Source organism: Perca flavescens, chromosome 5 (assembly GCF_004354835.1).
Source record: "Perca flavescens isolate YP-PL-M2 chromosome 5, PFLA_1.0, whole genome shotgun sequence".
In the NCBI taxonomy this organism is placed as follows: Eukaryota; Metazoa; Chordata; class Actinopteri; order Perciformes; family Percidae; genus Perca; species Perca flavescens.
In genome coordinates, this window is record NC_041335.1 from 15,445,577 (window position 1) to 15,509,682 (window position 64,106).

General features: G+C 39.4%; 1 protein-coding gene across 1 annotated transcript; it reads right to left on the reverse strand.

Annotated features, from left to right (window-relative positions):
* Window positions 1–14,731: 14,731 nt before the first annotated feature.
* On the reverse strand, window positions 14,732–17,062 carry cox7c (cytochrome c oxidase subunit 7C). Its single transcript, XM_028578845.1, has 3 exons — window positions 16,884–17,062; window positions 15,246–15,387; window positions 14,732–14,832 (listed from the first exon to the last, which is right to left on the reverse strand). The coding sequence occupies exons 1-2, from the start codon at window positions 16,956–16,958 to the stop codon at window positions 15,271–15,273; spliced, it is 192 nt and encodes a 63-aa protein (XP_028434646.1). The 5' UTR covers window positions 16,959–17,062; the 3' UTR covers window positions 14,732–14,832; window positions 15,246–15,270.
* Window positions 17,063–64,106: the final 47,044 nt, after the last annotated feature.

Below are 64,106 nucleotides of genomic sequence, written 5' to 3' on the forward strand. Positions count from 1 at the left end.
ATGGCGGAGATCCAGCACACACAGACACTGCCATGTGTTCTGGTGGTTTGACACAGAGATGGGAACAGTTGTCAGAGAGGGCCCCTGTTGTTGTCAAAGCAAACGGGGATGGTACACAGAATCACATGTTTTGATATGTCTTCTGTATCCACAGCCAGACCAATTGCAGCCAGCAACATCATCGGACCATTTTTAGACAGGCCAGTAGGTGGCACTGTAACATCAAAGCTGAAGCAAGTGTCCTTATACTGCTATATGAAAGAAGCAGGAAAATACATCACCATTATGAGAAATGTCAGCCACACGTATCATCACAAATTGGGGAACAGATTGCTGGGAATGAAAGCTGTATGTTAATAGGAGATGATAACATAAGAAAATGCAGAATCTCAGGATAAATTCATCCTGAGGAGTATAGATATAGATTTACTCCAGCCTGCGGCCCTTTGCTGCATGTCGTTCCCCCTCTCACTCCCCTTTCAAGTCTAAGCTGTCCTGTACAAATAATAATCTTCAATAATCCAAAATCTTCAATCCCAAAGAATTATCTTAAAAAAAACACAAAGGCCATCCATGTCCTTAAACAAACTATGTGGAATATCCAGGAACTAAATTATGAATTGAATATAATTACTATTATACGGGAACAACTGATTCGCAATAAAAGCAAATATGCAGCTCCACCAAGTTAAACTCAGGAGTGTTGTTCTTATAGCTTGGGAACAATGAGAAGTAAAGGACAGAAATTACGACCTCTCTGTTTGGCTCACACTGCCATGAGTTCCCCATTGCCTGCTTCGTGCAGCTGTAAATAAAGGTAATTGTGCAAAAGCTTAATTAAATGAAATAAATCCTGTTTACGATGTCTGGGTTTTACTGAGCCACTGAATCGTAGGGGGAAGGAGGGCTGCAGTGTTTGTGTGTGTGTGTTTGTGTGTACACTTTCTCTCTTTTCCTACCCCGACACAGTGACACTCCCTCCACCCCACTGCCCGCTACGTGCTTTCTTTTTTCCTCACACACACACACACGCACGCACGCACGCACGCACGCACGCACGCACGCACGCACGCACGCACGCACGCACAATGTATGCAAAACACAAACTTCCCCTCTCTGTGCAGACATGGGGTACAGCTTTATTGTGGCTCTTGTTAATGTCACTTTCTGTGAAACTCTGGACACTCTGAGCAATAATTCATCTCTTTCAATAGAGCTGAGTGTGGGGGGGGCAAAGGTGTGGTTGTCTGACTGGCACTCTGGTATTCCACACCACAGACAATGCAGACGGCTCGGCCCAGTGTCCATGACCCTGAGCCCTGATGAGAGGATATTTAATGAGCATAGGAAGCGAAGGGAGCAGACAGACAAGGACGTCCCCAATTTAAAGAACAGGCAAATATATTCATAGAAAGTCAAATAGAGTTCAAACCGTTGGCATAAAACTCAAATAATGCAAAGGCAGGGGGACATTGTCTATGCGGGACATTTTGTCCCTCAATCAGCTCACATTTGTCTTAACGTAGAATATGTAGTGGCTTTGTGTATACACCACCAACAGAACCTGCCTCCATATCTCTGTCTCAGCAGTTTCATCCAGCGAGCACAATCTGCTATGATTGATTGATATTAGATTGAAATGGCTGGCTGTTGTTTCAGCACCATTGACTTCAGCGAGAGTTGCAGCCGAAGATTACAACACTGATTGCATTTCAATTTTTAATGGAAAGTGCCCAGAATACCCAAAGTTCTTTGCTGGTGAGTTCACGCAGAGTGTTTTGCGCCATTAGCGACCCTCAGAAAGACAAATTGGTTGCATTACCAGCTGCCTAATGTTCATTTATTATTTGTAATAATAAAGTGGCATGTGTTTGTGCTCTCCTGAAATTGATTATGTTGTACAGCACACAGTTCGTGGAGGATGATGTTTTTTTTGCAAGCTCATAAGTCATTTGAGTCTTTGTGGCAGTTATTAATAGCTCTGTGTGATGAGCTGCCACTAAATCAACTGGGCCTGATCCTGTTGGATTCAGTGGAACATGCAGTAAGACATGATCCCACTGTATGTGCCCTAATGGCACGCGGCCCAGTCTACTGTGGACCATTAGACCCCGATTCAGTGCGTAACTGATAGGGATTCCCCACATATTGAATGGGTGTGCATGGCAGGGATGATGATGATTAGAGATGATGCATTAGGAGCAAACAGGTGAGGGGGGTGCAGTGTCTGGTAGAAATGGATGAACTGATTCATCCAGACTGCATCAATTCATCAAACATCCATGAGTGGGAAGGATGGTGAAAAAAGTGTGGGGAAAAAAGTAATGAAAATCAAAATAACATGGGTGGCATGCTGCCAGTGCTACAGATACAAATGAGAAAGGACAGATGGGAAAGTGTCACCTGAAAAGACTGTTGGTTACCAGGGATATGCAGCAGCATTGTTGTTATATTGTGCTCAACCCACAGCAAAAGAGCTCTGTTATAAGCACACATGACAGAGTTGGCTGTTAGAAATTACAGGTGGAAGTGAATGAAATCCAGAGAAAGATCTAAATCCTTTCTACAGTAAAGTAACAGATGAATTATTCACTATCAGAAATGGTACTGTTTCCACCAATAGGCTACATCTGCAGCTTTCTATCCGACAGACTTTAGTGAAGCAGCCCATAATTGCTCAGGGCATGAAGTAGTACTTAAAGCCCAGAACGATGTAGATCAGAGTGCAGTGCACACCACAGTGACAGGCACCACCAGTAACTAGACCATCATGCTAATCTCTTTACTGTAGCGGATGGAAAAGTTAAGGGCCCATAATGCTGCAACACTGCTTGCACATCATTGCAGGCTATATCCCACATGTACCGTTTGGCAAAAAAAAAAAAAAAAAAAAATGCGGAGAAGAGCTTTTGAATCAAAGGGAGGAGAATTACAGCACTGAATTAGAATTAGAACTTAGAATTTAATGAAAGCATATAAAGAGGAAATCTCAGTATGCAAGATCTCAAGAAACTGCTAGCTGGGAGAAAGTTGCAGCTAAAAGCAGTGGTAGGAAGATTTTTTTGTATCCAGCTGGAACAAATCTTTGAACGGATCTGAGTATTTGCCGTTCACTCTGGTTAGTTTGAAATTGTTAGATAAATGAATAATCAGCAGAGCTCAAAGACTGAGAGATCCAACACCAACAAACAAGTACTGTAAGTACAGAACTCCAGGAGAGCTCAGGCCTCCATCCTTCCAGCCTTATCTTTTCTCAGCAGTATGTTGGAAGACTCCTTCTCTGTACCAAAAGTGAAAACCCCAATATAAAGCATCCCCCCCACCCCACCCTTGGTGGATTATTACTGTATGTGGCTATTCTCTCAAAGGTCAAGACAAGCGATTTGTCTCCCCACCGCTCTATACTGTCTTTCATTCTAAATCCCAGTGCTGTCTGGGAGGAAATGATAGAGCTGTCTGTTTCATCCCCTCAATCCACTTCTCCCCCCACCATTCCCTCCATTTCTTCCTCAATCGGTCATTCCCTCACTCACTCAATCAATCAATCAATCAATTAATCAATCAATCGACAAGCATTGTGTGGCATCATTTAATGTTTCTCCTGTTGTCTTGGCTACACTCATGCATGCTTAATAAACCTTTTTTTGCTAATCTAATTTAGTGTCTCTCCTCCATTGAGAAACATTGGCATACTAACATTTATGCATTATGTTCTCACCATATCAAAAGCAGGTCTTTTTTCCACTCATTATTTAATGTATTCGGTTCCCAGGTCCCCACGTCTTGATTTTCTCCTCTTGCAGCTGGTTGTGCAGATTTGATTCTGCATTTCCAGACTTCCCAAACTCCCTGTTGCTTATTCTCTCTGCATCATTCACAGATGGCTGCTGAGCAGGCTCCAGGGACACTAGGCTTGCACGGACTGATTGGCTGGATACTCAGCTATAATATTTACAAAACCCAACAGACTCCCCATTGTTTAGTTTGTTCTAGGTCTTGTGTCTGTGTCCTCATCCTCACCTTCAGAAGATGTTTTATCCATGTTTTTGTTGTGAGCATGACTGTAAAGGATAAAGTGTGATACTGTAGTTTTTATAAGTAGTGTTTAACAAATATTTAACTCTCACTTTTACACACTGTAATTGCCTTAAATAACCCCTGGTTTGGACTGGGGAGGGCCAAGTAATTCTTTTTTTTTTCTTTTTTTTTACATTTAAGTGTCTGAATGAATGGAATAAATCAAACCTGTTCCATGTGAGTAACTCATTAAAAAAGCAGTCAGAGGTTAAATAGAGTGATGGAGGGTAAAGTTTAATTAGACCGTCTTTTCTTGCTCTGTAAAGCAGGCCATTCACCTTAACTTTAGCAGACCTATTTGGGATCTTACTAAGGAAAACGAATGAATGAACCATAGAAACGTTTAAGCATTAAAAGTGGGGTGAGAACACAAAACCAATTTAGTAACAAAACAAAGAAAAGAATCCCCCACATTTCCTTTGCCAGTATATACTTCTGCTATAACCAGGATTCCATTAAGCTAAAAATATAAACGTTTTAATTTTACAATGCAGTGAGGTATTCGACAGCAGGGCGAGTAAGTAGAGATATTAGCTAGGTGCCCATTTCACACTGCTGAACAACACATGCTGAAAATGCAATTAACTTCTTAGAACAGACATTCAGAACAAAGACACTTGAGAACAAACCCACATTTAAAGTCAAAGAACTAAGCTTCATTGTGTTACCAGACTTTGAAGGTAGGTGAAATTCAATTTCAAACTCTGAAAGACCATAGCTGCATCGAATTAAACTTACATACTTTGTCCAATTTTATTCCTGTGAAGATTACACCGAAGTAATGAAATATTATGATATAGCCATGGGGGAAGCTTTTCAAGGATAGATGAACATTTATTTAGAATAAGGGCACTCTATAATATGATGGCATTGCATCAAGATAATACTGCTGAGAATGCCTTCTGTTAGAGCTTATAATGATGAAACAACAGTGAAATTCGGGTAATGTCAGGCTAAAGTTCTGCGAGGGATTGTTTTTATTATTATTAAGCAAATACTATCGCTAACATTCACCTTATTACCTGTAAGGTTATCATTACTTACATTCTTGGAAATATACTGTATATATTTTTACTTCTTTGTTTTGAATATCTTTCTTTTCTCTACTTTTGAAATGCACTATTCAAGAAAGCTCTGGAGTCTCAGAGCTTTTTTTTTTTTTTTTCAAAGTTTGTAAAGAAGTCTGCCTGTCATCAGTTTGGATTCATAAACCAAAGTGTGAAAGATGCGACGCAGATAGCGGGATGCAGGGTGAGAGAGAGAGACAGAGAGACAGAGAGACAGAGAGAGAGAGAAAAAAGCCAGCAGACGGGAATATTTCTCAGCTCGCTGAGGCAAAACTGCCATCAGCGTCTGTATATGAATTTAGGAACAGTGGATGTGCTTGAGCGTCGTCCATGGCTGCTTGTCAGAGTTTTTTTTCAGTCCCTATGAGGTGTGTATATGTACTATATTTTGGCGACATCTATCAATCTTTTTTTTTGCAAGTTTAGAAATTTCCTTTGCGGACTCGAGAGTCACTGGCTTCCTGGGTAGAGTCAAGTGAGTGATGCGTTTTTATTGTGTATCCATGTGGGTACTCTGACATAGAAAGAGCCACATGTCATGTCAGAAAGCCATTCCCTTCATGTCCTACTGCTCTGGACTGAGCAGAGATAAAATGCTGCTGACATATTTTGTTGTGTAACAAACACTGAACTATGATTCTTGACAAAACTGGAAATGTGGAATGACATTTATGTGAAGACTATGCACAAATACTCATTCCACCGAGGGAGCGTAACCTGCAGTGAACTTATCTAGCTTTGGTTGTCGTGAAAGTTTTGTTGTAGCACACAGCTTTCTCCTGAAGTGGTCTGATCGTTCCCATTACAGATTCAGCAAATGTTTTTGTTCAGTCAGCTTCCTCATTTGCCATGCAAGCTGAGCTGTCAGGGGGGCCGCAATCTTTCCCTCAGTCCTTATCGTGCTTCCTCTCATCCATCCCTTCTCCTTCGCCTCGCTTTCCCCTAAGTGGCCACCCACCCCTGCCATGACTTTGCTCACCAAATTAACTGGGGCACCTACTGTGATTGGACCAGCCAGTGGAAAGTCAACTTTAACCTCTCTTATTAATTGGATGTATTGGCCTCTCCTATCAGAATGAAGAGGCTATGGAGCAGTGGGATAGTTTTGTTGGTGCACACACACACACACACACACACACACACACACACACACACACACACACACACACACACACACACACACACACATTAAAATCAGCAGGTAACTATTTAATCAGTGAAGAGGCTTTTTATTCTGTATCTTATGTCTTTGTAATTGCATAGAGGAATAGCATAACAGTAATTATCACTTGGTTAGCCTGCAAGGTAAAGGATCTAACAAGATGAAAATCTTAAGAAACTCTGGAGTGGTCTATATCCTTTTGAAAATGTAACACGTAATTAAGTTTGTATAACTTTGAGTACTTGCTGTAAAAAGTTTTGCTCTTCACCAAACAGAACTTTGAGAACAGCTCATCATTAACAGCAGATCTGAGGGACATCTGCTGGGTTGTTTCATGCTGAAAGTACCATAGGGATTACATGTCATGCAGTGGTGCATTCAAAATAGCATCTAATTTGTACAACAAATATTTTTGCCTCTTTAGGATCCCCCCCCAAAAAAGACTAAAATGGGTGTTTGATCCTTTTGTGGTTGTAATATTGAGTTAGTCTAGAGAGGCTTTGTGTCTGAGGTCCTGGGCGCCATGTGGTTCAGCGGGGCTTTGAAAAGCACCATTCACAAACCCAACTGAATGCAGGCCAACCCCGAATAGTGCCTTCTCATTTCATCAAAACATCTGTGGCATCCAAAGAACATCCTGGAAGAGACTGGTCTGCAGAGAAATGCACCATTCGGAGCGCCCCGTGCCTTTCTCTGCCCCAGTTCTCCCCTCGATGTCTCTGCGAGGCACAAGCCTTTCATTCATATTTCCCCTGCACAGTCAGTTCTGCCTTTGTGGCTTGTCTTGTATCTCTGTTGGTGCTCTGTTCCCACGTTCAAAGGAAACAATTATTGTTGCATCCTGTCCATTGAACAAACACTCTGACAAAAAGTATGTGCGATCAAACTGTGTTTGTATGGATTCTTACTGTGCCATTCTGAGCTTCATATAATGAGTTTGACCTGCCCTCAGTTACCTATCATTAATTTAAATGTGGGACACAACTATGAGAAGTAAAAACAGCTGAAAAGTTGTTTTAAACTATAAAGAGCGGTGTTTCCAGCAGAGACATTTTCTCATCATGCGGCAGTTATAACTTTGGCATTGCAAGTATTTCAAGTCTCCCAGGAATTCATTACATGTTAAACCCTGATAGTTTGTTTTTGTCCAGATGGGGGAGCTGTCATGCTACCTTGCAACAGCCCAATAGTGCACCACTGTACAGCCTCTCTATGTCTGTACCTCTGCATCTCTGTTGTAGGAGACTACTGCAGAACTACATCGTGCAAATATGGTAAACAGAGTTGCAAAAACTATAACAAATGCTGACTCTCAGACTTCAGGACAGTGTTTGTGCCCAATAGGGAACAATTGCAGAGATACGGTTCCTGTACGTGCAGCTTCTTCGCCCATTTCTGTACTATATATATCCATCGATATCTCTGTTGTCTGTCTTCAATCCAGCTGTCTGTGCAGTAAATAAAAATATGAACTATTTTCCATATATATATTTATGAAATGAAAACTTTGCAGGCATAATGGCCTGCATATTTGGCACAGATTGTAAGGAAAACTGCTGATTGCAAAACAGCTGCATTTAGTCTTCTTAGTCTTTAATCTATGCAACTAAATGTATGATAGATGTACTCTCTAAAATTGAGTTTGGCTGTAGCTTTCAGAGAAATATGACAGATGTTGTGTGTTTGGACTTGTGTGCTGTGTTTGTGCAAATACTGTATGCATATTTCAGTAGTGTTTCTGTGGATGTACTTGAACAATGTTTGTGCATCTGTTTCGGGGCTTATGTGTGTGCAAATGTAGCTTTGTGGCGGATGCCTTTTAGTGTGTGAAATGCCGTGGGTTGAATATCTCCAGTGAAAGTAACAAGGGAGGGAGACCACTGGAGAGCAACAGACACAGCTTCTGGCCCTGAAAAGGTTCAAATATTTTCTCTCTATCCGTGGGAGGAAAGAAACCCATGGCAGAGAAAACAACAACAAATGATCAAATGCGCCCTCCTTTTTTTCTGCCATCCCTCTCACTTTCCATCTCTAGTAGTCTCACATTGTCAGACCTTATTCCCACACAGCGTTTGCACTGTTCCGTCGCAGCAGAAAGCATCTCTGGAGAAGCTTCATTAGAGAAAAAGATATCTTCCACTGTTAGTTTTTTCTTCTTCTATGTAGATCACATTGAACCCAACCAACCCAGTCTTGTTTAGACTGAGGGGGTTTGTTACAGTGAATAAGCCTTCTGGCATGTATGTAGCATCTACTGTATGTGGTTGATCTGTACTGCTATACAGCCATAGAAAAACGTGATGGGTATAACAAGCTAAACACCACATAATTATGTTTTTGTAAAGTAGCAGTGGACAACAATAAAATATGCTGCTGGCTAATTTAAATTGTTTGCCTTAGAATAGCCAGTTGTTATAATGAATGAAATACAAAATTGAGGGACTTTTATTCAAATCTAATTTAAATCACTTGTGTTCTGGAAAAGAGACAGTAGCAAGCTCCAAACAAATGATCTCAAAACCTCTTGATTTAGCTGTGCATTTAATATGCCAAAAAGTATTTCATAACAGCCAGGTGGTGAAATGGAAGATATAAAAATGTGCTTTTCATTGAGAGGGAAGAGAGCTAAATTCAAAATGCATTGTATATTGTATGAAGTAAGAGAGTAAAATGCACACCCGTCCACACGCGACCCTTCAGAGGCATTAACATAAGGCTTGATGTGGAAGAGCGTGGACTGAAGTGGGCATGATTATTTCCAATAAAAACTTTTTCACCCAGAATCTTGCTGCTATTAACTCTGGCAGTGTCTAGTGTTACATTATTGAACTGAAGACTGCTCAGGGTTCTAAAGTGAGCTTGAGGGGATGTAGAGATTATGCCAGTTTTGGATCTCGCCCGGGGCCCCTGCCAGGTCTGTGCACCCGTTATTTTCATATCAAACTAAAAGTAAAAAAAAAAATTTAAAGTGACATATGACATACTTTTCCCCTTTGGCTGCACGACATCTTTGTGATCTGCCACTGTTATAAAAAGGGCAGGTTTCCTTGAGGTGGTTGAGTGCATGTATTTTTCTCTAAGTAAATGTATTGCAACATTAATGAATGATAAAGGCTGCAGAGTGCAATCTGTGCTGTAATGCTCAATTGTCTCTATTGGATAAGAATGTGTGCATGTGACTCTGTGGCTTTTTGATGTACTCAGTTTTGCTAGACGTGGTGAGACTGTTTTTCCTCTCTTACCCTTATCACAGACTCGTTTGTTAAATGCCATCAAACGTTAAAAACTCTCATGCACTTTTTTTCTCCGTGACATACAAAGAAGCGCACATACACACATATGAGTCGACTCGGTACCCTGCGAGCATTCGTCTCCTATGAACAGCCATCCCCTGGAGGTTCTGGACTAATTGTGTAGAGTTCCTGGCTGAGGCACTCTGAGGAAGTGGGAAGTGCATGTACACTTCATCTTCCTGCACTGACAGTTCTGCACTTCTCCACAAGTCAGCATCTTTGAGGTGGAGCATGGTAAACAGAGAAGGTAGGGAAGGTAGGGCTTAGCAGAAAACTTGGGAGTTCAGCGAGTCCTTGAAAACTTTATTGACTGACTGTGCAGTGTCAGGGTGTTGTTCAGCGACTGGAGACAGCAGCTTTCACCTCTTATTGTCGTCATTTTGATATGATGGGCGGGCCATATGTAGAGTGTCTCTGCGTTTGGATGTAATGCATTGATTGGTTGGTACAATGAAATGCTACCATGCAAGATATTTACAACTAAGTGCTGATTAGAGCTCATCCAACTCACCCAGAGGAGTTATTTAGTCTGTAGAGTATTTGTCAGGCACCCACTCTCATTCAGAGTATGTAAATGTTTATAGAACCGTCAATCACTAATGAGTCCGCTCACACGACTAACAGTTACAAATGAAATTGTTTGACTATAATATTGAGGCTGGATATGAAATGTGTAACTGAGAACGTTCAATAAATGCTCGAGTCTTTCTATTAGATAGCTGTTCATGCTTTACACCAAGCTAAGCCCACTATCTTCTACTCTGAAGTGCAAATTAGTCTATAATTAGATTCCACACGTGAGATGCAGAAAAGTCTATTATTGAACGGTCTACAGAGGCTGCAGTGAATGGCCACAAATACTGCAAACAAGGTGATTTACATATCTGCAAGAACAGAATGTCTATGAATAAATAAGTCTGTTGGATAAAAGGGAAAATGAAAAGCTGTGATGCTGCAACTGAGACATTAACTATATATACAGTAAAGGCCTTCACTGCAGTAATTGTAGGTAAGATATTCATTTTATTAGCGTGCATGGTGTTAAACGATCACTGAGTGTTGATAAGCTGGTATGGAATTGATATTTAATGACTTCAATTGGTTTTAATTAGTGCCTGTGCGCAAGGGAATGGAAAGCATTTGGAACGACAATTACAGTAATGAATTTACCAGGTATTGGCTATAATGAAGGTGTAAACTCTGGCAAACACCGCACACAAAAACCACAGACACACAAAATAGCACTCCCTCTCCCTATTTCAATTCAATCAGGAGAGACTTCATTTAAGAGTGAAAGTTTAATGAACATGGTGCAAAATAGGTTGATAAGTTAGAGTCTTTGGCGATTGGACTCCATTGCAATGTTAAATTAAAAGGGGTATAGAGGCCATGGATATGTTGGTATGTCTCCCCGATGGAGTCTAGACACTGGTGGAGGTGATGAAGGGATTAAGGAAGCCTGAAGATCTGGATGGATGTGATGTGAAGGGTGGCGTCTGATGGAGGAACCCTAGGTGCTGGGAATGATGAGAACTGGAGGTGAATAAGGTGGAGGAGGGTTGCATCGATTTAGCCTGAAATGACAACTGACAGCAGCAGAGTAGAACAGATTTAAAGTTTGAATGCAACAACGCCATAGCTCATGGAGATTGTGGCAAATCTGGTTGCTTTAACTGAAAGAGTAAACGCCCGCATTCAGCTGATGACAATGCAGCTGATTAGGTTGGGAGAGAGAGAAATGCGAAGCATAGAAGTCTTCCTGAAAGAATTTACGCAGAGCTTCATTTGCCCCCACACACTTACATACTAAATGCAGCGTGACAAACTCCTGCAAGAGACTTGGCATGCTGGGTGCGTAATCCTCCTGTAATGTATTCTTTTTCGGTCTCCCCCCCTCTGCTTCCTTCCTGCAGCCGCTCAAAATGCCACGCAGTGGAGATATGGCAAGCCCATCTGAAATGTGTGATGTAGACTATTGTGGGCACCATAGGACCCCTCATGCAACATGCCCTGTGAAAGCACACCCTTATGTACTTTTCATAAGTCGCCAGTACTGCACTGCAGCGTGGTCTTTATCCAGATAACACCATTGTGTCTAATTTGTTCTCACTGCTGAAGTCTGGCATCAACTAGGATTCTTAAAAGCCCCGGTTAGCAGCATAATGGCAGAGAATAGATCAAACATTTATGACAAAAAAAAAGTACCCACTGCTTAGTGCATGTTTTTCACTTTACTCTGGGACTCTCAGATAATGGGACCTGATCTCTCAAAGTGTCAATATCAGTCTAAAACGTGTACTCTCAGGCTAAAGGGTCCAAATGTTGGGGACATTCCTACATTAGCACTGAGTGCTGAAGTGTACTGTAGTACCCAACTGAACCATTTGCAAAATGTACTGTAGCTGCTGGCCGTTCTTTTTAGTTGGTGTCATACTGACAAGAGTTTAGAGCACAAAAGTGGAGCTGTCAAATGTCTACGCGGAACCAAACTTTCAGGACAAAATCTGTTTTTCAAGAATAAAAACATCTGGCCACAACTTGCTGCTGGAGTCTTTTAATTAACATACCGGATGTGAGAAATGATTATGACTTTTTACAGCCATCTTTTTAAGCCTATGTGGGCGAGCGTTTGATACTCAAAAGATAGACTTGTTGGGATGGAATATCACTTCAATGAGGCTAATTTGTCTCAAATGGTTGAATGCTCCCTCTTTCTCTGCCAACAGAGTGATCTTTGAGACACACTCAAAAGTGTAACCATGAAATGTGGCTTGTCTCAGGAGCTGAAGGACATCAACTAAAGCGGGATTACATTTTGAAACTGTGATGGTTCATTAAATACTGATAAAAGACCATTCTGAGAAAGGTTTGTTGTTTAAGGCTGAGCAATTTCCTCGGTAAACAGAAAAGCTAGAGATATCACCAAGGAGAATGACATTTGCATGCATTACGCAGTGTTGATGTTTTAAAATTCACTGCCTCCTTAAAAGAAATGTATGGTAATGACACTCCAACTGACCTCCCATCAAGAGATGCATTACCACCTCAAGGTGCATGTAAACAGAAAAAGTGCTGATCAGACTATTACTTTAGTGCGTCTGTCTATGCGGGTGTTAATTGCGTGCTTTGGTAAGAAACAGTTGGGAGATTTAAAAACATGCTGTGTGAGTGTTAGTATGCTGTGATATAATAACAGGGTATGGCAGAGTATCATGTTTGTGTATTGAGCAGTGTTTCTGACCTGAAAAGCCTCTCTCCCTACCTTTGAGCTACTAACAAAGGTCAACCTATTCTAAGTGAGGACAATACAACACTCCTGTGAAATATTGGCTCCCACTTGTTGACCCCATTAAATATCTGATAACTTTATCACCACTTAGCATGAGCTGCACGACCTGAATGCTCTTCCATCCAGGAAGCCCGGAGGCACTCGCAGTATAACGTCATTACAAATGCAAGAGAACACAACAAAACACCTGACAGCTTTACACGTTGCTGTGAGTTGTGTGTGTGTGTGTGAAATCAGGGGGTTACAAAGGGTATGTCAGGTTGTTTCTCATGCTTACAGCTTGTCCCCGTATGTGTCTGCCTATATCTTCAGGCAAACCCAGGCACCTCTTTGATATACAGCAAATGAAAAACTAACCTTAGCCAATTTCTAAAAATGACTTCAGGCATAAGGTAGACGTGAATAAAAGGTGCATAGAAAACCTCTTAACTTTTACATTCCCCTCTCCCACCAACAGAGCAGTAACACCTCCCTTTTTAAGACATTGTACTTGGATAATTATAGCCAGAAGCATAGGGTTAATTGAACTGAAAAGGGTTATTCAGTAGTTCAGCTGAAGAGCTAAGCTATAGAGTGGGGGAACAATATCTAACAGAAGAGCTGTAAGAGCAGGAGGACCGGATTCTTCAATGCAAGCCCTCTCAAACCAATTTAAATTTCTACTTAATTCGTTCACTTTAGGTTGCTGAAGACAAAGAGTTTAAATTTACAAAGTTATGGGTTCTCTGTTAACTTTTACAATATGTTGTCTTTACGCCAACAAGCTACATGTTTTATGAATCTTAAGGGATCTGAAAAGATGTTCATTAATATCTGACCTGGAAATATTACTCCCTGCTAGGGTTGGGCATCGAGAACCGATTCGGTTCTGCGGCCAGGCGCTTGTGTTGCAACCATGGATCACAGTAAGTGGTGCTCTAGTGTGGCTTTATTTTACAGTGAAAAAAGCCCCGTCAAACTGCAACCCACCTTTGAATCAAAATCAAACTTTCCTCTTATTTGTGAAATAAGCATGTGACCCGTTTCAACTCTACCACTCAAAGAATCGGAATCGTTAAGAACTGGAATTGAAAGGAAGAATCGCAATTGGAATCAGAATCGTTAATATCCAAACGATGCCCAACCCTACTCCCTGCAATGTGTATTTAACAAATCAAAAGGTAGTAACTAGTAATCAGGTTTAAAGGTCAATATTCTATACTTAAATATCTTATATAATAAACATGTTCTTAAGCATGTTACAATAAAATAAAGCATGTTGGTGAGGTATATTGTCATCTTATTGTATCTGCATATTCTATGATTTGTATTCAAGCTTTGGGTAACAAAGAAACCCAGATGAACTTTAGCCTACATTCGTTGGACACCTCATGAAAACATCTGTGATGCATTATCAATGGACCCTTAGACAGAGCCAGTTGGCATGAAGCCATTGGTCAGTTATTGATCCCACCCAATCTATGGAATATAGATATGTGGTCCACACACAAAGAACTTTAGAGGGACTTTTGAGAATCTGGGTAGCTGTCCTCTCCGAGCTCTGCAGGGCTTGTACATGATGCGGATTTCTTGGATGTAAATAAACCTTTATAATCAAGAAACAGTGTCGGCGGATTCCTTTCCACACAGCAACGCACCATCGATACTAATTAAACAATATTGGGTAGCTAAAATGAGACTAGAGCAAGCTTGATTACATAAATAAAATAATGAAATCATTAACAAAAATGTCAACAGCTAGCCATGTATATACTACTTTTACCCTCTGTAATGTACATATAATAGCTTTTACACAGAAAACAGATTCTGGAATTGCAAAAAAAAAAAAAAAAAAAAAGACTTCTTTGTTTTAGTGGAGGAAACTTTATTTACAAAGAAAATTAAGAGATTCCCATTCGCCTACATGGATAACACTCGATGGATAAATGTGTCCCAGCTGACGACCTGCAGGGAGAAAAAAAAAAAAAAAAAAAAGGACAAAAGGGGATAAGATGACTTGCATACACCTGATGACAGAAAAGCAATTTCTAAGTAAACACCAGTAAAGATAAATGTGACAACTCTGACCTACTCCCACATGATGAACATCAATGTCTGCAATAAACTGTCACATTAACTTACAAAAGTGCAAGCTTATCTAAACAGAGCGTTGATATCAACCCACATGACATTTGTTGCCATCACTCTCAGACATACAGATAATTTATATAAGATATGCGGCTGAGCAAAAGGCTAAAGAGGCACAATGAAGGACTGTCATTGTCTGAGGTCACTATTCAAACCAAGGCTGAAGTAAATGCCACATCACCATGACATTTTAATGAAAACATATATGCTAGATAAACAGTCATAATTACCTTGAAGGCTGAGTAATGGTCCATTTTACTTCTTCAGGATCTGGTGTCTGACGACAATGAAGGGGAATGCGAAGCCACTGCCGAAGAACACCACCATCATGCCGAGCAGACGCCACTTGTTCTCCACGGAAAACGGCAGGTTCTGTAAAAAGACAAGAGTATTACGACTTAGGGAAAACTCCAAGAATAGTAATACAACTCTTTTGCATTACATTATTCCTTACTAAACCTTAGTTTTTGACTACATATTGTTCTTAGAAAGCACTTGATTTCCACATGTAATACGCATTTAAATCCATACCTGGCAATGAACAGGTTATTTTACAGTTTCATCATACATTATTAGTATGATATGCAGGATATATGTGCAAAGCGCTACATAATACATCCAGGTATAGAAGGAAGCAAGAAATTAATGACAGGACTTAGGGTAAAAATATTATTTAAAAAAGGACAGGGATTGTCTGTCAAATTAAAAATAAGGGGGAACAAAGTGTCTTCATGAGTATACATTAGAGTTAAATTGATTTATTACCAAATATGTCAAGTGAGACAGCTGTTTTACAATGGCCATTGTAGGTGATTAGGAGTCTCTGGGTGTGCATTTTTAGTGCATGCATTTTAAAAGCTCAAATTTAAATTAGGAAAACTGAAGCCAATTAGGTATATTTACAAAACAACTTAAACATGATCAATGGGCCAAGAACGCCAACTCTGAACTCTAATGTGGGTCCCTGTGTGCCTTGCATTTTAAAAAGAAAAAAAGCCACTGTAACAATGAATTGTATAATATGAATCAAGCAGTTCACAAGACAAATACACTTTGCTATCAACTGAAGTAGCTCCTTGTATAATGCAACCAGGGCCCAAAGTAACAGTATTCAACACCAAACTACTTCGTTATATGTATTTATCAATGTGGGGTACTAAAATACACATTAAACTGCCAGATTTATGTGAACTAACTTAGTGATGTCCGCTATTTCTTTCATCAGAGGCAGCTACAGCATCAATAAACATTATTCTATATTTAATTCTAGAATATGCTAAATTGCCACAGGCGGTGTACTCTTGGCAATACTAAAACTTGAAGAGCACCTTCCTCCAGGTTGGCTTGTTGTTAGCATCCAGCTGTGACCTTTCAGCAATTAGCCGGAAGTAACGTTACTGAACAACTTCGTTCAGGTATTAATATTCGCATTACTGTAAGCGTTTGTGGGTTTACTTTCGTCTTGCCAAGATACATGCATCTTGTTAAATGCAGGCAAGCACTGTAGAAAGCTTTAACTGGCTTATTCTGGGTGATAAAGGGCTTGCTAACTTGGTAGCATTGATGGAATTAGCCAATAGTTACCGTCTTAGCCACGAAGCTAATGCTAGCCAACAGGTCGCCTTCCCAGGCCTTCCTCAACAAATCAACACTTGCTGTCATAAGGCTGTCGTCGTCTTTAAAACGTTTGGTTACATTGTAAAGTAGAAAATACACATGCATGTGGCTAGTTTTGCTAGCATTGCTATAACGCTGGTGTGACCTCCAAGGCCAGCTAACGTTAGGATGTGGATACAGACAAGGCCGGATACAGGTAATATCACATTTAAGACAATAACGTTAATGCTGATTTTAGGAGATAATCTCACCTGTCCTGGTCCTTCACCATAGTGTGAAGCACGAACAGCAGACGTTGTGAATCGCCTTACAGCTTGTCCCAGCATGATTACAGTCTGGTTTCTTCTCTGCCTCACTACAACGTTGTTATGTGCGACCTTCTCGTTCCTGTGAGCGGTAGAGCAGCGGCGCAAAGGGTTATGGGAAATGACGCCAAAGCGTGTGGGAAATGTAGTTAAAATACCGGAGAAGAATTTAGGTGGACGTCTACCGAATCTCTGTTAACATATTTAGATAAACTCCATGGTCCTTTACTTGGCTAGCTCTGCCTATAATATTACTTATCTTTATAATGAAAACAAATTGTGATGGCTATATGCACAAGCCAATAGTCTCTTACGTAAATTTAGGGCATGTACGGCTGGTGTAAAGATATCTCTGTTCAAAGCATATTGCACACCGTTGTATACTGCGCACTTGTGGTCAAACTATAAAAAGGCAAGTCTTTTAAAATTGAAAGTAGCATATAATGACGCAATGAGAATATTACTCACAAAACCAAGATGGTGTAGTGCAAGTGAGATGTTTGTGGTTGCAAGAGTGAATACCTTTCATGCTGTGTTAAGAAACCTAATGTTTAAATTCATGTGTCGGCTTGATGGGTCACAAAATGAAATAATAATGGGCTTAACTGACATACGTCTAAGCACTACACGCTACCAATCCCGTATGTGGAAACATTGGTATAATTGTCTTCTGGTAGAACAATAATCTTTTTTTTTTTTTTTTTTTTTTTTTTTAATTAAAATTTGTTTGTTTTTATATTTATTAAATGTGTAGGTAGGTGTGTATGCATGTGCGTTTATTGATATGTATTTATGTATTGTTGTGGGTGATTTGGACCTTGAGTCTGTAATAAAAAGTTTTTGATTTGATTTGATTATAACATCGCCTTCTCTGTCACTATCTGTTATGCCAGTTTAAATGGTTGTTAATCGCCACCTCCTTTTTGGTGGATTGTTTTAGCACTTTTCAAGGTTTTTGGTGCTCAAGTGATTTATAGGTATTCCTTTTTTTTCCATAACATGTTTTGTATGGATTTTATGTTTAATTTTCTAAATATTATGTCTTTAAATGTCAGAGGTATTAGGGATATTACTAAGAGGAAAGCAATCTTTCTTTTGTGCAAGAGAACTGAGGCTGATTTTATTTTACTTCAGGAAACACATTCCTGTGAATCAGATACCAAATTCTGGAAGACACAATGGGGTAATTTAGCTAATTTTTGCCATGGTACTAATTATTGAGCAGGGGTTTTAATTTTATTACATACATTTAAAGGGGACATTCTTGAAACGGTTTCTTCTGAAGATGGTAGATGGATTACACTGATAATTAAACTAGAAAATGCTATCTTTACTGTTTGTAATATATATGGGTTTAATTCCCACGCTTCTAACAAGGTCTTATTTAATGAAATAGCATCCAAATTGAAAGATCTGAATATTAAGTACCAGGGTTCTTATATAATTCTTTGTGGAGACTTTAATGAATGTCCTGATGACGAGATGGATAGAGACCCCACTAGGCTTAGTCTTCACAGAGCAATAACCTTGTGTTGTTTCTCTGCTCCATCCTTTCCTTGACTAATGCATGGCGTTTCTTCAATCCCAATACCAAAGACTTCACTTGGTGTAACAGAAGACTTACTTTAAAATCTAGAATTGATATTTTTTTTTGATTTTGTCATCTATCCTTCAATTTGTGAAAGAAGTTAATCATCTTTACGCCCCATTAACTGACCATAAACAAATTATTTTGAAATTAAGTGCTACTCAGGAGACCTCAGGTTTTCGAGGGTATTGGAAATTTAACAACTCTCTTTTGAAGGATGATTCCTTTAATGACTCTATCAAAAAACTAGCAGAAGAATTCCTCAATGACGGCCTAAACGACAACTACAGGATAAAATGGGAACTCTATACAAAGTCAGATGTGTTGCTATTAAAAGAAGTAAGGAACTAAAAAAGAAAAAAGTAAGGTGGAAGCTGAATTGACACACAAACTTGACCTTTAACTGACAAAAGTAAACATTAATTTGGATGAAAAACTCAAAATAAGGAAAATCCAGCTACAGCTGGACCAAATTTATTTAGACTTGGCAAAAGGAGCGTTCATTAGGTCAAGAGCCAAATGGCTTGAAGAAAGGGAAAAGAACACCAGTTACTAGTTTGCTTTTGAGAAAAGAAATGTTAAAAGAAAATCTTTATCTGCCCTTAATATTGACTGAGTTCCTTCTAAAGATCCAAAGCTAATTTCTAATTTTGTCACAAAATTTTATAGGAATTTATATGAATCACAATTCAATGCAAGTGACCTGAATAATGTTCAAGCTACCATCCCTTCAATTGATGAGGAGTTTAAATCACTGTGTAAATCTGACCTATCAGTCAATGAAATTAAAGATTATCTGTTGAATTTTATATACACTTTTGGGAACACCTTCATAACTCTTTATTATGTGTGTACAAAGAATGCATCAGTCAAGGGGAGATGACAGCTACAATAAAGCAAGGCATTATATCTCTTGTCCGCAAAATTAATAATTGGCGTCCTATCACTCTTTTAACAATAGATTATAAGATATTGGCTTTAGCTTAGTCAAACAGATTGAAGAAAGGGCTAGACTCTATTATAGTTGAAACTCAAACATGATTCATGAAAAATTGACATATTACATGACATATTAGTTGTAATATCAGACTCATATTAGATTTGTTTGATTATGCAGATGCAGTTAAGTCTGAGGCTTATTTTGTTTCTAGACTTTTATAAGGCTTTTGACACAATTGAGCACTAATGTCTTTTACAGTCCCTTAAAGCGTTTGGCTTTGGTAACAATTTTGTAGACATTCTGTTCTATAAAGATATTAATAGCTTGGTTATAATTAATTTCAAAACCTATAAAAGATTAAAAATTAATAGAGGGGTCAGGCAGGGGTGCCCTATCTCGCCCTTCTTATTTATTTAGTCAGTGAATTATTGTCGCTTAAAATTATATCTGACAGAAATTTTTTGGTAAGGAGTAAAAAATTTTCCAATTGGCGGATGACACTACGATCTTTTTAAAAGACAAGAATCAGTTATGTAACTCTATTCACTTGATAGACCAATTTTCCAAGGCTTCAGGTTTAAGATTGAATATGTCCAAATATGAAATCTTATCTCTACATGGTTGTGATGATTGTTTAATTGGAAATATCCCAGTTAAGGATTCTGTTAAGTATCTGGGGATATTTATAACTAGAAATCTTATTGCAACATCTACATTTTTCAAGTAGACTAAAGAAAACAATCTGGCTTCAAAGGGATTTGTCTATTTTGGTCAGAGTTCTCCTCTCTAAAGCAGAGGGCCTATCTCGTTTTGTGTATCAATTTTTTATCCTAATTTGTAAATGATTCAACAACCACTGACTTAAATCAATTTTTTCTGTATTTTATTTGGAAAAATAAGTCACACAAGCAAAAGAAAAATGTACATTCCAGTAGTAAAGCAGAAGGAGGTCTTGAAGTCCAAGATTTCAGTCACACTGTGAACACCTTTAAAGTTAATTGGTTAAAAAGATGTCTTAAAAACCCTGAGGCAGTTTGGTATTTTATCCCAAATTACATTTTTAACAAAATTGGAAGTCTTTCCTTTATTTTAAAATGTAATTTTCTGCCAAATAAATTGCCAATTCCAAAAATTCCATCAGTAAGCCCTTCTAGCTTGGAAGCTAGCCTTTGTCCACAATTTTTCACTGCACAAGACTTTCCTGTGGAACAATTGTAACATACTCATTAGGAACAAATCCTTATTTTTTCCTAATTGGTTCCAAAGAGATTTAAATCACATTCTTAATCTTTTCGATGAATCTGGTGATATGCTATCCTATCAACAGTATATGAATGTACACATTTTTCCAATTCCTTTCAGATAATTTAATTATTTAACTTATTTAACTGGTTTAATTCTACTTATAAAAAAATACTTAACCTATGATGCACACGTTATAGCACAGCCTTTACTATCATTGGATGGAATTGAAGTAACACACATAAAGTGTAAGAATACAGAGAGAGAATCAGAGAAAGAATACAGTTGTGCCAAGGGGCAAGTTTATATGGAGATCAAAAATTGAGAACATAAATTGGAGAAAGGCTTGCCTCCTACCATATAAGTACTGTGTTTCTAACAAAGCTAAGGACGTACACCTCAACATTTTACATAACATATACCCTACTAATCATCTTGTTGCTAGATTTACCGACATTCAATGCGACATTGACTCTTCCTGTACATTTTGTAAACAGAATATTGAAACAATATCTCACCTTTTTTTTGATTATGAAATTTCCAAAAGATTTTGGACAGATTTGGAGTCTTACTTTTTTGAACCCACCAACTTTATCCTTTAACCTTAAACATAACATCTGTTTCTACGATAATTCAGGTAATGGTGTTCTTGAGTATCTAATTAATTTAATTATTGTGTAGGCAAAACTCTATATTCACAAGCAGAAATTTTCTAACTCATCTCCTAATTTTGTATCTTTTCTCATAGAATTTAAATTTCTACTGAAGTCACTTAGAACACTGGATAACAAAAAAAGTATTAAAATTGTGGAAACTGTAGAGCTTTTTTTCCCTGAAATCTCTGACTAACTGTAAATGTATGTCTTCTTGTACTTTTTGTTTTGTTTGTAATGTCTCTGTTATTTCTCGTTTGTATTGCCTAGTGAAAATATCCGTATTCCCTTTAAAAATAGCCTACAATGATAAATTGAGCTCTAGCATTAAATCTATTTTTTTGACTCACCTGGGGGCAGTGGTGTAGTAGGCTACGTGATATGCAGGTATACAGAGTATAGCCACTAGGAAAGGTCAAGGATTTCTGTAGACCCACTTACAAAAGAGCAAGGAAAACGTTACGTAACAATGATTGTTTTGTGAGAAAACTTTCACACTTATGTTCATAAATTCACCCTGTCTGTGTTGCGAGTTGCCTAGGAACAACAACACAGTTGCTTGGCGGTCATTCTCTGTGCATATTTGAAATTAACTAATGTGAATAACTGAAGCAGCCTAGATATGAAACGAAAGCAAATTTAAACTACACTCTTTCAGTGTTTTGGTAAGCCCCTAAAGCTACTGCCACTTTGGGTGACACTGCAGCAGATGTTAAAGGAGAATTTCGGTCGATTTCAACACGTAGCTCTGTTGTTTGTAAATTTGGAGTGCTGTCAGTAGCGAGAAAAATGAAAACAATCGGTGTTGCCTAAACCGTGTTATCCTCCTGATACATTTTGCACCCAGGAGGCTAAAACAGGGCAAGTTTTAAACGTGCTTTTAGCCTCTTAATATGTTCCAAATGTCATTACAAGTGCTTACCCATGTGAAGTGATTCCTTCCGAGTGAACATAGTGAATCTGACTGCAGTAGATATGAAAGAAATGCATGAAAGTTGTGCAAATTCAGCTCTGTTTAGTTCCGGTATTGAGACGACAAGACAAGTGCTTCGGGGCTGTCTACAAATTAAAACACCGTAAAGAGTGAAAATATTTTCAAAATTAGGCATATGCTTGTTTTTTAAAAGTGCTGTAGTACAACTAGCAGGAGACAAGTTATAATTGAGTTTGGAGACACTACCTTATTTAATCATTAAATTAATGAATATTTTTGTTGTATCTCTTTTCGGTGTTGTAGTTTGTGGACGGTCCCTAAATCTTGCCATTTTTAGATTAGATTAGATTCGACTTTATTGTCATTGTGCAGAGTACAAGTACAAAGACAGCGAAATGCAGTTGGCGTCCAACCAGAAGTGCAAAAATGAAAAGCAGAAAAGTGCAATGCGATATACAAGTATAGACAGGTAGTGCATAGGCAGGACAAGAAATAAATTGCAGTGTTATAAGAGCAGAATAAATATGGCTATGTGAACAATGTATGAACAACATGTACAGATATGTTCAATGTAGTAGCAGTAACATTATACTAAGAATAATATAGATATAGATATATGCAGTATATCAACAGAATATATAATAAGAAAAACAGAATAAATATGGATATACTGAATGAACCATATAGATAGAGCTGTACAGTATGTACAGCTATGTGCAGTGTGGTAACATTATAAGAGTAGTAAGAATAAGCGTATGTGCAGGATGAATTGTATGAAGAGCAGTAGAATATGATGGTGTAATTACAGTATGTACATCTGTAAATAAATAAATAGCACAGTATGGGTCGGGTAGGACAGTGCAAATTGTCCGGGGGGGGTTAGTAGGTTAAATTGTCACTGAGATACAGAGCAAGAGTTCAGTAGGGTGACAGCCGCAGGAAAGAAGCTTCCCTGGATGGTCTCGATGGAGGGGAGTGAGAAACCGGTGATGTGTTGGGCAGTTTTCATCACCCTTTGCAGTGCTTTCCGGTCATGGGCAGAGCAGTTGCCATGCCAAACTGTCTGAGGATCTGAGGACCTGTTGTTGTCAGTGCAACAGGAGAATAGGTGCTGGACTTCCTCCCTGTAGGCCGTCTCATCATTGTTGCTGATGAAACCAATCACCGTAGTGTCGTCTGCAAACTTTACAATGGTGTTAGAGCCATGTAGCCTACAGGTGTGCAGTCGTCGGTGAAGAGGGAGTACAGGAGAGGGCTCAGTACACATCCCTGTGGTACTCCGGTTGTTGAGGACGTGTGATTATCTAACCTAACAGACTGAGGTCTGTTGATTAGGAAGTCCAGAATCCAGTTACAGAGGGAGGTATTGATGCCCAGTTCACTGAGTTTGGTGATCAGTTTGGAGAGGATGATGGTGTTGAATGCTGAACTAAAGTCAATGAACAGCATTCTCACATAGGTGTTGCTATTGTCAAGGTGGAACAGGGCAGAGTGAGATGGCATCCTCTGTGCTCCTGTTCTGACGGTAGGCAAATTGGAAGGGATCCAGTAAAGGTAGTAAGCAGGTCTTGAGATGGGCCAGGACCAACCTCTCGAAGCACTTCATTATGATGGGGGTGAGTGCAACTGGACGGAAGTCGTTAAGGCTTGTTGCAGTGGAGTGCTTTGGCACCGGCACGATGCCTGGCTAGTGACAGATTAAATATGTCAGTCCAAACCTCAGTCAGCTGCACAGTCAGCTGCATACCATCAGGACCAGCAGCCTTGTGTGCATTAATCCTGCTCAGTGCACACACATCGGTGGTGGAGGTGTAAGGGGCTGGTGACAGGGATGGCCACCTCTTTGTTGTGGAGTTGGTTAGCTCATCAGGCAAGGAGGTGTCGGTGACAGGGATGGGATTCCGCCAGATGGATTGCTTCGCATTTGCTCGGCATATCCATCTGGGAACTTTCCGTTGGAGAACTTTTTGGGAAGGGCGGAATACTGGTTATTTGATTGATGAACCATCTGTCTATCACCTATGTTGGTGATAGACGGGCCAAATCAACCAATCAGATCCACGAAGCGTATGAAAATACAACCACAAGCCCGCCCCTGCTGCTGCAGGCAAAGCATAGCTCGTAAACTCAGCATGCAAGCAACATGTCGGTAAAGGATATTTGCCGTTTGTGTAATGAGAATTTAGGAATAAAAGTCACCATGTCAGGTTCCCGGACCATATTCCAAAAGTAGGATCCAAGAGAAAAAAAGCATAAGCGAGCGGCTAACAGAATTAGGGCTACCGCTGGCTGATAATACTGGTTAGCTGATTGGATATGCCATCGGTCTATCACCACCTAACCCACCTCAAAACCAACGCTGATTGGCCCGGTCGTTTGGCTAACGGCTCCAAATTTTCTCTGCCTCAAGATGCCAGACTGATCTGCGAGTGGAAAACTGGAGCTTGCGAGATCAGGATGGTCTCACGAGGCTAGGAGTTGGTAGCTTTGTAGTCTGTGATGGCCTGGATGCATTGCCACATGCGTCGTGGGTCAGAGTTGTTCCTGAAGTGATCCTCAATCCTTAGCTTGTGGTTGTGCTTGGCTTTTTTGATGCCCCTATTCAGGTTAGCCCTGGATGAGTTATAGGCTTGAGCATCATCTGATCTGAATGCAATGTTGTGTGCCTTCAGCAAGAGTCTGACTTCACTGTTCCCTAATCAGAAGCGATTAGGGAATGTGGTAATCCGTTTGAGGGTGGCGACACTGTTGATGTGAGAGTTGATACAGTCCAGAATGGAGGAGGCATATGAGTCAGTGTCCGTGTGGGAGTCATGGGTGGCCTGAGTTGCGAACACTCTCCAGTCAGTGTTACCAAAGCGCTGCTGAAGTGCAGAGACAGCGGTCTGGCCACACTTTGACCATCCTTACTGTTGGTTTTACACGTTTGATGAGTGCTAAATACTTGGGCAGTAGAAACAAAGAGAGGTGGTCTGAGTGGCCTAGATGGGGAGGGGAGCAGCTTTGTATGCATCAGCTACATTAGTGAAAACTTGGTCTAAAATCTTTTCTCCTCTTGTGGGGCATGATACATTTTTATGGAATTTAGGCAGTACAGTCTTTAAATTTGAGTGGTTGAAGTCACCCGCGACAATGTAGGCTGCCTCAGGATGCAGAGCTTGTTGTTTACTAATAGCAGAATGCAGTGCTCTCATGGCAATCTTAAAGCCAGGTCACACCGACCAGACGGCCGACAGTCGACCGAAAAGCCAGTCAAAATGATCAGTCTCCCCGTGTTGGTCCAAAAAGTACCACAGAACACACCAAAGAGACGAGACGTAATACGCCTCCATAACAGCAGGCAGCGCTAATCTCTATCGTTGCCCAAAAAATGAAAACCAGCAGCTGATTGGACGAACGCGTCACATGGGTTTGTTTTCTCCGGAAATTCAAAGCCAGACTGTCATGGTGCCCTTATATTTTTATGTTTAATTCGTACTTTACTTCTCTCACAAATGCTGAAAGAGTTTATCTCATTTCCCACATGTAGATTTTGATTCTAACTTTGTGAGACATCCAGTCTGGAACATTTTGTGAGCTCTGTTTGCCTGAACCGATAAAGGTACAAGGTCACCCCAAAACTATCTCATGTTTTCCCATGCCAGTTAAGATGTAACTGGGGGGTGAAAGTCATACAGGGAGGAGGAGGTGAGATGTCTCCAAGATGTCTCTTGCATTTCTCTGATTGTCTTCATGTGTATCAGATTGCCTGTCAAAATTGTAGCGTCATACTAAGCCAAGTGCGTATGTGCTGTCACTCTGAAGATGCATAAAAGCCTAGTGTTTTGTTCACTCATTTGAGAAACTGACTCCACACTGGGCTGCGGCCTTTTGTGAAATCATGTTGATCCTATATTTGCAAATATATCTTTTTTAATAAAATACAAAAACCCAATTTGGTTTTAGTCTCAGTCTGTCTTATTTGTTTCAATTAACTAAACTCTGAAAACTCTTCCCCCTGCTGCAAAGGAAACTTCCACTACAAACATGGCGACGAGAATGGGGATCATGTGTGGGGGTCAGATAAAAGAGACTCCGTGGTTGACTGAGGACTCTCGATCCGAGATCAAACGATCTTCGCCTCTACCTCGCCCAAAAAGCATTCAGAGAGAGAGGATCAGAAACCACGGATGCCTCTACTAACCCAACACTGACCTATTAAGATGGAAGCAATTCCACGCAGCAGGGTAAGATCACACTCTAATTTAAATTAAATTAAGAGTAATTTGAATTGGCTGTAGTAAACTTCCAGAAACAAAAACTGACACTAAAATAGGATAACCACTTTGGGGTTGTTTGTATTAATTTTGGGTAGGCCTAGTCTTTTATGTTTGTGTAAATACATAGGCCTAATTGTGATCATTCTAGCAGTATTTTTGCACCATAAAACTGATCCACGAACGGGTGTGACTTTGCTTTGTAGATTTTCGGGGGACAAATCTAATTAGGTTTTGAAGTAAATCTAATAAATAGTTTTTCAGAAACTGTTTTTTTTGTGTTTGGGTTTTTCCAAAATAAGATAGAAACCCGGCCTTACAGTGACGATTGTAAGTAGGATAGAAGTACTTCTTCCCAGTAAAATGGGTAACGGATCAGGCAGATCCGGCTCACACGTCCCTACGGGAACCGTGGTGGATGACATGGTGCGAAAATACGGCTCATAAAGCCTGGGGTGTCTGCTGCATTGGTCCAAAACTGTCACGTCTGCCTCCGCTCTTATTGTGTTTTCTGTTTGTTTTCATGAACTTCCTGTTTTATTTTGCATCCATTGTGTGTCTTCATTCACTTCACTTGTCTTCCTGCCTTTGTTTGTTTCCCGCCGTTTTTGATTACCTGTCTCCGCCCTAATGTTGTTCACCTGTGTCTGGTTGTCTTCCCCTCCCCCGTGTATATATACTCACCTGTGTTCCCTTGTTCTCTGCCAGATTGTTGTAGCTCCATGTTGACTCACTTTCCAGCGTTCCCTTGTTTTGTTTCCCCGTGTACCCTGACCTATTGCCTGTATCATCGACCACGTTTGCCTGCCTGTTGGATCTGTACCGTTGCTTGCATTGTTCTGGGAGCAATAAACCGATCACCTTTATCCTTGTTTCCTGAGTCGTGCATTTGGGTCCGCCATTGTAGCCTGACAAAAACTTACGTTTTTTCCTGAAAATGGGTCTTTTAGCATGTACAAACTCAAACTGTTAAGACAAGAATTAGAGGAACAAGAAAAAAAACAGAAAGAAAGACAGACAAAATTAAGACGAGGGATTTAGAACAAGTGGAGAAAAATAAGGAGTGTTTTAACTTATGGATAAAAGAATCTAAAGGTATGATTCAGGGAAAGAATGCAACAACACACATACACCAATCCTCATCAGTTTTCTGAAGCTTTCTCTAAAAATCAGGAAGACAAGTTGGAAAAATGGAGGGACAAAGAGGACACAGACTCAACTATCGGACAGGACCGACAACATCAGTCACACCTGCATCGGGTGGAAAGACCAACGAGTACGTGAGAAAACCATGTTTGAAGGGTTTGTCTGCATGTTACAACAGGCTGGTGGGCAACATATGGAGCGCGGACCCGAAAAAGGCCGCTCCCACGAAGGACGTGGTCGAGCCAGAAGGTGCCGAGGCGGGTACCGTGGGCAAAATAATGAGCCCTACAACCGAGACCAGTGTTTGTACTGCAAGGACTTTGGACATCGGGTATGTAATTGTCCGAAGAAAAAGCAAAAAAAACATCAGACAAAGAACAACACTAGTTCCTCTGTTTGACTGAGTCCAAAAGCTGATAAGGAAGGTACTGCTAAAAAACACACACATACTCGCTTCATGCAATGAAGAAATGCTTGGCACTGATGCACTGTTTTTTGTTTTTGCTATTTAGGGACAATTGATAGGTTAGAAAGTTCTGAAAAAAGAATCTAATCAGTTAAACCATTATAGTATGTTATCTTCTGAAACCTAGAAGAAAATGCCTACTACTGAGGGTAAAGTTAAAAGGGTTCCACTCACATAACTTGATTATTAGAGCTAAAGATTTGACACTGAAGTGCAGTGGTCATTCTATTTGGTCAATTGGAAATACAGGTTAAACAGTAAAAGAACAATTTTCTGTTCCTTTCTCATATACATGGGAAACTTTTTTTTGGTGTCTGATTTATGTCCACTTATTTTGCTCAGGTAGTGATTTAATGTGCACTTTTAACATTGGCTTAACCTCAACACCTGATGGATTGAGAATTTCTCGTAATGATGCGTCTAACAAAACCACATTTGTTAATCGCAGTGTGGCTAAAATGACCTCACTGAAGCGGCTTCTGTAATCAGCCCTGCCTCTGACTGTATGAAACCTGACAACCTGCATTACACAGCTCATGTTACTACAGGGCCTGATGAAGAATGCTCAAAACGGTTCTTTAGAGACATAATGACAGTTTGACAACCTCACATCTGATTTGGACTGATACTGACTGTGTTGTAGCTGTATGCTCGACTGACAACCAATATAGTTTTTAAAGTGCCCAGCTTGTGTTTTTTTCTACATCTCTCAAGGCTGCATCCGCTTTTTCCTTCCTCGAGAGAGTTTTTTGGTACAGTTCTGTTTTCATGTAAAATGAACAGAATAGCAGCTTTTTCAGTTTAGTGTGATGATTAGGATTTTTTTGACTTGAGCCTGTCACGTAAAAATGCCTGTACACGTTCCTGAGGTCACGGTAAGACTTTTTGCTGCCGAAGCTAATGAAGCGTTTGTGAATATGAAACTGGCTTCCCCGACGCTGGGACTGCCAGATCCCTAAAAACAGTTCATGCAGACCGTTGATAAGCACAAGAGCTGCGTGGCTCTGTGTTGCTGCAACACCACGGCGACAAAACTCCGTCCGGTTGCAAATTTCTCTGCTAAACTTGATTCTGCCGCTCGAAACATTAAATACGCCCTGTTCCATATTCTGTGTCACACATTTTGTGGGAACAGAATAAAACTCTCTGTGGCCAGGTACCTTAGATATTACTACTCTGTTAGATTGCAAAATGTCACTCTAACAGATGCACTGTTCTTAACCCTGATTTTCTTCTCCACACACCAGTTGACAGAGAGAAACAATGGTGTTGCAGAGCTACAGGTGGTACCATGACCTGACCTCTCTGACACACCTCTCACTAACCCCGATTTCATTTTTTTTTGGGGGGGGGGGGCATCTCTGTTGTAGGTGTTTCTGATGCTATCCGATTTGGAAAAGGCTTGGAATAGCGACCAGTCGGTGTGGGGATATCCAGATGTGTCGTTGGTTTAGCCATCTCTGGAAGTACGCTAATAACGATGTCAGAATTGCAGGAGCCGATCTCCAAAAGTTCCTGTCGGGTGTACGATATGTACGCTAAACTGTTTTTACCGAAAATACTTGAGATAAACAAGCATATTACTACTAATTTGCAGAATCTGGAGCGACACAGGGCGTCACGAAGCTTCGTCCACGCCGCCATCTTGGTCATCATCAACATCTCAAAACCGGAACTAAACGGAGCTGAATTAGCTCAACTTTTATGCACTCACTACTCCCTACAAAAAACTAGGCTACACCACTGTGTGTGTGTGTGTGTGTGTGTGTGTGTGTGTGTGTGTGTGTGTGTGTGTGTGTATCCTTGTGGGCATAGAGTAAAAATAATAATAATGTTTGATAAGCTATCTGCATTTGCAGCCTTTGTCACGAATATATTACTGCTATGGTAAAAGACTACCTAGAGCAGACTCATGACTGATGGTGTGACCCTCCCTAAGCACTGCTGCTGCTATGATTCATGCTCATATGTGCAAAATTTACTTTATACCATGCTACTTTTAGAGGATGTTTGGATTATTATTGTATGATGCACATTACTGTTTGTTCAGAATTTGTGTAGATGAATACCCAGTTAGTAGGTTTCAATGTCATAAGAAAACTATTTCAAAGAAGCCTCAAGCTAAAACTAGACATATGTTACAAATTCCCTATTAAGTGATCTGTGTGTGTATGGATTTATTTGACAGTCTACGCCTGCTCTTCAGCTGACTTGTTTCTCATTTGTCATTTTAAAAGAGCCCACATCATCTCACTGTCATGTATTCATTTCAAAATAATGTACGTATAATTTCGTACTTGCATCCACAGAGATTCTTTCTGTGAAATGTGAGGAATGAAGTACACGTCTCTTGTATTCTCCTGGGTCAAAGAAGAGTTTGATCAAACTTCCTGTTAAATGTTTTGAACTCTGTCACTCATCAAATCCGAAGCGTAAACACTGGTTTGGCATTTAGTGTTGTTGAATGCCTTTTGTCTAATGTTTTCATAAATTAATTCACAGATGTCAACGTGACACATTTGCACAGCGTCATCACAATACGAGTGCCATATGGATTTTTCAAAATGGATTTTAAAGGCAGTATGAACACACCTGAGGCTACATCTTACTTAGAAATGAGAGTGATGATTTTGATTAGGAAAGGTTATTGACTGACAACATGAGCATGCTATCTCTCTGCCTGAAGCGGTTCTGCAATTGACCTAAAGGAGAAGCCGTTGGAAACAGCAGCAGGGCTCACTTAAAGCATCATTTCAGCGAATTGCTGTTTTTACACTTTACACTTCACATGATCATGAAGGATAAATCACAACATGTTCTCTGTGTTCCAAATTGTTTTCTTCAAGGTTTTCTTGATATGTTGCAGTTTCACAGTAACACATTATTTACTTATAGCGCCACAGACCGTAAGACATTTGAAAAAATAATGTGAAAAAAAATCTAAATACTAGAAATTCTGATGTTTGAAAGCAACTGGGACTAACAGGGATGTAATGAGAAGAAAAGAAACAGAAAGTTCCCTTCAAAAAATGAGCTACAGACTATTTCGGCTATATGAATTTGTATGAATCATTTTAATATTTTCCACATCTGATGGCCTGAAAACATTTTCGGAATACAATTTATAGTCACTGTTCCATTATTAATGTGACTATTATTGCCACTGTTCATCACACCCCCAACCGGCCCGTCAGACACCGCCTACCAAGAGCCTGGGTCTGTCTGAGGTTTCTTCCCAAGAGGGAGTTTTTCCTCGCCACTGTCGCACTGCTTGCTCTTGAGGGAATTACTGTAATTGTTGGAATTGTTGGGGCTTTGTAAATTATAGAGTGTGGTCTAGACCTACTCTATCTGTAAAGTGTCTCGAGATAACTCTTGTTATGATTTGATACTATAAATAAAATTGAATTGAATTGAATTGAATGGCAGAAAGATGAGTGAAATGGTCTCTGTTATTATGAATGAGCTGCAAAATACATGATTCGTCTTGAAGCATTTTACAATAGTTGTTCACTTAATTAAATCCTTTGAGTTCACTCACTTCTTGAAGTCCGCCTTGGGAATACTTTTAGTATATTGTGTGTTAGGCCTATTATGGTACAGTAATATTAGTGCCACCATAGGCGGCGGGTGAGGTGGAGGTTTAGGTAGGCTTATATGGGAGCTAGGGAAGTAGATTCAGATAGCCTAGGCCGCATACACATTTCCCTTGGTAAAACCGCTCTGAGGACGCGCTTGTTGCGCTAACTAGGATAGGATCGGTAACGTTGCATGACGACCTTATGTTTTGATCTGACAGCTGTTTAGAGATCGCTGGATTAATGGCCATCTTAAAAAAAAACACATGGATTTCTACTTCTGAAACCGAGACGGCACTGCACCGCTTCTCTTTTATAGCCTGATTGAATAACGTTACACAGTCAATGGCAATTGTTTTGAACGGTTCCTGTCTTCGTCGAAGTATGTTTTAATGATGTTCTGTTAAAGCTACATTGTGTAAGAATGTCTCCCATCTAGTGGTGAAATTGTATATGACAACCAACTGAATATAACTTTCTAGCCCTTCCCATTCCGAGCGCATTTCAACTCCTACGGTGGCCGAACCCAAAATTATCTCTTATCTCCATTGTTTACATGCAGCTGTTCTAGCCACTCCAATTGGTCTTGTTGCTTTGCCTGTCGCGTTGTCGTTTTTCTTCGTTAATTCTATTTTTTTTTTTGCTTCCCTGGTGGGTAATCTCCCCCTGTCAATCGTCACGGTGCCACTGAGTTTAAAAGCGCAAAAAGCGGAGGTATGTCCCTCTTTGGCTAATGTATTTTAAAGATGAAGGCGCTACATGGCGACTCGTATGTATTCTGAATGATTCTAAATGGCAGATTCTACACTTAAGAGAATACTTTGATTAGTTGGTGGAATTAATTACACATGAATTAGCACATATTTGTGAAAGAACAAAGGGGTTTTTGCTAAGAATCAACTAAAAAAATTACACAATGTAGGTTTAATGTTTTGGGTGTGCCTTTATTTTACCTGGGTTTTAGTGTTGTGGGTTTGATTCAGTGTTCAGGTTTATCTTCATGTATTGGTGTAACCATGACCGAGACATTCATTCAATGTCTTTGAGTAATATAGGAATTAACCTGCAGATTTTCACAATACGGTGCTAAATATAGCTGACTGTCCATATTTGCATAATGGGGTATTTGGGTATATTACCCGCAACCCCTGAGTGCCACGCTTAGTAATTGCAGTAGATCATGTCCCAGTACAAAGTGACTGTTTTTCCAGGGTTGTCAGCTAATAAAATGCTGTTCTCCTGACATGTCGGGGGGAGCACTGGCATTGTCTCCTGTGATGCAAATAGCCGCGGCAAGCTGGTTACCCCTCGTCATGGCTGCCACATCCATCAATGCAGGGTCATCACCTGGCCTGCTGCCATGTGTCTGCGCTTTCATTGCCAGCACAATCTTTTAAAAACGGATGAAGGATTGGGAATCACACCACAAACAATGTCATCAGACCCTACTATAAATATTGATCTTATTACTTGTCATACAAGGTTGGCAGCACTGTCTTGAAATCCATCCTGCTTCATGTTCTCTCAGGCACTGTGGTTGTCCACTGTTTGTTATTTTTGTTGACTGTCCTAATTTCTAGCTATTGACTTTCCCTGGCTCATGAGCAAATAGGTTTTTACCCAGAGTGCTCTGTCAATAGCCATGTGAAATCCACCGCGTGAAAAAGAGTGCAAACATGCTGCGTACACAAATACACAAAGCTGTCATCTTATATAATAACCCCCCATTCTCATTTAAGTCCGCCAATTAGCATTCAGTGCAACCCAGGCTCAGTCATATCTGTAAACAAACCTTTAATCAACCATGTACATGACTGTGCATAATAATATAGCAGGCTGTGTGCATAATTGCAATACATGGTAACACTATCACTAGCTTGATATACAGTTATTACAAACATAATGTGGCTACATACAATAAATATCTGACTGTAAGATGACTGCAGGTTTTTGTAATTAAATGGTATTTGCAGTTATCAACCAATCTGCTACAGTATATGATGAATAGCAGGCGAGACTGCCAAGGTAAACAGCATCCCTCTCTCTGTCTAGATTTGCAATAATGTTCCACAAAGGAGTGGAGAGGTAATGGATAATGTTAATCAATGAGGACAGTTCATTTTGGCAGCAGCACTTTTGAATTTAAGGCGTCTTGCAGCATTGCCGCTGACAATAGCTGATTTTCACAATTACAGTGTTTTGTTGAATGTTAGAGAGGATAGTGCAAATGGTACGTGGGCTGAGACATGATTTGTTTCTGTTTCCATGGGCAGCGACAAAACAGAGTGCCACATCAGGTGTTTGTATTTCTCAGTTTGGACTGGATGGCTTCATTGTTCTTTGAGGAGACTGATCGGTATTTCCTACACACATACAGTAAATGCACACGCGCCCACACACACACACACACACACACACACACACACACACACACACACACACACAGACAGAGACGCATGCAGCCTCCAGCTAAGTCTCTATGGGAGTTCATAACATACACATAGTGGCATGATTTGACATTAATCTTTAAAGTGGATTAAGGAGAAATTGCATGGGCTTGCAGCTGACCTAGCCCTCTTGGGATGACTGACCTATGCCCTTGTACAGTAAGGGTAAGGCCTTTTAAATAACGAGTATCCTTACCTGTGTTCATGCAACATCTGCATTCCTCCAAAGCACACTGTTGTTTTAATGCACTCCAGTGTCACGAATGGGCTTTCACTCTCTTCAACATTGCTGTTCCTCTAAGATAAAATGGCAATGATGATTGGATTCTACATTAAACCTGCCGGGCTGGAAAGAGAATTAGATAGAGAATTATTCTGGAGACCAGAGGTGAACATGAAAACTTTGAGTCATTCCTGTGTTTTTCCTGCCCCCAGCATGGTGAGGGTTATGTGAAGTGTAAAACACCCTCCTGCCTTTGTGTAAACTTCCATTTTTAACATATCTGCAATGTATTCACTGTTTCAATAGAAAATTATTCACATTGTACCTTTCACTGTTGTTATAACAGAATGCACATGGGTGAATTTACATATAAATATATCAATAATGGCAGGTTATTTAGTGTGTGTGTGGGATAAAAACAATGTTACTTTCATAATTTCTTTTTCAAAATATGACACAGAAATAACACTGCATTCCACATTCCAAAAAGTAATTAAACTAAAGGTGATTACATTGTTGACATATACAGTATAATTTTTCTACATCAGTAGTTAAATTTGGTTAGTCATTTTTTTAAATGCATCACCGGAATATATTTTTTTTTTACTATTTGTTTTTAATCATTGCCCAAATACGTAAGTTGTCAACCTGTTGAATTATACTTGGCAGTCAAACTTTTCCAGGTCAAGCAGAGAAACCAAAGGTTTCCATTACATTCTGTTATGCTGGTTTCTGCTGAGATGACTGTGGACTTTTGAAATACATTTGTGCATGCATTGTAATGCAAAAGATTATTCTATTACACAGAAACTTTAAGCACAGTAAAAGTAAAGATACAAAAATACTTTCTGTACAAAGTCAGTCTTTGCCAGTGTTTGGATGTAGTGTTATTCACAATTTTTTCATTTGGTCCACTTCCACTTTTTTCTCACATTATTTGCCTGCACAGGTTTTTCATTGACTGTATTACTTGTATAAGCCCCTTTCTAGTTTACCTTTGAGGCATTGCAACAACTTCAAAAGGTGTGTTGGAAAAATCATTTAACTTTCATTCAGTTTAACAGAACTTTTGCGCCTCAGGCATTGATTATTTTTTTTTTCGCTGGTGAGGAGTGAAAGTGAAAACCCAACTTTTGAGTTTTATGGCATAACAAATGATAAAAGCTACAGTCTGACTCCAAAGTCTGACTCCAAAGTGACAACTGGACCAGAACACTTTGACTATATATATATATATATATATATATATATATATATATATATATATATATATATATATGTGTGTGTGTGTGTGTGTGTGTGTGTGTGTGTGTGTGTGTGTGTGTGTGTGTGTGTGTGTGTGTAAATGAATGTCTAGGCCTACATGTGTTTCATAAAGCACACATATCTGAATGTGTACTCTTGCTATTGTTCATTGACATTGTGGCAGACATTCTGGTATAAATGTTTACAGTATAGTTCTAATCATGACTGATACTGCATGGAAATAGTCATAGAACAACCCAACTGAATGTGTGCCTCCCTCCCTTTCCTCTCATTTGTTTCTGTCTATATTATATCTGTGGTTGCGTGTTTGTATAACCTTCACGATTCATTTCATTAAACTCTACCAGTATTCATGATTGTGGAATATCTACCGTCCTTGGCAATCCCAGCAGTCTACTGAAGATGAGCTCCTGCTTTGCCACCCTGTCAACCATGAGACAGAGTGCTACAAAGCCACCTGTCAGCAGGCCGTTAAGCGAAGCTCCAGGCTGACCAAAGACTGACCGGGAGCATCTGTGCCACTGTTTGTGTCTAATACGCTAATGAGAGCTGTCAAGCTGTCGAATCCTCTCCCGGTGCCCTCCGGCACTTACAATGGCACCTTCAATTTGGCTGTCTTGAGTGACATTAACAAACATAGCCACAAAGAAAAACAGCGTGTGCCAGTGACGCCACGCACTGACATGTTCACAAACAAAAAAAAAACACTCACACTCACATATACAGCCCTAAACACACATACAGAGGGAGGAAAAGAGAGGGAGACAGAGATAGATTTGTTATGTTTAATAATGGAGTTTCCGCCTTCACTTCCATTTGTTAACTTCTGTTCCTCTGGCTGTCTGTAGAGGCCAGTGTTGCTCAGTCACCATGAAGTTTCGCTCTACTTCAACAAGCCCAAAAAGACCTAACAACACATTTAACCCAGAGCAAAACCCTAAAGAAAAAATTATTCATCCTCTGCTGTATTACTAAATTCACATGAGCATTCTTGATTGATGCCATGTGCCGAGCAGTGCAGCCCTTCACCACCTCATGAAAGGAGCAGTGCACGCTAGTCAATGGCAGACAGTGTGTGTGTGTGTGTGTGTGTGTGTGTGTGTGTGTGTGTGTGTGTGTGTGTGTGTGTGTGTGTGTGTGTGTGTGTGTGTGTGTGTGTGTGTGTGTGTGTGTGTGTGTGTGTGTGTGTGTGTGTGTGTGTGTGTGTGTGTGTGTGTGTGTGTGAGTGAGTGAGAGTGAGAGAGGTCTTAAGGCACTCCACCCTAAACCTGCCAGGCATCCATCAAACACACTATACCTCGTCTTAGCTCAATTTCCCCTACAGTATTCTTGGCTTTGACCTTGTTCCACAACAACATCTTCTGGCAAAAAAAAATAAATAAATAAATAAATAAATAAATACAAACACATGCAAAAAAAGAGAGAAAAATAATCGGTTTTATTTGAAAAAACAGAGATCCACTTTGGTAAAGCTGGCTGAAATGCTGCCGGCGCTCTCAGTAAACAGGCAATAAATTGATCATGAAAGAACATCAGCACTATTTGTGCACAGAGAGGTGCAGGAACTACACTGTTGTGATTTTCCATTGTAGAAAAAAAGATAATGCTATTATATGTAAATGTGCTAGCCTTCTAATTGTTTTAACACATAAAAACAGTTCAGAGTCAATTTGCATAGAAAGTCTTTGCATACAAAAGAAGCATGTTCATAACACTGCGTCAGTCTGTTGTGTGAGACACCAACAATAAACCCAGGATCTTAATGGGATTCACACAGTTCCCTTGATGGACAACTCACACAATAATGAGGGACATCAAGGAAACACTTCAGAAACAAGTGGGGGAAAAAATGTAATCTCAGTTTTTTAAGAAAGGACAATTTTCTACCATACAGTATATGAAAAAGTAAAGTATTACACGTGTTAGTATTTCATATACTGTGCAGATGATTTTCTCCCTACCATTACACTTGGACAGCCGATGTAATGCCAAAACAAAGTAATGTGATTTTGATGCATGTAAAGAGGATACAACAGAAGTGAAAATGAAGAAGTGAAGATGCTGTCAAAACTGAGGTCAAATTTAGCTACATGCATCAGGCAACACGTTTAAATGTAGATTTCTCATGTGATGAACTTGAATATCAGGCTATTCCAGACATATTGTATGCCACTGTATACTGCTCACCTACAGTGTAGGTATAAAATTGCAGTATAGAGACTTCCAGGATGTCACAGTATGTGCTAAGATTTTATAGTGTAAGTCATATGTTTATCAGCATTCCCGTATGTCAGGCAGTGATAAGAAGTCTTATGCATAATGTTTGTGCAGATGTGATGTGCACATAAAGTAGAGAACGGCATAATTGATGCATTTAAATTCTACCAAATGCTGCACATTTTATATGTAGTGAGGAGTTAATTGTCATGCAGGAGTTAATTTGTGCATTCAGAATAGCCATTATTTGCATGCATGTAAGCATATTTCTAGGTTAAAACATTTTTGCATGATTACATTATTTTTAAACCAGTTTAGATGAATCTTTATGATTATTACTGTAACTGTAATGCAGATACTTGAATTATACACCACAGACATAATCTGCAGGGGTTTTGAAAAGCATATAGCTCATATTTTGCAGATTGATCATATGAATTAAACTGTTTGATGTGAGGTGCTTAAATAAGTGGTTCACTGTTTTTGGCCTTGTGGAAAAAGTTGCTTCCCAAGAATGCAAGGTCACACACTCTACTTTGAACTTCAGTAGAAGATTTCTCTTCTGCACAGTGTATAACCTGGTAAAGTTGGACTATTAATGTTTCATGCATATACAGTATGTCCAACTTCCTGAATACACACACTGATGGTAAACTTTGGACCCTAGCTTGATGCAAATATTATTCACCTTTCATGTACATTCTTGTAGTCCACACTTTAACACTCCCTACATACACATTATTCCTTTGGGATGGCCACATTCCCTTAGTATGTAAAATTATGCGATAATGGTTACACAATGCAAAGGCAAAAAACAAATGCAAAAATCTGCATTATAAATGGAATGGAAGTGAGACTATGCTCCAAGGACAACCAAATATCATCGTATACAGAAATATTAAAACAAGAAAACACGTCTACTGATTGGAGTTTTCATGTCTAATTATGACATACCACGAGGAAAACAAAAAGTGAGAATAAAAGTGAATATATGGAATTCCTAGATAAATATTGATTCAAAAAGAATCATCAACAAGCTGAGCAGTAACTAGAAGTCTAAGATGCCTGAAACCCTGCCAACCAAACCCCCTACCAGCATCACCCGGGGAGAGCAGGTGGGTGTTGTTGGAGTCGAATTCTCCGGATAGTTCCAGCCTGCCAGTAGCTGACAGATCCTTTTTTATTCTGCCAGAGATCAGACTCTTTATCTGGGCATGAGAAAGAGGAGCGAACGCTTGGTGAAAACACAGGTGGAACTGTCACACACCTGCTTTGGCACTGATTTTGATCCATTTGCCTTGTTTAGCTCGGTTTGGAACGGTCGGAGCACTTGACATATGGCGGAGACAGGTGCTTCAGAGACAACGTGGGTGAAAAGCATCTGCGCAGGGCTCCTCTTTGCCCCTCTAACGATGCTTGGTTGACATTCAAAATTCATTCAAGAAATATATTAGCATTGTCTGCGCTTATGACTCATGAGCTGCTAACGGCGTAATGGATCTCACAAACCTATTTAAGCTCCTAGTTCAGTTTCGATTTCCCTCATGGACAATGAAAGTCAAAGTGGATCCTACATTTTCTCTGTATTACACATGTAAGCAGAGCTGGCAATTAAGCTCCTTTTGCAGCAATTTGTTAACAGCAATACTGACAAAGATGAGAAAATAATAAAGAAATTCTTAGCAACATGCAAATTTAATTCTTGATCCATGTTTATCTGTTCAGTGTAAAGGACAACAGCATACTTCAAAGCGGTCAGGATTGTTGTAATTAAAGCAGGCATATGATTCATTATTATGCTCATAAATCTCCCCTTGATTTCCCCTTGCTCAACATAAACTGGTACAGTCGTTGCTCTGTTCCCTCACTGGCAAATAACTGCTGGCTTGCAGTGAAATATCGAACCAAGGAGTAGCTATGGTAGAGTTTATTGTAATGCTGTAATGAGGAGAATAATATGGATATTCATACAAGTGGATTTGCTGTTTCACCCTGTTGCCATTGTCTGAACTTGAGACTAGAGGTCAGTCTGTAGCTTTCGGGACAAAAACTATTCATATACACCTAATCTCAGCTGGAAATGATAAGTGGGCTTTGACAAATCATGTTCAAAAAGAATAGCAGCAATAGCACTTTTATAACCTATTCTCAGCCACAGGCATGTAAGTAAAGTAACGTTTAAAGTAAAGTATAGTTGGTCAAAATTCTGTGTAATGCTGTCCAAGCACTTATATCAAAGGTGAGCTAATAGTGTATTACATCTCTATATACAGTATTGTAGTTACAAAAAAAACATTTGGTCAGCATTCATTTTGGGATTTATGTCCATCTGCTACATACATTCCTCATTTTAAATGTTCATTCAGTTGCCCAGGTTTTTCTCCATCCTAGGTGTGATGGATTGTTGACCTTCATCAGTGACTTTCTGTCTGCAGCATCCATTCAGCGCAGCGCAACTTTCCGAGAGGGGACAGGAGAGCACTGAGTCATTCAGCCAGTGTAAGCACTGCGTTGCTTGACTGGAAAAGACACAAATATTTGATGAGTCCTCCAGCTAGCACTGCATTAAAGATGCAGCACCGTGTCCGACACAAACTCTGTAGCAGCTTAAGGACCAGTTTACTCTGAGGTAACTGTGATCAGTGATCTCAAAAAGCTAAGAATTTGTGCAAACAATTCCTACTAGACCCAAGAGCCAGAAAAGTGTGGCCCTTAACGATAGACAGCAGAAAGTTCAGGAAGTGGAACATTTCTGCAAATGGCACAAACATACATGGTTAATGTACAGTAAATAAATAAATATATAGACATGTTAGGCCAAGCAATTTTTTATTTGTTGTTAAAGGACAGTTTTGAGTCAACTGGCCGAAGGCTATCTATGACTGCCTATGCCAAGAAACAGGAAATATCACAGTCCTAATATCTGGCCTAACATAGTATGAACAATAAAGGTTGATTAGTGAAGCATAACATTGCGGCAGTCATGCAGTGACAATTTATTGACTTCCTGATAGATATTTTACTCAGGGTGTGTAAAGTCACGCCATGGCTCCAATCACGCTCTGCTGTTCTCTGAGGACCAGCCACTTGCCTCTATAGGTGACAAGTGTAATCACATTCATTGTCTGTCAGAATCCTTGCTTTGGGTCTGCAGCTGTAATGTGTCTGATATTAGTAGAGTAAAAAAGGAAAGTAGAGAAATTACAATGGACCTTATTCAATTGTGTGCTGCAACTAATGGCATGTATACAGCATTTTATTGGTAGCTAGGGTTAAATCAGGCAATTGCATGGTGGTCTTACCACAGCCTACTGAACCAAAGCTGATATAATGAAGTGTGAAATAATTCAGATTAAGCATTTTAAAGGCATTTGAAGATGCTTTGTGGGGGGGGAGCAGCTCTGCAAAAAGGAGTCAATCAAGACTGCAGCATTAGGATGAGGCAAAGTCCTTATCAGCAAACGGGGAGGAGAAAAAGGAGAAAAGGAAGAAATTCACACACTTATTCCGAACCTGTGCCGTATTTCATTTCACAAAATTATGCCCAACCATTTGCCTGCAGTTACTTTCATTGAAAATCCATCCCTGTGTTAATGGAATTATAAGATGTAGTGCACCTAATCAAATGGAATTGATTTAAGTTGCTTTTGGCCCAGGGACCTAGCAGCTCAAGGGCTCTGCTTGTGTCTTCTCTTTCTCTGATGATCCCTGGCTTTAGGGAACAGACTTGATAGACTTGAGGAATATGTGCGTACCTGTATGTGTGTTAAAAAGGTTTGTTAGCTATTTCTTTGCAGTGATGTGCTGCATGCTGTTGGCTTTGACTTTATGATTTTAGTACAAACTGTGTGTGTGGATGCTGGGAGGTATGTTGGCGCAGTGGTGGAAAGAGTGAGCAGAGATGTGCAGTACTAGGACACAGCTGAAATGGAAAGCAGGGCTGACGGATGGCTAAACGAGGCAGCCGATACTCGATGCAGATCAACCGTTATGTGTGTATTTATTCATAGTTTTCCTCTCAATACTGACACAAACAAAGAAGAAGAAATGAGACAGCCCTGCTAGCTACTGTGAGGCTGTGCTTACATACTATGTCAGCATACTAACTAATGCTCACAGTGACAATGCTAACATGCTGTTACACTGTTACTTAGTTTAGTGTTTTAGCATGCTAACTAACATTTGCTAATTAGCGCTTAACACAAAGTACAGCTGAGGCTGATGGGAAAGTCATTAGTTTTGCAGGTAGTCATAAAACCAAAGTTTTGGACAAATTGACATCTTGATCTGATGGTGGCGCTATATAAAAAATAAAGGGATCACCAAAGTGACTGTAAATCATCCTGAGTTGTACATGAATGGCTGTGCCAAATTTCAATCCATCCAATACCTATTGGAACAAACTTAATGGTGAAGCGGAAAAGTCAGGAGGTCACGGAATTCATTAGGATTCATGGTCTTGAAACCATTAACATTAAAAAAGTTTGTGTCAATGCCATTCATCATTGTTGTGATATTTGACAGAATAAGTGAACATTTTAATATGCTAGTTGTGCTAGAGGCAAAGTCAAAGGATCACTAAAAGTTATTAGGATTCATTGTCTGGGCACCATATCGATTTCCACAATAGTTGACGAGGCATTTCACTGAAAAACAAAAAATGTCAACCTGCTACTGTTGCTGATGCTGTACTCAGAAGATAATCAAAGTTAGTAGGCTCCATCCTCTGGAGACCATGAAAGTCTGTCAGAAATGTCATGCCCATCCATAGTTGATGAGATATTTCAGTCTGGACCAACGTGGTGGACGGAGGGACAAACTGACCAACATTGCCATCCCTAGAGCAGTGCTGCAAATGTGGCTAAAAAACTGAGCAATAGCAAGCTGACATAGCAAGTGAAAGCCAGTCAACTGATGACTAATGTCCTTTTAGGGCTGCTCGTAAAAAGTCAGGGCCACGAAGCACTGCACACATTACCTTCTTAGCTTTGAAGAACTGTGGAGGGAATCAGTGCTGCGAGAGCAAGGTTTAATGATCAAACAGCCTTTTCTGAAACGGCAGCTTGCCAACTCTTTCACATGGGCTGCTCCTCTGAAAGAGAAGAAGATGCCCTTGTAAAAAAAAGAAAAAGTAAACACGATTTTCAATTAGAACCTCATTCAGCATGGACACACGAGAGTTGCAGAACTACCTCAAGATTGAATCAGCAAAGCGTGCAGGGAAGTAAATCGGAATATGTGAATAAGTTGGTGGTGAAAGTGGAGTTTAAAGGTCCAATGTGTAGGAATTTCTCCCATCTAGCGTTGAGATCATACATCGCAATCAACTCTCCCGCACCACACAGTTCAAAGTATGTATTACAGCTACAGTAGCCTTCACGCTAAGCCGGTCTCTTGCTCTTTTCAATATCCTTTTTCTTTTTTCTAGGTGAAGAAGAAGACTCCTGTTCCTGAAATTTGGATTTGGAATATGTGTGGTCCTCCATGTTTCCTTCTTCAAACTTGCCGGGGCCGGGAAGCTACGATACCCATTAGCAGCATTAGCAGCACCTGCGAGTTTATCATGTGACAGCCAAAACACGAAAGGCGGAGCAGTATGTCCTGTATGCCCCTTACCGGCTAACGCATTTCAAGATGGCGTATAAATATGGAGCGTCTATCCCAGTTCATGCAAATGCAAATGTAAAATTTCAAGCCAAAAGGAATACTTGGAATTGATGGTGGAGGTAAATATTCATGAAAAAGGACAAGTTTGTGAATGGGCAACACAGATTTTGAGAATGAACAACTAAACACGTTACACACTGGACCTTTAAATAAGCCAGACACAGACTGTGGATGGAGGAAGAGTTTTGCACATTAACAAAAGCTCATTCTAGTTTCTTCAGTGTTGATGAGGTGGCATCAGATAAAGCACAGACCTCACATAAAAGACACACCATCTTTCCTCTGCTCTCTGAAAGCGTGCCGCCAATTGTGTATGACAAATTGAGAGCATTTTGGTATGGCCTTTGCCAAGCTTGTGCAAAATTAGTTCTCCTGCCTCTTTCTCCTGTCTCCCTATCGTGGACACCCAAGTCTCCCATTTCCTGCATGCCTTGCAAACACAAAAGGAAAGTAGTGACATTTATTGGGCCTGGGTTTATTTGTATTCCATCTTTTCCTTCACTACATTTCGACTTTTATAGGCTCAGTCAGGCGAAACATTAAAGAAGCTCATTCTTTATTAATCCTCACAATGACAAGTCAAAGCTTCCGACACACTGACTTGCACTTTCTACTTTCAGAAATCAGGTTATTGGCATCATTTTTTAAACATCCCTTGGTTGTTGGTGTATGTAAAGTTATGCACCATTCAGGCTTTTCATTTTGTTAAACAGGACAAATAAGTAGAATTACTGTGCATGAAGAGTTGACATATTTTTCACAAGAAATCTTTGATAACCTTGCTCCTTATAATGTTGCATAAGTGTCTGCACTCAGCTGCTGAGTGATTTGACCTTGTTATGTCGGCACTCTAAATCATCTTGTTTGCCTCATGTTTATACAAATTCATCAACATGGAATTCATTAACAGCAGAAGGACCAAGGCTAGAGCTTTTGCCCATTTTTAGCAGCATTTTATTTAAAGACAAAGAGCTGACCCAACACTAATTTAGTCACTTTGCATTTTGCAGCTGCCCTGGGCTCAGTTTTATAGTTCAACATATGTGCCTACCCTGAGGAGTGATAACCAGGCGTGGCATATATCACAGCACTGATGTGCTGCGGGGCAAAACCAGTTGAGTTGTCTGAAATGCATTTGATTAGACGTGAGGCCACATTCAGAACAAATGCAACACTTGATGTTGTCTTAGATTCAATGATCTTCCAAATCAATTCTCCCTTTGGCCTTTTTCTTATACACATATATATACACACACACACATATATATATATATATATATATATATATATATATATATATATATATATATATATATATAGAAAGGAAAGAATAGAACAAATAAATAATTGAAGTTAAAAAAGAAATCATGGAATCAATTTATAAACCAAAATGTATTTTACATTTTTGACTCATCAAAATAGCCCCCTTTGGCAGATATAACACCTGAACACACTCGTGGCATTCTTTCTACAATGAAAATCAAATATTCTTCAGAAAGTTCTTCCCAACTCTGTTGCAGAAGTTCCCATAAATGTGTGGCACTTGTAGGTTGCTTTGCTTTCACTTTTCTGTCCTGTTCATCCCAAACCAGCTCAATGGGGTTTAAGTCCGGTGACTGTGCTGGCCACTCCATGTTTTTAAGCTTACCATCTTGTTCTTTTTTTTCTAAGGTAGTTCTGGCATAGCTTGGACTTATATTTTGGGTCATTATCTTGCTCTAGGATGAACCCCTGACCAACTAGGCGCATACCAGAGGGTACTGCATGGCGCTGCAAAATGCTGTGGTAGCCGTTTTGGTTCAAGGTGCCTTTCACTCTGTACAAATCACAGACCCTGGATCCAGCAAAACAGCCCCAGACCATCACGCTTCCTCCTCCATGTTTGACAGTTGATGTCACACACAGAGGAACCATCCTTTCGCCTACTCGACGGTGTACAAAAATCCTGCGTCATGAACCAAATATTTCATCAGTCCATAGCACCTTCTTCCAGTCTTCAGTAGTCCATTGACGATATTTCTTGGCCCAGGCAAGCCTCTTTTTCTTATTCTGACGTCTTAGCAATGGCTTTCTTGCTGCAACTCGACCTATCAAACCTGCAGCTCGAAGTCTTCTCTTTACAGTTGAAACTGAGACTTGCTTATTATGACCACTATTAAGCTGTGCTTGAAGCTGTTGTCCTGTGAGCCGACTATCACGCAAGCTGTTGACTCTTTTGTGACTCTGTTGTGGCTTTGGGTCTGCCAGACTTCTTCCTGTCAGAGTTTCCCCCAGTTTCTAAGTGCCTTTTGATGGTGAAGAATACTGTACTCACTGACACCTTGACTTTCTTTGCAATTTCTCTGTAGGAAAGACCAACATTCTTAAGTGTTATGATGGTCTGTTTCTCTTCCATTGTTAATTGCCTTTTTCCCGCCATTTTTATGGCAACACACTGTTCAAATAATGCTCACGAGGGTATGGTACCACAGTGTGTTCCAGCAATACTTTTATACAAACAGAGGGGGGTTGTAAGCAAGGTTATAATCGTTAACGAAAACGAATGAAATAATGAAAACTAGATAGGAAAAAACATTGTTGTTAACTGAAATTACTGTTACAAAAAAACGATAACTAAACTAAAACTGTAATGTCTGTTTGCAAAACTAACTAAAATGAAATAAAATTATCGAGTAAATGTCCTTAGAGTCTTTGTCAATGTCTTTCACAGAGCAAATGACGTTACATCTTTGTTTTACCTGTTTTATTCAGTCTATGTCGTAGACATACATGCAAATAGTTTCCGACTGGGAACCCAGAAATTCCGACATTCCACGTCAAATTGAACACAACATGTCCGTATCCCTCACCTGGCATCGTAGCGGTACCGAAAGTCGGGGGAAAGCGGCAGAGTCCTATTTGATTATGACTGTGTGTCAGATAAAAGCAAGTGCCTCGCAGTGGAAGATGGTAAAGTAAGTGGACAATTAAGGGAAAAATCCCACGAATTTGAAAGTACATTTGAGAAGCGCGCACAAGGAGGCTGGCTAACCTAGCTTACCTTGACAAGCAGTGACAGGGCAAGGAGAACGCAAAGCCCCCTTCCCCTGAAACAGAAGCTAACCCCGGACTGGTACAGAGCCCGGATGTATGGGGACAGGGCCAGGCAGCATGACGGAGACAATCGCAGGACAGAGAACACTAAGGAAGGCTTTCACCGGCGACCCGATAGCTGCTGGTTAGTAAATACGCATGAACACTAAAAGCGGGAGCAAGCGTGGGTTAATATTTGTATTGATACTGGGGTGTCTAGCTACAACTGTGGGGGTCCATTGACTTCAAAAAGTTCGCCACTTTACTCGAACCAAAGTTCAAAACACCTGTTTATGTATGTCTTCTTTAGTCTGTTGGTTATTTAGGTTTTTTCCTGACACAGTTACTAGCACATTTTGCACTTACTGCTGCGTCTTGTGTAGACTGTTTACATACAGTATTTCACAAAACTGTTTTTTACATTTTAGTAAATATTTCATTATATCTTTTAATGGGACAACACTGAAGAAATTACACTTTGCTACAATGTAAAGTATTAAGTGTACAGCTTATATAATAAATGGGCTGTCCCCTCAAAATAACTCAACACACAGCCATTAATGTCTAAACCGCTGGCAACAAAAGTGAGTACACCCCTATGTTAAATTCCCATAGAGGCAGGCAGATTTTTATTATTAAAGGCCAGTTATTTCATGGATCCAGGATACTATGCATCCTGATAAAGTTCCCTTGGCCTTTGGAATTAAAATAGCCCCCCCACATCATCACATACCCTTCACCATACCTAGCCCTTGTGTTGCCTTCCAGTCAACCTTGAAAAAAAACACTTATTCTTTCGACGTTTTTGACGCCTTTTTTCACAGTTAGTTTTTGCTTTTTCCAACGTTTTTAATTGTAATTTTTTTCTTCTACACATGTTCAGCGCTTATTTCTACGTCCCATATTTTCTGATATAAAACAAAAATTGAAAACGGGTCAATTTGACCCGAAGTCAACACAAGGGCTAGAGATTGGCATGGGGTACTTTCCATAAAATCATCTCTCAATGCAAATCAAACCAACTGTTAGGCTAACTGAAATGAAACCATGCCAATCTCTAGGTATGGTGAAGGGCATGTGATGATGTGGGGCTATTTTAATTCCAAAGGCCAAGGGTGTGTGTTGAGTTATTTTGAGAGGACAGCACATTTACACTTTCTCTTGTTTCTTCGTTACCTCTTGTATTTAGTCTGTTTTCTTTGTCTGTCAGGTCATTGTATTGTTTAGGGTTGTTTGTGTGTGGAGTCTACCCCTGGTTTCTCTGTGTTCCAGTTTTTTCGGTGTTCCTATTATTTTGCTTCCTCTGCATTCTGGAAGGATTTTGCCTGCTGTCCTTTGGTTGTATATTTTTTGATTGTTATTAAATCCTCTAGCTCAACACTGCCTGTCTGTATCTGCATTTGGGTCCGCAATTCTCTGAACCTTACGACAATGCTGAATGTGCGGCAGGGGGTAACACAAGGCAGATACAAGCTTCTAAAATAGGAACAAATTGGGACAAACATTGTGGTGTCGGGAAAGGTATGTGAGGAAGTTAAGAGAAAACACAAGAAAGGAAAAACCGAAACATTGTCTCTTCATGGACAAATAAACAAGAAGGAAGAGGACTTATGGTGATAACTTAGGGAGACAACATGGATAACATCAATAATGAAAATGCTCTTTAAACTGATAAGAGTTCACAAACAGTTGTTAGGTTGTTGTGTATGGGTACAAACACAGGGAAGGCACTGTGATAGCAAAATGCTCACAGCAACAACAACACTTTAAAGCCATTCAGGAAAGTTTCACTAATAAGCTCATGCCGTCAATGACTCTGCTACTTTTAATGTTTCAATAAAGTCCACCCAGAATGGGGTGTGGGGGGGGAGGGGGTTTGGGGTAGCCACCACTTTAAGACATAATGATGGATTATGACCAAACCAGACTGCATACGGAAGTGCACAATCAGCTAAACCTAAGCCAGAGGCTGCGATTTTCATAAATATGTATGGCATCTTACATATTGTTAGGAGCCCACAGTGAATTACAGATCAGCATTATCAATTCAGAAATACATAATTCGGCCGAGGTACGTTTCAAAAGCGGCTTACAATGCATATGTGACAAATAGTCTCAAAGAGCAGAAGAACCTTAAGTGCCTCACTTGACTTTCAGGTGCATACAAAATGAGTTCAAGTGACATTTTGTCCCAGTAGTTTCCACCTATCAAAGTACAATTTTAAAGAATCCTCCTCCAGGGAGACTTCATTACACCTTGATAGGAAACTTGCAGAAGAAAGTTTGCAAAGTCCAGACTTGATGAGGGGCATGGGGCAAGAACTCTGAAACAATATCTGCAGCAGTCCCTCTTACAATCTCGTTTTCCGTTTTCTGAAGCAATCACGGGCCAGCAGAGCACAACTGCTCCGCAATTAAGCTGTCTGTGATTTTTAATTAAAACTAAGAGGCGTGATCCGTCTGAAATTTTGTTTGCCTTTCAGGCAACACAAGTTATCATCTTCATAATGGATACGATTATAATGTATGAAAAATGATCACATTTCTATTCCCATTTTTAAATAACAAAGGGATGGCAGAGAGAGCCAAAATAAGTTCCCTTTTTCTTCTTCCTTGCAGTTTTCCGTCCAAACATTGTTACAATTAGGACAATAATTGTGATAGAGACATGAATTATTCAAAGGTGTAAAGCAGTTTCAACTGTACCCAGTAGGCACAATCAATACGCTGTCTGACGCCTTCACCAAAGCAAAGTCCATTACAAGTTCTAATGCATCTGAGTAGCTTCTGAACCAAAAAGCAATTTAACGCTGAAATCTCCGGGGACTACGCAGGAGAACTAGAGAGAGACAAATAAACAAAACCAGCACAGCAGCGAGCACACACAGCCCTGAGGGATACATGCCTTTACTGTACAAAACTGTTAACTCTGACTTTTTATTGACAACCTGAACATCAAAACTGGAGCTGCTTTTGAGGTCTCGTCACAGAATAAAAGAGTTGCTGAGACAGGAGACAAAATAGACACAAGAGTACAGACCCATATATTCAGACACACCAAACTTGTTTTCTACAGTCCCTGGCAGAAAAAAGAAGCTATTAACCTTCATCCTGTATGCCTCTTCTTCAGTTTGCCTCATTTTTCATATTTAGTGGCGTCTTTATTTAGAAACTGTGGTGCTAATTTATGTGGAGAGGCTATTCTCGATGGGAAAATCCACTGGAGGAGTATTAAGAGGGGGAAAATATAAAAAAGGAGATAGTTTGTCTTGTGTACTAAAACTAAAACCTACTGCTGCATCAGTAACTATTACCTGTACTATGCATTCAGTTTTAACATTTTCACTGTATTATCTACAGATGTTGTTTGTTGGGGGGAAACATCTAACAATAACTAGCAGAAAACTAAAATGCTTCTCAATTTAGGCTTTGGCAAATATGAATGTATTGCATTCATTAAAAACATTTTTTTGTATCTAGCACTCGCAGGATTCACTATATGTAACGATCCAAGGATAAATGAAGGCCAAACAGCATATAGTAGCCTACACAAACAGCGGTTTAGTTAGATGAAATTCTTAGGCACTACATTGCCATCCCTCTTACAAATCCTCTCTTCCCCACAAAATGAAACTCAAAGCTTTTTTTGTTTTTTTTTAACTCGATGGCCAATCTGCTCAGTCTTTTTTCCTCCAGGTCTATTTGGTCGGCTGAACTTGCTGAAACCAACATCTTTGGGAAAACAAAAAAAACGGAAAAAAGTGTAATCCATGGGGGGGGGCTGATTAGGGCTGCAACAACGAATCGATAAAATTCAATTACTAAAAAAGTTGGCAACAAATTTAATCATCGATTCGTTGTGTCGCGCAACTATTAGGCAACCTAGTCGCGGAGATAAAAAAAAAATTGAGTTGAGCGCAGAGCGGAGCAGTGCGGAGTGAAAGAAAAGAAAAAAGAGCAGAGCGGGGGTAGAGAAAATACGGAGAGAGACCGGAGAGACCCGTAACGTTGTTCTGAAACACTCGGCGGAGGCAGAGAAATCAGTACGACCTAAGTCATCCAAGGTGTGGGAGCATTTCACACTAAATAAATCAAAAACGTGTTAATTGCAAGATAAGCAAAGCGACACGGCATGGCACGGGCGCACCACGGTGATGAGTCAGCACCTAAAACGTAAACATGTTGGAGTCCTTGATGAGGAGGAACGAAGTTCAACAGCAGGGTAAAGTCACTACACTATCCTACTTCTGTTCCGTTCTGAAGTGAGGAACGTACCGTCCCTCCAGTAGCTCTTCTGGTGCTGCTGTTTACTCGTTATCCAGCTGACTAGCATGACAAGCTAGCGTTAGCTCGGTAATAACAGTAATAAAGCAGGGGTGGTATAGTTTGCAAGACTAAAGACACGGTTTTATTCACTCGCCTTTTTTGGCCCATTAATTTTTTCAATCTGTTATGTATATTATGTGCTTTGTCCCATATCAGTTATTGTTGACAAATATAATAGTGTGTGGTGTATAAACGAACTTAACTTGCACTTACTACAATGATGGTAATAATTTAATGAATAAGTGTGTGTGTGTGTGTGTGTGTGTGTGTGTGTGTGTGTGTGTGTCTGTCTGTCTGTGTGTCTTGTCTGTATCTGCTATTTGGGTTACTTACCTTTACACAACTATTAACTAAAACAACAAGTATGTATGTATTGAGTTGATGTAAATTAATGTTTTTTGTTTTTTTATCCCATTCATCAATTAACCGAAAAAATAATCGACAGATTAATCGATTATTAAAATAATCGTTAGTTGCAGCCCTAGTGCTGATGGCTTGCTGCTGCTCCGTTGGGTAAGAGCGGTGTAGCCGAGCAGATAGAAACGGACCGTGGAGGTAGACAGCCCACATTTCCCCCGAGATATGCTGCTCCTAGCACAACAAACACGTTTTTGCTGTACAACTGTATGAAATATTGTGGACATTTAAAGGCTGCTCTCAGCTATTATATTCTGTAGGTGATGACCTAAGTAGTTATCTAGAAAATGCCCTGTGGTTTACGTTGATATTTACAGTGGAATTTTATTACGACAGATTTCTTACTACAGTCACAAATCAACAACACATTCAATGCTGTTTGCATTAGCTTATGTCAGCAAATGACTTCCATTTGCTCCAAAACACCTAAAATCGATTGACTCCGCCAAGAGGAATAACTCTATTTAAAATATTTTAATGTAAGCTTTGCCCTGGAGTTGAAACAATCAAGCAGATGTATTAGTCTGTGCAACTCTTCTGTTCCTGCCAGTCGGAATGTTCTTCACTCTTTCCCTTATTATTTCCTTTTAATTCTGCAGGACTTTTTTTGTCTCCCTGGGCCTTTAGCTTCAGTATGTTGCGGGCGTTTAGAAACATGTTAACAGAGAGATGAAATGCCATTCATCAGGGCTGACACCAAATCTCCAAAATGACAAGGCATCGGCTGGATCTTAGACTTTATTGGCCAGGAGATAAATGGACCGAAGGAGTAATTCAAAGTGAAAAATCAGTCCCCTGAGAAATGGATTCCCTTATTCCAGGCACTGTGAGAAATTTCTATTAGAAAGTAGAGCAGTTTTTCTTCACCACCCTAATTTACAGTTGGCAGTTAGGCGACACACTATACCTTAACTGTGCAATCCAATTGCTTGGAACCAGATTGATTTTGAAGGTTGAAAATAACAATGATAATTCCTTCACTGTTGAGGCAAGTGTTGGGTCTGCTGCACACATCTTTCATGATATTTTTTTTTAACTAAATCTTTAATTAGATAACTGTTCAATTTATTTTTTTAATTGAAGTTTTACTTGAAGTTATTGCTAAGTTATTACCTTGAGATAAATATACACAGGCTTAAACCTTGAGTGAAGAGGTACTCAAAAAAGGAACTATTTAGAAAAGTGCTCATTTATTGTTATGGAGTTGAAAGCATATAATTAATCACAGCAAACACTTAATGATCTTTCAAGATGCTTTTAAGACGGAAAAACTTTGGTGAATAAACTCAAATATTTCTTCTTCACTTTTCCTTAAGATACTTTGAATATATTTCAATTGTACTTCAAGGACAAATGTTTTGATTTAACATCTCTGCCTTGTCTGAATCTATCAGCGAATCCATTCTAAAATCTGACCCTGGACTTACAAGGCCTTAAACGGCCAGGCGCCAGAGTACATCAATGAACTCTTAACTCCTTATTGTACAAAAGTCCTCTCAGATCTGCTGGGTTAGGCCTGCTCGCTGTTCCAGAGTCCAGGTTAAGGTCAAAGGTTCATCGAGCTTTTGGCACCTCAGATTTGGAACAGTCTTCCAGTTAATATTCTTCTGATTTAAAATTCTGTCTTAAGACACATTTTTACAGACTTGCCTTTTCGCATGACACATTTATTTATTTCCTTGATATAACTCTATTGTGCAACCACATGATTTCAAGTCTATTTTAATGGTGTGTGTGTGTGTGTGTGTGGGGGGGGGGGTGCATGTGTGGTTCTAAATGAATAAATCTAGGGAACATTAGAAACTAGTTATTATAACTTTATTATAATAATTTTGTGAAATAGTTAGAAAACAATGTGAATTACTGCCTTAAAAAGTCCTGAGAAATTAGAGGACAATGCTGTGAATGAATCCCGAAATCCTGAAAAGCGCTATTCAAATAAAATTATTATTATTTTTACAATTATTTTATACACGGATCGGACGAAGATGGATGGATGGATGGACAATCCCTTTTATACATAACTAAAGTAAAGTGATTTTGGACACCTACCAGTGATGCCAATTTTATACTATTTTCCATTTTATTGCAAACTCTATCATCACTGCATTTGTACATCAGAAACTACTTTTGAAAAGAGGAATAACTTCTAGGTAGAAAAATATTTTTCCATCATAGGCATGTCAATCATGTTCCATCATGTGCAATCATACTGTAATGTTGCTGCAGTTGCATTTATATACTGACAGACATATTTATTTGCTTTTCATTGGCAACACAGAAAGAATATGTATTTATTCTGATGGCAACATAATCACTTCCTGGAGAGGTATTGACTTTTTTATGTCATGAATGTCTTTTGAAAAAGTGAACCCTTAATTCATATATCAAGAAATGGACTGGAGATGAATTGTGGAAACAATTGTGTGAGGGGAACTCCTGTGTTATTGTGGTGAGGTCAGTGATGAAGTTGAGCTTATAGCAGTCGGGAGGTTTTCATCCCTCCACAATGGAAAGTGCATGTGTCCATGTATAATGCAGTGGCCTAAATGCAACTGACCATGGTATTTATTTTAGCTCTATGTGGGCCTGAGAGCTCAACACAATGCAAATAAGGAAAACATCTGCACTAGCACACATAGCTGCAAATAGACACACCAAAAACACAACCAAATACAGAAATGCTCTGCAAGAGGCTCACAGGGCAACATAAACTGTTTCCAGGGAGCACCATAAAAACGTGATGCACATGGCTGAAATTAACCTAGCGTTAGCCTTTTGCTTAATATTAGCCTGCTAATTTAAATAATCTGAAAAACCAACTAATTAATTGGGCTAACGTTAGCTGGCTATAATGTTAGTAACAGCTACTTTCAGAATCCATAATAGGGGAAAATCAAGTTAAACTACTTTAAACTTTTTTAACCATTGTAAGTACATGCAGTGTCAAAATCGTTACACACTTAGGCCAATAGTACTATTAAGATTATTTCTGACAGTTAAGGTCCTAGATTATATATCAAGCGGGGACAAAAGATGTTGGTGCATTATACATTAGGAAACAAGGTTTCAACAAGATGTTATGATTTAGTTTTTGTATATATTTACAACAGTGTGCAGACATTTGGGCACATCTAATTGAACAGAAGCTAACCTGATTTTTACATGACACAAAGCTAAACATGACACATTTCTTAAAATTGTGAAGCAAGATCACTTTTTATTTAATTGTATTCTTTGTTCCTTTTGACAATAATGACTATTAAGGCCATTACCCAGGTGATTTACTGGCTAGGACTTCAAATAGTCAGGTGAATATAATTCCAAGGCTGAACTATTCTAAAGTAACTCCATGTTTCTAAAGTATCCAAAGACCTACATGGCAGAGTTGCAAGAAAAAAGCCTTTCCTATGACAGCGACACAAAATGAAGCGTCTGAAGTATGCAGAAGAAAACCTTCAGAAGCCTGAGGCCTTTTGGAACAATGCGCTTTGGACTGACAAAACCAAAATGGAACTTTTTGATCCAAAGCATACCTCAAAATCAACCATGAAGTACCTCCAGGAAAGATGGATGAGGGTTTTGGAATGAAAAACCAGTCCCCAGACTTAAATATTATTGAAAATCTGTGGAGAGATCTCAAACCTGCCGTGCATGCAAGGAGGCTGAAAAATATTTCTGAGCTCGAGAAGTACTGCAAGGAGGAGAGGGAGAAAATTCCAAAAGCAAGAATTGAAAGACTCTTAAAATTAATAGATTAGAACACTGTAGTGTCCATTTTATGGAACTGTATATACGTGTGTGTGTGTGTGTGTTTGTGCTTGCATGCGTGTGCGTGCGTGCATGCGTGTGTGAGTGTGTGAAAGGAAAAATAACATGCTGCATATCACATTATAATTAAAACAGTTATGACGAAGATTTCTCTGTGTTATCAGTGTTATCGGATTGTTTTTTTTACTGCTGCTTTCTTTCATTCTGTAATTTGTTGTCGATATGGCCTTATCACCTACACGCTAAACAATTTCATATCATATTTCCCTTTCATCAGAATAAACACTTTGTACTGAATGAAGATGGCTGCTTTGTGTGAGGTAATTAAGGTAAAGTACACTTTGTTTATTGTACAAAGTAAGTGTAAGACTTGCCTTAAATAATACTCATACCCTCTATCTAAAAATATAGTCTGAAAAATATTTTTGCAACAAGAATCTGAGGAATGAATGATCATCGTCAGTTCTTCTGTGGCATTTGGGAAACAGGAGGACATTATCTCCATGCAGTGTCTCCTTGTAATCACCTTTTTCCTCAAGATTAATGGCATGAAATGGGTCTTTAGGCAAGGATGAGTCACCCAGTGCAGACCAGACACGTGGTAGAACATGAAAATGGCATTTTTAAAGACTGGAAATCATAGCCGCCATCTATCTATTTCTATTTTCAAAGAGACATTAAGCATTGAAGACAGAGTGGGTTGGGGCTTTTGACACCCTGTGTCCTTCAGTATTCCAGTTAAATAGCAGGTATACTGTATGTTACCTGCTGTGGACAGTGAAGCTTGTAATAGGTACACAAACATCCTGCTGAAGTGACCTGCTTGTCCTCTTGGGTGCCTCCATTTTCTCAATGGTTTTTCACTCTTTAGTCATTATGCCAGAGCCAATACTCTCTCCAGGCCAGAAGGTGGATAAAACCTTTCTATAACTGGAAAGTGAAACATGCACTTAGTGGGACTTAAGAGCAAAAGCAACACTGTTTGCTGATATTATTTGTAGCAATAGGTGGACAAACTTTCTATATTATTTTTTTTATTGACAGGGCCAGTGACATATTATGGCCTTTACGGCCGAGATCTTCAACAAGGGGTCCGGGACTCCTAGGGGTGGAATGAATCCAACATATTATTAGCAAATACCCACTACTTTCTGGCGTATAGGTAAGGTAGTCACTAAGGTAGCCATCCACAGATACAGTCATCCTAAAGATTCACTGTGCCACATGTATGTTTAACATTAAAACATGACTTATTAAATCATGCCAACAATTATTAGGCTATTTGAATAGCTTAGTATTCTATGCAAAAAAAAGATATGTATGAAGGCCTTAGGCCGCCTTACAAGTTATTGTAGGCCCAGATTAATATGCTATATAACTTTTTTCTATACAATATATGTAGTAGGGGGTCCCTGCTTCATCTCTCTTTCAGTTAAGGGGTCCTTGGCTTAGAAAACATTGAAGACTTTACAGTATTGGGAAAAAAACTGACTTTCTGTCTCTCCCCTCCCCAGTTTGAATGTGACAGATAGACGCTTCACTAAACATGACGTACGTGTACAGTAGAGCCACTCAGATGTGAAACGCAATGTTCATTTTCAATTTACCATTTGATTGCAGACAATGCAATTGTCAAAAATGTAAAGATGGTGTCAAACCCTACTGGTTAACAAACTCAGAAGGAAGATCAAGATGAGTCTCTCTATGGTTTCGGTCCAATGAGACCAACCTGTGACAGACAGAGTCTCTTTGCGTATTGTTCTATCTCTGTCAAACAAAATGTATTTAATAACCAACGGAGTGCTGTCTGCATCAACACTGTCTTTGTCATGCCATAGCGGCAATATGCCCGAGGTAAAAAGTCTCCCCTGTCACATGTCGCTTGTCAAAAGTCTCTCATGTATCTGTCTGAGTTCAAATGAAAGTTCATGTGAAGTTCAGCGCCTTTTTAAATTAATATCAAACAGCTTTGTATTTCTAGCAATGATTAATCAGAGAACTCCTCATACAACATCTAGGTTACTCTTACAGTAATCACCACTGCCACATGCACTGGTTCGACTTGCAGACGTGATGACTGAGAACCAATAGTGAGTTCTCCGAGAGACTGGAGGTCAAAATGACCCTGCTCTCCATTTTAAAGTATTCTTGAATTCAACACTTTCCTTTCCCATTACAAGGTTGATTTTCCTCGGCCTCCAAGGAGCTTGAAACTATTATCCAGGGTGCTTTGTGTGATCTTAAAGGAATACGCCACCGTTTGTTGAAATAGGGTTATTCACTGTCTTCTCTATATTTATATAGGTGGGCAAACGCATTTTTGTCTCACTGCATGCATTGTCTTAGTCCAGTGCCGCCACCGCTAGCTTAGCTTAGTAATGAATGGAATCCTTTGCTGCCGTTAGCATGTCGTGAGTAAAACTGACCCCAACAACAACAAAAACAAAACCTAATTACTTCTTGTGGCCTGCATATTCACAACAAGTAAAAATAACAATGCAGATTAAGACTAGATGATTTCCTAGGCAGATATTGACTTGGGACTATATTGGGTGGAAGTAGGATACAGCCGAAGCACTGCTACTCGGGCACAGAGATATCGGCAGCCCGTGGGTCTCTGCGGCCGGCGCAAAGTCACTGTTTCTGGGTTAGTGGACAACCAAATGCCGCTGCCCTGACTGAGACCCGCGGGGCTATGTGTGTACTGTGATCACACATGTTCTCTCACCTTCACTTGTAAATAACAGCTCCTGCCATGCCATTGTGATACAACCACAGTAATGGGCCTGTCACCCAGTTATTCATTTTGGCATAAAAGAGAAATCAAAGTCATCAAGCTCCTGCGTGGAGATGAAGGACTGCCAAGACTAACAAAGCCTCTGAGAGCCCTTCTGATTAGTCCATAAGCACCTACCGTGAGGTAGGTGTGTGTGTGTGTGTGTGTGTGTGTGTGTGTGGTGTGTGTGTGTGTGTGTGTGTGTGTGTGTGTGTGTGTGTGTGTGTGTGTGTGTGTGTGTGTGTGTGTGTGTGTGTGTGTGTGTGTGTGTGTGTGTGTGTGTATTCTAAATGAATAAATCTAGGGAACATTAGAAACTAGTTATTATAACTTTATTATAATAATTTTGTGAAATAGTTAGAAAACAATGTAAATTACTGCCTTAAAAAGTACTGAGAAATTAGAGGACAATGCTGTGAATGAATCCCAATTCTAGGAATTAGGAGGAATTAATTTGATACAGTATGAAAGTACCATGATAATTCATACATATATGTATATACTGTGTGTGTATATATATATATATATATATATATATATATATATATATATATATATATATATATATATATATATATATATATATATATATATATATATATATATATAGTTCCCTTGATGTTCAGATAGCTGAAAAGGAGCTCATGCTGAGACAACATGATGCCTGCTCTCTTTTCACATCACTAGCTATAATGAGTTTGTGCCAAGTGAGTTCACACACATTCTGAATGTGATGTGCCTATCCCTACGCACAAAAAAAACTGTATTTAAATAAAGTTCACTGGTGTTGTGACATTTCTGGCAACATAACACTCCATCACAGCAAACGAACGAGAGCAAAGAGAAGTAATAGCCTGTTCCAGCGAGCTTTATACACACATGCGCATCTCCAGACACTCGTCCACACGTTCCTCTGACATCTTGAGTGTCAGAGTGGTGGAACAGCACAGGCAATGGCAGCTTTTGACTCAGTGTGCCACATTTTTAACATGCTGTTGTAACACTGGTGCTCCTCTGTGACTTAATAGGATTGTTACTTGAAAAAGGGTGATGGTGCCATTTGCAGTCAATGCAACAACTGCTTGCATTTGCTGTTAAACATGAATGTACATAATAGTAATCACCGAATAATAGTATAAAATCATCAAATGTTAGGTAGTCTGGTTACATTGACCAGGGAAAATTTATATTTATGTGAGAAGCATGTCACTACTACATCCAACATAAAACAAGTCTTTGTTTAAATCTAACATTCAAGTATTGCTCGTTCATCTGATCGGTCAGCCTCCTCATCCAGCATGAAATCCAACCACCTGCAATGCCTTTATCCTATTCTTGTTTCAGACCAAGCCAATAATATTCTGCACGTTCTCCCTGCAGAACACCTAATCCCTTTTTTTAAAACATGATGGCATTTCTAAGAATAGCATGTCAAACAGTCATACCACATGTGGAGATGCGTATTCAGTGAAACTCAGCAGAGCAGGCCATGTGCCATCCCTGCTGCTGTAAACAGGCAGATGACAAGGATTATTGATGGGGTTCTTATAGTGCAGTAAAAATCTAAATGAACACTGAGCACTGGCTCGCAAAAGAGGAACTGCCCTTCATTTAATTTGACTCACTCCTCACTCTATAAAAAAAGATGGTTGCAATGTCAGGCCAATTGGATAGAAATGCTGCCAGATAACCTGGGGGCAGATCAGTAAGTATAGTGATACATTCTCCATTGTGTCATCAGGGTTATGTATGTGATTTCATGTTTTAAACTGTACTGAATTTTTCCAGCGTTACTGCCTGAAAGAACAAGCATGCAAACATGACAATAATGTCTATGTCGCAGCAAATCTTATACTGCAAAACCTCTTTTTTTTACTCTGTATGTGTTGCATCACACATTGCACAAATCCAGGGGATAACTGCTGGAACTGTCATAAGTGAATTAAAATCCCATTGTTTTTTTTTTAACTTGTTTGTCAAACAATTAAGGTGAAAGCAATCATGGTGGGAATAATTGGAGTTCATTAACTTCCTAAATTTTTCTAAAACTTGGGAAACGTGATACCAACGCACACAAACACAGATCTCGTTTAAGGATATAAACAAACTACAGTCATTACAGCGCGTTAGCCACAGGCAGAATGTTTCTCTGCTACCATCGGTTTTCACCACCAACAAATGAGATAAAAGATGTTTGTCTTCTGCAAAAGCAAAAGAGTGTCTTTTATCCGTGCCCTTTTGTTTTTCTCTCCCCTCCTCCCACATTCACATGACACCATGTTTTATATATATATATATATATAGATATATATATTTTATTTTTAATTTTTTTTATTTCAAGGACAAATGCTGTTGTTTATACAGAGATTGTATTTTTTACATTTTGACACCATGTTTAATGAAATTACGTCAAACAGTGTCAATGCTGTACATAAACGTGTGTGTGCTGCATGTTCAGTAAGGGCAGTGGTACAAACAAGAGACATTGAAAGAAAATGTCATCTGGCATGCAACTCACATCACACTGCTCAAAGCATGACTGCCTTTTAGACCGGTTGATTTTTTTGAAGCCAATTAGCTCAAGCAAACCAACTCAATTCCCGTTGTCATAGAAACAACATTGAAAGAAAAAACAGAAAGCTGGTAAGGATAGTTTTAACAAGATTAGTTTTCAGCCTGACAATATGATTACCTTTTGATAAGCATATTAGCTACTTATCACTGGAATTAGGAATGTTTCGATTAACACATGGTTTTGTTACAGGTTGAACATTTGTGGTGGGGTTTTATTCATAGCTGCCAACACTCCCGTTTTTTCCCGGGTTTCTCCCGTTTTTGAGCCCTGTCTCCTGGACCCCTCCCGGTTTGTTATTTCTTCTGGAAACTCCCATAATTTGCATGGCCCAAACTCCTTCATAAATAATCGGACCAATATGTTTGTCTAATGTTGACCAGTTGCCAGATCTTGTATGAAACGCATCCTATTCACAAAATCCACACACCATATACAATTTTGAACCCGTTTGTCACCTCAACCTGGCAACCATAACCCAGTTGCGCAGTTGATCAAAATGGCAGGTGAAGGCAGTGGTCCCACAAAGAAATCAAAATATAGCTGTAAATTTCAACAGTGTTGGGCACAACAACTTACATGCATCTTACCTAGTCATATAGACAACCTCCACGCTTTTTGTAAGGTGCGTCGCATTGATTTTAATGTAGCGCACGGGGGGAAAAAATGACATTACCCAGCACATTAAAACACAGCGGCACGATTGCGCAGAGGAGGCACATAAGGGCAGATAGGCAATTTCATCCTTCATCATGAAAGGACAGACAGAGGCAGAAAACATGATGCAAGCTGAACTCAAGATGGCAATGTTGGTAGCACAGACTTACAGTACCCTTAACAGTACCACCCCCTAGGTCATAGGTATGGTTGTATTGTGTTGGAAAGCTTCAGCACATTCAACCTTTGAGAGCAAAACATCATTGCATTCATTCATTCATGAGCTATAACCCTAAATTACCACAAACATTCTGGCAGGCTTTAATAAATATGAAAATGTATTTTAATAATAAACGGTGCTCTTTAAATAATTCAACGTGAATGGTGAATTCAGTTGAATGTTCTTGCGTTGCCCTAATTTCTCTGTCAATTAACAGGTGTACGCTGTACAGCAAACTAAATGAAGCTTTTAGACCTTTATGCCAAAAAGTGTGTCGATCTGAGAAAATAACCCCATTTTTGAATCAATGTTAATGCTTTAGTGATTATTTTGCTTTTGACAAACAATATTCACATGAGCTCTTTAATGCAAAATGAATACTAGTTGGATTTAGTTATAGTACGTGTAATGAAAGCATAATTGACAGTAAAATATTGAAACTGCAGTGCCATGGATTTTAGGTTACCAACCAGCAGTTTTTTTTTACAAAATGGTTAATTCCACATTGAAACCTCATATATAATAAATGTTCAAATGAATATATCATTTTACAGCATACACTCATTTGTTTCAAGAGGACCTATTCATGTCAGCTTTTCCCATAAAACAGGTTGTACAGTCTGCTGCTGAAATCCAGCACTGTGCCATCATTTAATCAGCCGATCCATCTGCACTGGCATTAATTACATTCCTAATGAAAAAAGAGAGAAAAGTGGCCTCCAACGTCTCTCCATCTCCTCTCTCCTGAATTAGCATATTCTGAGCACCCTTAGCAGGGTGAATTCCAGGGAAATATATGGGCAGACATGATGGATTTCAGTGTTTTATGTTATGTTTTGGTGCACTTTAGCATAATGCATGTGATCCATGAAGGTACTGTACATGGCTGTTTGCTAAAATCCCCAGGGCAGATTAGACTTGTGTTAAACATTGCTCGGAAAATTATCTGCATCTCATACTAATTTTCAAATCTGTTATGTGAATGCCAAGAAATATGCCTATTTGTGACACAAGAAAGTAAAACTGTTTTAGTCACCTTGTGAGTTACAGTAAATCATCTGAACTTGAGAACAAAGTCAATAAATGTGAGATATTAATTTTGAAGCAACAGCTGTTTAGTCACACTGAGCAATGTTAGTCAGATTTGTTTTCCATTTACATTCTTTCAGTTTGAAGAGTCATTTTTTTTCATTTGACACACGTTTATGCTTTTATGTGTACTTTAATAGCAACATAATCCATTCATCCCTCCATTCTCACAAGCACAGACAAATAATGGGCACACTGGCCATATACTGTGCTTGTTGCCATTGATTTTGGATACCCCATTACCTGTCCTCCAGCACTACCTCAGGACAAAACTTCACTTTTCCATTCAGCAAATCTCCATGGTAAATCTTAAATCTACAATATTTTATATAATGAAATGATTATGCTCATAGAAAGCACAACTGCACAACACAGAAGGATTTATCTCAAAGGAAACACAAAAAAACAAATCTTTTTAGTAATTATTTTTATAACAAATTATTAGTTATACAGTTCCTTGTAAAGGAGGACAAGAAATGGCAGATATGTCTTGTATTTTGGGAAGAAGAGAAAGGTAGGTGTGTGTGTGTGTGTGTGTGTGTGTGTGTGTGTGTGTGTGTGTACGATGATCTGGTTAGACCTGGCTGACCTGGTTTTTTTTTTTTTTTAAATTAGCTTTAGTAAAAAATGTTTGAGTAGCAATGGAAATAAACATTAAAATGAATACCACTTTGAACAGCCATAGAGTGTCTAACCTTAGACACAGCTGGAACCCCAAACCTGTTCTAAACTCCTTTTTAATGTGAAATTCAAGTGAACCGGTCCAATCAATGAGGAGAAGTTTGAGACTGAAGACCTAACTTTCCTCTGTCAATCACAGCCAAGCAATTACGCAGGAAGTTGCAGCTATTAGGAGAGACGAGTTGTTTCATTCCATGTGTCAGTTAGACTTCGAGAGATTTGATCTCCTTCCTCCGAAACTTACCTACAGCTGGTAGTTAGGAGGAGGTGGGAAACATGGATTTTAGGAATAGGCTTGGAGATTATTGACTCAACCATTGATTTTTATCCAGAGGAGGGAAGAGGAGTAGGAAATAAACAATTATTCTTGTCTAGACACCCAAGACTTTCTTTTCATGAACATCTTCCTTCTTCTTCTTCTGTGTATGTCATGGCATATGACAGGACGTGTGTTTAGTTAGAGTGAAAATGTGATAGGTTTTATAACGAAGGGCCTATTTCAAAGTCAAATAAGCCACATACTGTCTTTTAAATAAAAGCCTCTCATGTACAACTGTTCCTTTGTGTGCCATGTGCAAAGTACCTTTGATGTGGTTTGAGCAGGCGGTTGCAAACACGAATTCCACTGATTCTCAATTAGAAAAGCGCTACTCGATTGCTACAAACACATTCTCTGCTGCATGTCTTCTCTCATTAAGGCTCGGTCAAGTTCACAGCAGGTCAACAGAACACTAAACAGGCAAAAACAAAACTGTGCCAGAGAAAAATGCCTCTTTTATTATGAATCTCCATGTCAACATTTTGGGCGTGTTGAGAAATAAATGAGTTTCTTCAGTCTGCAACATTGTAGTGTTTGGTGAATTTACATTATATTTGTACTTTGTTGATGGTAGCCTACTCTAATCATAGGGAAGTAGAAGTGCTAAAAGTGTTTTAGGTTTATCACAGAAGAGTGTAACTCGTGC

Coding starts and splice junctions, on each gene's coding strand:
- cox7c (XM_028578845.1), bottom strand. CDS start 16,958: ATGCTGGGACAAGCTGTAAGGCGATTCACAACGTCTGCTGTTCGTGCT. Junction 15,388..16,883: donor ATGGTGAAGGACCAGGACAG/GTGAGATTATCT, acceptor GTCTTTTTACAG/AACCTGCCGTTTTCCGTGGA.